Consider the following 72,089-nt stretch of genomic DNA (forward strand, 5'->3'; position numbering starts at 1 on the left):
TTTGACCCTCTGATTACTTATAAAAGCCCTCTTCCCTGTGGACTATGACCAGCAATTAGGAGCTCTGCATGGAGGATCCTCCTTGCTGGTGCATACTTAGCTCTTGTTTTCCAATGCTAGCAGAGCAAAACGATATATCTTTATACAATAGGCAACCACTTAAGGATCAATTTTGTGATGTTTTATTCCTTTTATACTACTTTCAAAGAATGCAATTAGCTTTAAAGAAAAAAAAATCTAATTCTGATTAAGTTTATACCTAACCAAAATTCTTTAAAACAAGATGAAATTTCTGTATTATTACTGTTAACACCTTAAAAATAATATTTGATCCCCCAAACAAAAGCATTGCTTCTCTGTCCAATTTGATGTCTTTTTCATGCTGCCTCAGTGATGGCCAAATAATTGGTTGTTCACTTGTGTCCTTGTCTCCCCCGACAGTTCCACAGATGCCCTGAACAATGCTCCAAAGACTGCTTTCAGAAGGGGCAAATCCTCATTAATCATTCCTGGCTGACAGCACAAGGGGACACCTGCATCTGGTGCAGGAGCCCAGCCATGTCTTACGAAAGTGTGGGTAAAAACCAATCCATGCAAGGTGTAGGAGGTTACTTTTAAAAGAATGTGAAAAACAACAACAACAATAACACACACACACACACACACACACACACACACAGATTCCAGACAACAAAAGCAAATTCTCCTTTGACACTTCCATTTATTTAATATTTCAAACTGAAGCTGTAGTTCATGTTGCCACTAAAACATTGTTCTGCTCTAAGCAAGTATTTCAGAGTACTAACCACACACAGGGTTATGATAAATAGCTGCTAAATTCTTCATGCTAATATCAACCAATGTTAGCATTAAGTACTGATGAACTGTCACATAATTTTCATTTAGAAATGATTGTAGTTTCAGTTTCCGATCTTATCGTGCTCATACTCCTCCTATATTATATAAAATATACAAATTTTTTGAGCAGGACCTCTTGGCCCTATGTGATCACTTTGTCTTATTGGAATAATAAATATGACTTTTTGAAGAAAGGGTTAAGAAGAATGCTGGAAATACATCCAGGAAATTATGTACATCATTATGTACCACTAAAGTTATTTCAACTTTCTTTCTCGACAAAAAGAACTGCTATTTAATTTTACAGAATACAAGAGTTTTCTTTTACTTGTCACTATTTTCCTAACTGTATCAACCAGAAAAAAAGACCAGAAATTATAAATTCTAATTTATATCTTGTAGTTTTTGTGTTAATCAAAAATGAATATGTTTGTAAAGAGTCAAAAACATAAAATTCTAGTAGTTAAATTAGCTAGGGTATTTGGGGATACATTGACGAACTAATTACCAAAAACAAACAAAACAAATGGAAGTGATAAGCAAACTAGAAACCCTATAAAGAAAACTGACAAAAGACTCAATGATTAATAAAGTTAATATTTATGATTCTCACTTTATAAAAACAAACAACAAACTATGTGTCAATTACAGATTAATTATAACAATCATAAATATAAAATTTAAACATTAAATATCAATGCATGTAATAAAATGTATAATTTCCTAATAAAATCTGACTTGGAAATTATAAGCAGGTTTTTAAGTTCTAGTTTTTAAAAACTATACATATATGCAAAATGCATGCTACATAGAAGCTAAAGATTTCTGAAGTTAAAATTTAATCTGGATTTACTTTATATATTCAGAATGATTGATATATGAATCATTAGAAATTTTTCACAGACAAATTATGATGGTAAAACTAATTTTCAATTTATATAATATCCCTTAAACCTCATTATTTACTCAAGTGTTTACTTTGAAAAATGAATATGAAGCTAAATATGGAAGAACAGATTAGATATTGGGAAACATCAGCCTAATAATCAGCAGAGCATACAATTGCAGTAAATACTATTGACTACTATCAAAATAAGACTTGAAATACTTCCAATGTTTCCCAGAGGAGCCAAAAAAGGCCAATCTCTTCAACTTTTTTAGACTGTCCCATGGCAGGGACATAGCTACCAGGTAGTGGAGCTCTTAGTCCAAGTATACTTCTGCACTTTGTGAATGCTGTCAGAAGCACTCCCACAACCCAAAGCTCCACACCTTGAAGCTTGTGCTTGGTAACTGAGTTTAGCAATCCCATATCTTGGTTAGAGACCGTCTTATGTTTTGTTGTTGTTGTTTCTTTAAAATCAGAACCAAGAATTATGGAATGCACACTTTTCGTTAGGAACTGTGAAAATAGACTGAAAGTGCCCTCCAGTGATTGGGAAGAAGTTACTGCTTCTCATACAGAAAATTTAACTGCAAGGAGAAAAAAGGTAACACAAGGGAGGAAGAAAGTAGTCAGGGCGGAAAGGATAGGCAGGATACTTAAAAATTCTTTGCATAACCTATCTCTGGGCACTCATTGCAATCCAGAACACTTTATTTTTCACACATCTTTTAATTTTCTCATCTACCAGGAAACAAAGAATAAGTAACTAATTTTTATTGTGTATAAATTCCATGGCAGACATTTTCATGTGAATATCTCACTTAATTCTTATAACCTTCCTTTAAAGTGTATATTATGAACTCCATTGTGTAAATGAGGAAATTGAGAATCAAGAAGGTTCCATTGCCCAAGTTACAAACATAAACTAAAACCAGCTTTCAAATATTTAACACTAGTTAAATGAACTACCTTCCTCCAAACACATATTCTTTCCACTAAATCACATTGGGTTGACAATATATTTCCTAAATTTCTCGGAGGAGTTCAATTCATCCATGAGTCCACCCAGGCAAATTTGTGACATATTATCTCACTTTCTTTGGCTTTCATGTGCCCATCATGCCATTCTTCTAGTACTCAAACACAAGAGGGTCTCTAACCAAGATATGGGATTACTAAACTCCATTACCAAGTATATCATGCTTCCCATTCATATTTTGTATCTCAGTTTATTGTCACCTCACCAAGAATATTTTTCTTTTCACAATTGAATCTTAAAAGTATCCTTAACCAACTTGTGTATCATAACATTCTTCATTCTTTAGAATGTATTACAATTGCTTCTTTATCTTAATCTTCTTTGGCCTCCAAGAGACTCAGAACAAAATCCTAATAGTCATCTATTCAACGTTATTAAAAAACATTTCTAAAAGGAAGGAAGGAAGGAGTAAAAGAAGGAAAAGGGGAGGGATGTAGGGAGGGAAGGAAAGGAGTAGAATACACAAATGACTTTTATAAAAAGATTATTACAAATTTAAGTAAGCATGTTAAAAAGACAGAAGAAAAATAATTGCACTACTTCAAGAAAAGATCAAAATTTAACTTCAAATTTCAATTTGAATTTGAGATGTTTAGTTTCTTTTATTCTAAGATGCATGAGAAAAAATAATACGCACCTATATTTTCTTTGATTATAGATTGAAAAAGAAATGCTATTAACTTAGATTTAAATATTTTAAAAATATTACAATCATAAACCATATAGACATTTTTAATTACTATTGTAACTAATATGTTGCTTCCTTTGAAATTTATATATATTTTTAAATTTAGTGATAAATATTTTGCAGTCTCCACTAGCATCTCGCTTTAAATTTTACTTTAGATAATTAAAGAAAGCTGAAACAGTGTGTTCCTAATTTATTTTTCAGACACAATAGAACACCCATTAAAACATGTTTCATTATTTACTGCATAATTTCATATGTATCAGTAGCTATTATTTCTGAATCAACAACAGGAATGTATTGAAAAGTTTAACTACATAAGTTGAAACCAAACATTAGACCTAGCACTTTTTCTCAAAATAACATCAACTGTAGTGCATGATATATCATCATTATATACTGAGCATTAAGATTTTTACACTCCTACTAATTTACAGAATAATAACTTTAGAACTATAATAAGTTTAAATGATAATTTATTCTATTCCCTTTTAGTCTATGTATTGGGAAAAATTAAACCTAGAAAGATTATATGACTTAATCCAGGTCTCATAAGTAAGTAGTATTAAAATCAACTCCGGGTCCAGTTCTAATTCCAGATAGCATGTGTTTACATGATTTATTTTTGCAGTATGTAGATCATGGTCTGCAAACCAAATTCATCCTTTTGACCACTCTTGAATTATTGAAGGAGAGCCATACGCTTATGGTTATGCATTGTTTGTGGCTGTTTATCTGCTATAACAGCAGAGATGAACAGTTACTTCAGAGTTCAAATGACCCACAAAGCCAAAAATATTTACTTTCTTCATTTACAGAAATATATGTTGAATATTCAATAGGAATATGATGCATAAAAGGTCCATCAAGTTCACAGTGGAGTTATACCAGCCCCATTGATACATTATAACTTGGAAAATAAGAGTTTATAGCTACACCATTAATGAAATAGAAGGCATTTTAGAAAATTTGAAATGAATTGTGTCCTAATTTTATGCTAAATAATCACAACATCACTTCTGTTAGGCTTTTTTTTTTAATAAAGTAATTGCAATTTAGAGTGGTTATGTAACTTGTCTTCAATTACTCATGCAGTCAATAGCAAAAATAAAATCTGACCTGGAATCTGATTTCAGAAGAACTCTAATAACATGAAAGTGAGTAATCAAGATAAACATGCAGTATAATTCACCTTGAAAATAATAATTCAAGAAATAGAAGAAATTTATATCATGTATATATAATTCACATTATTAAACTGAATTAAGGGGAAATATACATTAAAAGAAAACAGACTGTCAAGACAAAAATATAAAAGCAGAAAGAGTTTCAAAATTTTAAATGTAGCAATTATCAAAGACAATATTCAATGGATGAAAGGAATAAAATAATTAACTATACCAGGAAACAAATAAGTAGTATAAAAAAATGAAAAAAATAAAAGGGGGGAAAAAGGAGGAGAAATCTCTGAGCAGAATTAAAACAATGGGAGGAAAGAAAAAAATCAAAAGAATCAAAAATAAAGTTCATTAAGAAAGAAACAAGTATTCATAATTACCCCCACAAGTGTCAAGTTGAGTAAGGGAATAAAGTACATAGCAAAGTAGACACTAGTTAAATTTCAGTACCTGAAGTTAAATAAAAAATACCTAAAATCTTTCACAGAGGATAGAGAAGAGTTACTTAATAAGGAATGAGATTCAAAATATAAAAATTTTTCAATTCAAAATTTACATTAAAATACAATAGATCAATGCCTTCAAAACACTGAGGAAAAATTATTTTGATTCTATATTTTATGTCCAAGTTAATATATCAATCAACTGTCAGGACATAAAAGATATTTTGGACTATCAAAACAGGAAAATATATAATATGCAATTTCTAATGAAACATTAATAAATAGTGTTCTTCAGCAAAAGAAAAAAAAGGTACACAATCAGGTGACCACGTATATGAGAAAGTTTCTGTTAATTATAACCAAGAAGTAGTGAAGAAAATTTAAAGTAACTTAAAAATGTAATAACTTTGACACTTTTCAGGCCATTTATTTCTTCTCTGTGGGCCTAGACTCAAATTTAAATTTAACATTGAATAGTAAATATATAACTAAATGTCATTTACATTCTTCATAATTTAGAGACAACCTACAAAGTTTAAATATTAATTAAACGTATACATCAAATTTTGTCAGTGAGAGAATGATAACTATAAGAATTTAGTTATTAAAAGCAAGAAGAGAGGAGGGAATAAATATGCTAAATTCTTGGAATTCCTAGTATTCGTTTTCAAGAAATACTAACTAAATAACAAATCAAGAAATTAGTTAATAATATTTTAAAAATATAATGGCAATCATTACATATAAATTAAAAATGGAAACTAAGAATGATTACCTTTGAAAGTGAGATCAAACACCTCAGAAATGTGTCTTTTATTTTATTAGAATCTTCTGAACCATCTGAATTATTTTCACCATGTGCAAACACTAATTTAAAAGTTAATTATATTGTGGAAATACAAAGGAAGAAATTGAGAAAGTAGAAAGTAATATTTCATGTATACTTGAACAATAGTAATATCAGGTTACTATGCTTACTTTGCCCCTAATCTTTTACTAGAACTAGTTAGAGTGGCGGCAGTGAGTTCAAGACTTTGGAAAAAGGGTGCCACTATTAGAACTAAGCCCAGAATTGTATTTGAACTAATACAGAGATGGCTAAAATATAAAAGTGAATGCAATAGTAAACATATCAACTTCACCAGATGCATGAGAATTGAATTGGAATAGGCATGACACTTAAAAATGAAAAAGATGTCTAAAACATGGAACCCATTTTTGTTGAGCAAAAGGATAAATTTATAATTAATATCTACATTTATTCAACAAATTATTTAACCACTTAGCATGTTCTATGAGCATAATTACAGTTACTTCACTTAACCAGTGAACTCTCTACTTTCGAGAGTAAAGTTAATGGATGATTATTTACCATGAAGCCATAGTTCTAGTTTTATTTTACAAATAAAAAACAAGAAATAATATACATAGAAGATGTATTCATTCTCCTTCTACTAATATCTACGGTATCAACTATCTACTTAGAGATAAACCTGGTATCCTCATTCTAGTCATCCATTGCTGACTTCCTTCAATGTGTTTCATTCACTCATTCATTGTTTAAGAAAGTATTTATTGCATCATAATATGCAAGAGATATGGTTTTCTGTTTTTAAAGAGGACCATTAACCAACAACAGCTACAAAATGCAAGCCTTTACAGAGTTTTACATTTTGAACTCATATCTTTCACAAACTTCTCATTTCTTTCCTACCTTTGTTACTCAATCCACACTTTTGAGCAATGCTAATGGATACAGTAACATAAAAATCACTCTTCCATTTACAAAAAGGGAAGTGAGATTAAAGGAGAACCAATAATTTATCTAAAACCAAATAGCTGCAGAATTTTTTACCCAAAGCTTAAGAGAGAATTACTTTGGTTTTCCTGAGGTTAGTGAGAAATCCACTCATTAAATTCTACAAAATATTTTCTATAAAATGGCAATGGGAAATTAAAAATACATATAGATGAAAACTTGGATTATGCCATAACACTCTGAAATTTGTGGTATATGAAAAAATCTATAATTTGTATCTTAAAATCTAGAAATGAAAAACATAATTAAAAGACTTCAATTATATTAAAGGGTTTTTTCCCCCTTCTTTCTTTTTTTTTGGAGGGGGTGGGGAACCTAGGTAAAATAATATTAGAGCAATTAGCATGTCAGTGAAGTTTTTCAGGTACTTTCTTTTTTATATTCCTTACTTATATTCCCTAAAGTAAAAGGAATAATTAACTGAAATCCAATTAGTGTAGACTTAGAACACCTGTTTCTGAAATCCTTTGAATAACTTCATCATCATATTATTTTTTTTCTTGGTCTTTGTTTTAAGATGAAACACATATCCCCATGCAGTTGCTCTTAGGAGCAGAGAGATTTGCATATCACATAGAAGAAAAGTACCTGTTTGTAAAAGAAACATGAAGATTAAAAAGACCAAAAGAGTCATGGATATATTACAGCAGCTACTATTTCTTAACCCTCTTTTGACCAAACAAATTTTAAAAACTAACTCAGAGGTAGAAAAAAGCATTTAGCAGAGGGTGATATACACTTTTTAAATATCTATAATAAAATCATTGTTTAAAATGTACAGCAAAGAATAAAATGGTGAATTTTTTGTTTTAATTAGTTACACATGACAGTACAATGTAAAATGGTGAATTTGATGGGGAAAATATTTCATGTACTATTTTTAAAAAGAGGTACAGAGAAATAAGAGTCTTATTGTAATAACAGTGGTGAAAAAGTGTTAGTTCATATGAATCAACCTGAAATTATAGTAGAATAAAAAACTGAAAAAGGCATTGAAATAGGAAAAAGTATAAGGAAAAGACTCAAAATGAGAAAGTTTAAAGTATATCAATAATTTCACCAAAATGCTGTGTTAAATTTTCTTATTATACAACAAAAGTATCTGATCGGGTTTAAAAGTAAAATTCATTTATATGCTGGAGCAAGAAAATTCTTGCAAACATGAAAATTAAAGGCCCATTCCTCACTAACCCTTGGATTGAAATGGAAATGAAAGAGGTAGTATAAATTATCTAGAAAGCAATCAAAGTAATACAATTCATAACAAAAATATAGATGCTTAAAGTATCTTTTCAATAAGGAAAGTGAGTGAACAAATAAGGACAGTGAGAAGAGCAATAATAGACATTCAATTCCAAATGGCTATTCTAAGAAATTTCCTAGCATTACCCATATTCCCTGGTCTCATGATAAACATATGCAAATTCAGTTCAGGACCCTCTGGATGATCTCCTCTGGATTCTTGTCTAAGCAAATCTTTTTAAGCTTTGAGTTTGTGATTCTCCCTCAAAAGGTGAGAAAAAGAAAAAGTGAACTAGAAGAAAGTTAATATCACCAAGTTTATGAACTTCTAGTTCACTCCAGGAAGAATTGTGTTGGAACACTTTAAAAGGAAAGATAAAAGTGTGTTTTGGAATACTAATATTTTGATACCAATAATACTAACTAGCTTTCATTTAGAGTTCTTTCTTTATTTGTTCATTAGATTTGGTTTGGTTTTCATTACTGAAGATTGACACAGGGCCTCACACATGCTAGATAATCAGACCTTTTAATTTTTTTTTTCCTTTTTTGAAACAGGGTCTTGCTAAGTAACTCAAGCTGGTCTTCAATTTCAGATCCTCTTACCTCAGTTCCCACGTAGCTGGGATAAAGGTGTTCACCACTATGCAGGCCTTGTGGTTTGGTTTTGTTTGAAATCTATGGAATATTTCTTAGAAAGGAGATTCATAGACATATAATTCAGAGTACGTACCAAAATATAATTGAAAAATGATACAAAAAGCTTAAACTAATGTTTAACCTAAGTGAAATAACCAGAGAATATTAAATTTAAATTCTTTTTTTAAAAAATTCGGCATCCTTTGGAAATTGCAGTTTTCAATATGTATGTAATGTGGGCCATATAAGTAATTAAATTCTCCAGTAGCCACATGCAAACAAATAAAAAAGAAAAAAATAATTTTAATTATATGTTACTTAAAACACATCTCAAATATTATTTCAAAGAAATAATCAATATAAAATGTGATTCAAGAGATACTTTTTATTTTTTATGTACCACACTTAAAAGTCCAGTGTATATTCTGATTTATAGCACATCTGACTTTAAAGAAATAATGTCAAGTGTTCAGTAGCCGCATGTGGTTAGTGTCTACTATATTGAACAGAACAGATTTAGAATATTCAGAAATCCAGAAACCAAGCAACAATTTTCACACCCACTCCTCTTAACTTGTTGATACACACACACACACACACACACACACACACATATATATATATATATATAATATTTATTTTTTATTTATTTTATTTATATTTATTTACTTATTTTCACTATAATGATATTTACATATATATATGTGTGATTTTTTAAGTTGTAGATTAATACCTTTATTTTATTTATTTATTTTTATGTGGTGCTTAGGTTCGAACCCAGTGCCTTACACATGCTATACAAAAGCTCTACCATTGAGCCACAACCCCAGCCCTTGATATGATATTTAAATTATATTTCTACATACAATAAGCCTTCATTCAGAGAGCACAGACTGCTAATCACTTAATTAGATCCTTTTTAGGCCAAAGATCTTCCTGTTCATGGAGAGTTTCTAGTCAAAATGTATAGATAAAACAGGGGAGAGATGCGCATAATAGATAGGTAGAAATCAATATATTTGAAGATACATTTGAAGAACACATTCACATGGTAATGTTTAGAGGCTAGCTAATAAATATTACTTTGAAGAATTTTTATTTGTGAAACTATACAAAAACTACATGTCATTTTTTTATGTTACTGATATATAGTTTTTAGTCAGACTTGAACTTCTAAATATTCATGGAAAAGCACTATTTCTAACCCTGACATTCTGCCGAGTCTGATCTATTTCCATGTATTTATTTTTCCTTAAGTCTACTGATAAATTATATTTTCAGTTTGCTAATTGTAATGTAAGACTTTGGGTCTTACAAAAATTCTTTTTTTTTTTGCTTCTTTCTGGAAACTAGTGCTAATTTGACTTCTCCAGGTCTGCTGGAAATAGTCATCCTAAATACCCAGTTCACCAAACAGAAACAATTAAATGCATTTGCTGAAGTCCCATTTTACCTTCATATTTGTTGATTCATCCACTGACTCCTTCACTTGTTGTATGCTAATTACCCTTCATCCTGACACTTTCTCTTTCACATCAGATCATATGCTGCATTCTTTTATTCCCCTTGACCAACAACTTACCATTATGCAGACAAATTCAAAATTTCTGGAAATTCTTACTGGTCTTGAATCCCTACCATGTTTCTTCCTGATGAACTACATGGTAACATGTTCCCACCAAGTCAGATACTTCAAAAAATTACCTTCACTGAATTAAATCAGCATGTCCAAATTGCAAGTTTATAATGGAAACCAGAATTATTTCAGTCTGTGCATATGAAAAAAAACATTACAGTGAAAATAAATAAAATATACCTTTAACAGATCTGTAGAAAATAATGCAGATTTCAAAATTTTTGATCATTTGAGACATTTCAGCTGTGGTTGAATTATATTGCTGGTATGTAAACTAACACCCTCCCATATAATTTGTGCTATATTCATAGCTATAGTCCTATTACACAGAATATATTAAGAGGATATTGCAAATAGTACAAACTGACAAATTAAGCACTCATTATATTTATGTAAAATTTATAAAGAATATCGTGCCTTGGTTCATTTTCATACATTTTATTTTGCCACATGTTCAAACTCACTAAAAGGTAACTATAAATTTTATTTCTCCATAACAATATTTTGACTACATGAATACTAAGCATATACTGTTTTCTTACCAAAGGGAAAACATAAATGAAAATGAACAGGATGAAATAATTGTTTGTTAATTATATATATATATATATATATATATATATATATATTCCCAGATGTTGAAACCAATACATGTACTTAACCAGAAGATACTGACGTCACAAAATAAATATCCTTTTCAAAAAACTTATTAGAAGATGGGGAAATGTGCCATTTATTCTAGAAAACTATTATAATGGATGTCATATTCACAGAAACTTTTGGGACAGTGGAGGGAAAAATAATAAAGTCCTTTGGGTGAAGAAAGAGGGCACAGGGTAAAAAGATCTTGGCAAGACCTCCAGCCTGGTGGGCAGGCTGTGCAACAGAAAGAAGGGTCAGATGTACAAAGAGGAGACCCGAAGAGATGGGGTAAAAAGCCAATTAGTGGATTAAAGGGTAAGAATCTGAGTTCTGAAACACAGGGGTGATAATATAGGCAGCTTGGGAGTGGATTAAAATAAAGAAGTGATAACAGTATTCAGTTGAGAGAGAAGGGCTGTCAAAAATGTAAATAGGAACAAAAAGTAAAACAATGAAAACAAAAACCTGACATTTAATCAAGGGTTATTGTAGCACAAATTCAAAGGCAGGAAATGTGATGGTTTTAGTTGAAATCATTAACAGAAGACCAAGGCAGATGGAAAATTTGGTACCAATTACAGGAAACCAAATGACTGCAATGGAGTATAGGAAAATAACCCATTTCATTTCCCAATTGCTTTTCTTGAATAGATCATATTAGGTAATCAAATCCTGACATCCACAATTAGATCTTTACTAGAGAAGGCACTATGTTATTTAAAGCAACACATTAAAGATAAACCTGATATTTGACAACTCTAAGAACACGACAGTTCAGAGAACTACAATTAAACTAGATACTGCTAGTTTTTAGCTGCTAATTTCTACTCAAATATTTATAAAGTCAACCTTATATTTGTATTGCTTTATTCATTGAAATATTTTGTTAGTAATTTTTGAAATTAATACTTATAATATAAGGAATAAATTTGGTCTTTGATCCATTTCTTGATATAAAATTAAAGCTATGCTTTATTATCTGCTTATGAAGAAATGACATTTTAAAAAAGTCTTTCCTAGTTAGCACTTTAAATTTCACTGTATGACACTGTTCAATTATATTTAGTCAGAAATATTTCTCAACCAATGATTCTATCAAATATGAGAACATAAGATAAAAAGTCAAAAGTTGTAATTATAACTGTATTCCTTATTCTGACTACATATCGAGATATATTTTTATTCAACTAGGATTCTGATTATTAATGGAATCAACTAAAGTGATAAAACAAACAATTTAAGTAAGGTCAGTGACCAAGATAGCAGTGGCAGATTGTGATAAGGACATATGACTTAAAAATATTTAAAGCTATTATGCAACATATATGTATAAAGCAGTCTTAAGTGAAAATTTAAACATCATCTAAATAACAAATTGCATGTGATTAAAATTTAAACAGAACATGATTTAAATGCTTACTTTTCAAAAGTCCCTAAGAAACCTCTCACAAAGTAGGATTAAAACACAAATGTGAATGTAGAAAATCTAAAATCTAAAATCAGTTTAGATGGAAATTAAGACCACAGGAAGAAATGCCAAAGGTTCTCAGCATGAACTAAAACTAGCTGGAGGAAAAATGTGAAATAATTTATTTTTTCTAGCACCTCCTCTGACTCAGTTGCACAGGAATTATACAACTAGAAAAAAAAGGAATTTTTTTGTTTTCCTTTTGGCAGTACTGGTGATTGAGGCCAGGGACACTCCAAAATGAGCAACATCCCAACTCTTTTTTTTTATTTGTTTATTTATTTTATTTATTTATTTTTTTTATTTTGAGGCAGGGTCTCACTTAGTTGCTCTGACTGGAAATCCTCCTGCCTCAGCTTCCCAAGTTGCTGGGATTATAGACCTGTGCCACCATCCCCAGGAAAACAGGGAAATTTCTCGTTCTATTCCCAAAGTATGTACCTTTTGAGTTAGAAGAAATATTTCACAATGGTATACTTAGGGTCAATCCCCTGGCCCCTACCACACACACACAAAAAAACTTCAGACTGAACTAGTAAATATTGAGAACAGATCTGCTACCAGGTCTGTCAGAAGAGTTACTCTTTGAGAGTCAAGAGGAAAGGACTTAAAAATAAATAATTATAGAGATGATAGCCAAGTGGAATGACATTGTTACTTAATGGCTTTGTGTTAACAGTAAAGAGAGAAATAAGTGGGAGAACTTAAGAGCCCATAGGTGAGAAAACAAAAATCCCAAAATCAAAGACAGGTAATTCCCCTTCTCAGAAATATAATCTCTTAAATAAATGATACTTCATAATATTAACTGAAGACAGCACACATGAGCTACCCATTTTCCCTATCATGTCTAAATACATGTTATCACTTACAAAGTGAAGTATGAAATTAAAAAGTCAAGAGGAAATGTTATCAGTAGTAATCAAGGTTACTATAAGAATGAAATAGAAAGTTAAAATAAAATTATTCTAATTGATTAAATTTCTTTCCCATGTAGACTTGGAGCATAAAAAACCTGTAATCTAATATTTTAGTCAGAAACAAATAGCCATAAGAGCATTTTCTGATATTGATAAATAACTTTATAATTTTAAGAAACAGAAAGGTAAAAAAATTAAGATGGAAAAGAAAAAAATAAGATTAAAAAAAACAGAAGAAAAGGACAAAGTTATCTTAGACTAATTTACAACGGGACTAAGGTAAAAACGTATTTAACTAAAAGTGTAATAAGAAGCACTAAGGAGATGAGTAAAAACGATCAAAAGAATGACAATGAAATCAAGAGTAAAAAGGCCTAGAAAGTGAGAGACACAAGATTGAACAAGAATGTCCTATACACATACAATTGGAGCCAATAAGGAAACAAAGAAGAATAAGACAAATATTTAAAACTATAATCCAAGAAAATTTTCCAGATATGAAAGAAGATATGCCTTGTACTTTGAAAAGGTTCAAGTTGTGATCAGAAAAGTTGATACAGAATGGTCAACATAGACATGCGGTAACAAAGTTATTACATTTTAAAAGTAAAATGCAGTTCTTAAGATTTCTGGACAAAATGATCAAGGAATTTATAACAGAAAGAAAGGTATTTTAGAAAAAGAGTTCTTTAAACAAAACATACAGAAATATACAGAGAATTTTCAAAAAATTCAGGGAATTAAGTAAGTGGTCCATCAAACAAAGTCTAGTGAGAATTTTAAATGTATATGATCTTATGTCTAGGAACCTCATTCAACATGGAGATGTCTGCAAAATATCACAGACTGACAATAAGCATTCAATATTTTTAATTACAGATCTAAGGTAGAAAACAAAATACAGCAAGACCTGTAGACAAATCTATAAGAATGTAAATATTATGTGTACTGACAAAAATAAAAAATCAAACTGAATAATTGAAAGCAAGAGAGACATAAAAGGAAATCAAATAAGCATATTAATCATTAAATTTAAAAACAAGATTAATTAAAAGAATGTGTCATTTAATGTTAAAAATCCAATACAAAATATACAGCAAGTGAGACAAAAACATAAGTCATATCAGTAAGTGTGAGTGACTTAAGCATATTTATTAATAGAAAAAGATTTCCAGGTTGGCTTACAAAATAAAATTAAATGCTACACTGTATGCAATAGAAAAACCTAAAACAAATTGATTCAGAAATGTTAAAAGTAAATAGTATACCAGCAAATTGTGAAATTAGAAAGCAATGGTTGAAATACTAACAACAGAAAAAAACACAATCCAGTCCAGAATGCACTAAATTAGATTTTGTGAATGACAATTTTATAATATTAAGATCAAAATTCACAATGATATATGAGATATAAATTTCTATTCACCAAATAAATATTAACCTGTTACAGAAAACAGAACAACCAATGATGCTAGTAGAAATGGACAGAAATGCATTATTGAAAGGAGATTGCAACCCTCACCTTCTACAGAGAAGTGGAGAAAAAAATAAGGATATAAAATAATATAAAATAATATAAAAGATGATAGATAATATGTAGCTGACTGCTAGGTGATAGATAGCTAGAGAAAATTCAACTTCATATATGGAAAACTAAATGTTTGAATTACTCTAAAGACACCTGGAACATTTTTCAAATACTGAACATATATTTGATCATTATGAAAATCCCAATAAGTTCAATGAGAAGGAAATAATACAATCAGAATTACAATGATATGAAATATAAAAAATATAACAATATTTTTAGGGTTATTCTAACTTCAATTTTAAAGCCCTTCAGTAATTACTTCTTGAACAAAAGGGAAGAGACCAAAATAAAATCACAGGTATTTTAAAAAGCAACTTTAATTAAAACATTGCACATCAGAATTTCTTAGATTAAATTAATTCACTCATCAGAGAAAAAACATGAGTTAAATTCCTAATTTATACAATTAGGAAAAACAAAAATAAACCAAAGAAAAAAGCCAATATTGTAAAGTTTGAAAACAGAAAATCGTATAAATGCTAGCATTTGTAATAAAAATTAACTAAATAAGAAATCATTGGCAAATCTAATCACCAAATGGAATGATGCCCAAGTACACAAAACAATAAATTGTGAGAAAGACAGTCACCATTAAAAAAGGGTAAATTAAAAAAATCCTTTCACTACTATGTACAACTTAATGAATTAAACTTGAAAGGCTAAACAAAATCGAACATTCCCTAGGAAACATATACTGAAATTATGAACAAAAGAATTTCTACAGAAATATACAGGAATTATGCCACATACGCATTATTGAGTCCAGATAATTTCATAAGGAAATTGCAACAAACTTCTAAGGATAAAAATAACTCCAATGCTATAAAATAATTCCAGAAATAGGGAAAGGAAAGAAATTTCTCAATTCTTTTTATTTTGGTAGGTGGGGAGGTGGATGGGAGATAGGTATACAAAACCTTGATATCTAAACCTAGAAATACAAACTCAAAATGAAAAGAAATAACATCTATGAATATCTCTTCAAAATTATAAATAAATAGGCAAACAGAATCCAAAAGTACATATGAAAAAAAATTCATCAAAGCCAAGTGGCATTTATGCCAAGAATGCAAGTAAATCTATTAGTATATTTCATAGTGTTAATAAATGGTTTCATAGTGTTAATAAATGTTACCATTAAAAAATCACGATTTTGTTTATAGGTGTTGAAATAAGGAAAGGAGATTGAACAAATTTTAATGCCCATTCTCAATAAAATAAAAATGTGTGTGTATGTGTGTGTGTGTGTGTGTGTGTATTCCAAAGTTAATAAACAACTTAATTCACCCACAAAATACTATAGACAATTATTATTTTCACTCCTCTAAGAATAGACTCTCTTTTGAGATATTAATCAGTGAAATAAAAGGAAACAGAGGCATAATGATATAAAGAAGAATTAAAACATCCTAGTTCAATATTACATGATAGATTACAGTATACATGTAAAATTCAAATTTTTTTCAATGAGTAAACTGAGACCAAAGATAAAATTTAGAATGGTAAAAAGAGAGATAGAATGAATATACACAAATTGATATACTACATGCATTCAAATTTTCAGTTAGTTTTTCTGTTACTAAGTACAATAAAAAAGAAACACTATTTATGATGGTTACCAAAAACAGAATTAAGTGCTTAAAGTTAACAAGTAATATGAAAAATATATCTAAAGAAAACTTTAAAATATTTTCAGACAGAAAAGTAGACTTGAATAAATCGAAAAATATCTTTGTTCTTGTATAGTTTGAGTTAACATTATATGGAGATCAATTATCACTATGCTAATATAAAAACAGGCTCTGTAAATATACTATGAATAATGTGTTTTCAAATCAGATAAATTTATTCAATAATTTTTTAAAAAAATAATTTCGCTAAAAAGGCAGGAGAAAGCCATCAAAAGGACCAATAAAGATTCCCTAGCTCAAACATATGTTAAAACATAACTAAGACTGGGCGTTATAGAAGTATGAATGGCACCAAAGAGAATGTCCAAGGATAGACTTAAGAACATATATAAATTTTGTATATAAGAAGTTGGCATTTCCAGTCATCACTGAGAAAAAAATAGGTACTTTTAAATAAAAGGTATTGCCAGGCACGGTGGTGCACGCCTATAATCCCAGTGGTCCTGGAGACTGAGGCAAGAGGATTGCTAGTTCAAAGCCAGCCTCAGCAAAAGCGAGGCATTAAGCAACTCAGTAAGACCCTGTCACTAAATAAAATACAAAATAGGACTAGAGATGTGGCTCAGTGGTCAAGTGCCCCTGAGTTCAATCCCTGGTACAGAAAAAAAAAAGTATTAATATACTGGATATCCTTTTGGAAAAATGTAGTATGAGATCAATAACTCAAATTTATCAGAATAAACTAAAATGGAAAATATATCTAAATATAAAAAAGGACATCATACACATACTAGAACAGAATATAGATTAATTCCTTTATAACCTCACTATGAAGAAAGACTTTCTTTTAGAAATAGTTCAGATACATTAAGGATAAATTAAACTATATGAGATGTTTCAAAAGAAACATTTTTTAGGGAAAACACTATAAGTAAACAGGAAAGAATCATTAAAAGTGAGAAAATATATGCAACATATATATTATAGATAAAATGTTCATATTCCAAAAACATAAAAATCTCTGAAAAATGAGCAAAATACATGAACATAAACACATACAAATATCTCTAAAATACTGGTGAGATGCTCAAAGTCACTTAGTTTGTAAAACTGTGCAGAAAAAATGGCTGATTAACCATTTCTCACTTATCAAGATCCACACAAATTCATAGCTTGACAATACACCCTGCTGCCAAAGTTGTGAAGAAACCCATTCTCATACAATATCTGTGAGAACATTACTTTATACCACCCTGATGGAAGGGAATCTGGTGATATTTAGCAAAACCAAATATATTCTTCAGATTCAGCAATTCTACTCTTAGTCATTTATTCTAAGGATAAATCTCCAGAACTACAAAAAAACACGTGTATAAATATATTCATTGGAATATTAAATATAATTGCAAAATATGGAAAACACTTAAATTCCCACAGTTAGTAGGCAGTATAATTTTATAAACTACTATATATCCAAACAATGGAGTATTTTGTATCTATATAAAAAGACTAATGTTGTCAGTAAACTTACAAGGATCGATTAACAATGTATACTGTTAAATTTAAAAAACTATCAATAATCATGTAAGAATGAAGAGAATAAATAAGAAATACATTAAGGGGGTTTGTCTGTATTCATATTGCTTATTTTTGCAAAATAGACAAAGGGAAAATATAATAGAAACTAATGAAAATGGTTAACTAAAGATGACATGTAGGAACAAGAGAAAGAGAAAAAAAATCAAACTTTTATGACCAGTCCTCAATATGTATAGCATTTGATATATGAGCACATAAACTCTCTCCACAAATAAAAAATTTAATTTAAAAACACCAACACTGAATACATACAAACTAATTTAGCTATATAGAGAATTTATAACATGAGTCCATACATGCATATACACAAATTAGCTAATTTTTTAACACAGTATTATAACTATGAACCCTAGTAGGATATATTTTAAAGACAAAAATATTTAAGTTTGCTTATTAGCAAGTTTGCTGTTGGTAGGAATGCCAGTGTAGTGATTCTGAAAATATTTTGTAATTACTGTAGGATACACTAAATGAGTAAATATATTGATTATTGATGTTGTTAAAAGTCAGGATTCTCACTGTGGAAAAGAAAAATTCAAACCAAACATTGGAGAAATATGTGGAAGAACCCTGCAATATAGCTTTTAATATAGAATATATATATATATATATATATATATATATATATATATATATATATATATTTTCTTGGTATGTACACACATATGTATATGATATGTATATGATTATATTCATATGCATATGTATGTTCAGTATAGGAAATATATGTGAACACACACATATACACACAGGCATATGTGTGTGTGTGTATTTTTTTCTAGTTCTATCCCATAAAGGTGCATAGAAATAATAATCACAGCATGAACCCAAATCTTTGTTTCTAAATACAGTTGCCCACTGTAAAAAACAGGGATTCCTTGGGGCAATAATTGACTTCAGGTCATGGGTAGGAAAAGCTTAAGGTAAACTGGGAATATCTGCTAAAAAGGAAGAGCTCAAAGATTGCTAAGTTGAACATGAGGGATTTCTACTACACATATTAAGGATAATTTGAGCATCCAAAAAACAGTAGTAACAGATGATAATATATTAAATATAAAAGTAAATTCTTAAAAAGATAATGGTATTTTAAAAAATTAAAGACAGAAAAGGAGAGGGTTTTTTTCTTAAAGAAGGTCATTTGTAATATAAAATGATATAAATAGAAATCACCATTTTGCAAACATTAATGTAATAACTGATTCATGAAAAGACCATCATGAACTAAAAATACTGAATACAATGTTGTTGAGAATACGATATTCATAAAATCTTAAAGCTTCACCCAGTTATCTATTAATTGAAAGAGAAAATGTTACTTTTACAATGAAAGAATCTCAAAGACACCATTTTAATTCATCTTAATCATATAATTAAATAAACCACCTTAATTAATTAATAAAGCATTACCAATAATGGAACAAATGAATATTACATACTTCTTAACATGATACACTGAGGATCCATTTGGTATTAATGACAAAAAAAGTTAAATCTGATTACAAAAATGTAGAAATAATCAATGGACATAATAGAGAACAATTGGCCTGAACTTTCCAAAAGTCTCAAGTCAGGAGGCCCAGTCTCTAAATAAAATATAAATATGGATGGGGATGTGGCTCAGTGTGCCCCTGAGTTCAATCCCTGATTCCAAAAAAAAAAACAGAAGTCTCAAGTCATAAAAGACAAAAAGAAGGAGTATTTTAGATTAAAAGAGATTAGGACAACTAAGAGTATTGAATGATCCTTGCTTGAATCATGAGTTGAAAAACAAACTCTAGTCACAAAAATGCAAATCAAAAATACAATGAGATATCATCTCACTCCAATAAGAATGGCTTCTAATAAAAAGACAAAACATAACAAATGCTGGCAATAATATAGAGAAAAAGGTAACACTTGCACACCATTGGTGAGAATGCAAATTAGTACAGCCTTTAGGGAAAATGATAGGCGGTTCCTCCAAAAAATTAAAAATAGAACTACCATATGATCCAGCAGTACCAATACTGGCTATATATCCAAAGGAAATAAAAATCACTGTGTCAAAGAGACATCTATATTCCCATATTTATTGCAGCAATGTTCACATTATCCAAGAAATGGAAACAATTTAAGTTTCTATGAATTGATGGATGGATAAAGAAAAAGATGTGGTACATACACACAATGGAATACCATTCAGCCATAAAATTTTTTTAAAAAAAATTCTGTCATTTACCACAACATGGATTGAATAAGAGATAACTATGTTAAGTGAAAAAGCCAAGCAAACAAAGAACCACAGCATGATCTCACTCATATGTAGAATCTAAAACTGTTAATCTCACAGAAACTGAAAGTAGAATGGTGCTTACCAGAGGTGGGGGAGAGTAGAGAAGAATGGGGGATGGGGATAGATTAATCAATGGCTAAGCACAACACGTCTCAAGTGCTATTGCTTAATAGGGTAACCATAGATAATGATAATACAGTGAATCTTCAAAAGCTAAAAGAAAGAAATTTTGAAATTTCTCACCAGAAAGAAATGATGTTAGAGGAGATACATATGTTAAATCTGATTTAAACATTACATGGTATACATTACTATGCATACTTTTCATGTTTTTATGTATCAGATTAAAATTTTAAAATTTGGAAATGTTAAATACGAAAGAAAAAGGAAGGAAGGAAACAAGGAAGGGAAGGAAAGAGGCGAAGTAGAAAAGAAAATGAAACAACCATAAGGAATGTTAATTGGATAATTGGTAAATTTTAAAAATGATTGATAGGTAATATTCTTCATTAGTGTTTTATACTTGGAATTTCACAACAGCATTAAGGTTATGGAGAAAAATATCGTTGTCTTTAGAAAATAGACACTGAAGTACTTACAAGGGAATTATAGTATTTGCAACAGATTTTCAAATCCTTCAGCAAAAATCTTCTGTACATGTGGCATACAGAGACAGAGTGAGACTGCAATTGTGGTAAATTGGTACAAAATGAGTTTAGATAAAAGACATATGTGTCCATTATATTCTTTTTTTTAAAGTTCATTTATAGGTAGGAAGATTTTTAGTAAAAACCTGAGAAAAAGAAACATAATTTAGTATTAATTAAAAAAAGTATTCATGTGGAAAAGTTTAGAAAATTTAAGATGCACAAAACTAAAAGTATCTAAGGCATCATAATAAAATTATAGTTGTTAATAATCTCTTATCACCTAAAAATAATAATGAAAAAGGAAATATGCTTATTTATCACATTGTTGTTTGAGTATTTAAGGGATCTTAAGTAAGAACACACATTTTTCATATATTGTCTTCATCCATCAAATATATGTAGAAACTAATAAGAATGTTGATTTTGATAGTTTTGAAATAATAGTAGACCTCCAGGGATAGAGAATTTAATGATAGCAAAATCATTAGTTAACTTCCACCCTGGCATCAGGGAACCCTGGCTTCAAGCCTCACCTTATTTCTCACTAGATTGGAGTCACCAACTAACTTACGCAGATATCATTTTTCTTATCCTTAAAATGTGAATATGAGTACTCATTCTCAGTCTGACAAAAGGTAGGTTAAAAAATAAACATGAAATAAAACCACAGTATCTTGTCAAATTCAGAGCTCCATAAATGTTTCTTAAATCTGAATATAGTATTGTCTCATAAAATAAATGATGTAGCTTGTTTTTGACACTTGAACTCCCTTATTTCTATATTAATGTAGCTATCAGTATTGCCTGTAAAAAAAAAAAAGGTTGGATTTCATCAGTATGTTCTTCCCAGCAGATATATCTTCACTTAAAATATATACAAAAACTTTACAAAGCCATATGTAAACTAACAAAAAATTCTCATGCATAATTGATACCCAAATAAGTTTTTAATTAATGAATTTTCTATAAGAGGTGTTCAGCTGTGACATTGGTACTACTGAAACAAAAACACTATAAAATATTATCATTGCAAATAAATACATGCACCTATAATAATTTGACTTGTTATTTACAAAGCAATATATTCAGTTGAATTACATTTCAATTTGGTAATTATTAGGTCCCATTGAAGAAACTCTAAATGAGTAGTTTTGCTTTTTACCAAAATATGCCCAGATTATCCGAACAAAGCCTTTTATACATGAGCAAAGAAAAGTAATAATCTATTGGCATATTTTCAGAAATGACATTGCAGAAGAACCCACAGTCCCCTTTTATAAATCGAACTAAAATTTGCTAACAAGTCACTTATCATACAAAGAGGACCAACAATTGAAAAGTCTTCCCCATTTTCAAAGTTATTTTAACGTTTAAATATGGTGTTAAAAAGGAAATACTGTGAATGAGATAAGAGAAAAATCTCCTAATTTGCTATTTTTACAAAGGACCATGTAAATAACAATCTATTGAATCAGAGTCAACCAGAGCATTTGAGGTGACTGAGCTAAAGAGAAGACCCACTTACTCATTAAACACATACCAGTCATTTCTAAGCATGGATTTATGTGAATGTTTTGTTTTATAATTGAGAAAGAAGATAAATTTTTATTGGGGACCAGAAGTCACCAATTTTGTGTAGAAAAAAATGATGAAAGAAATGGCTTCATTCTGTGCTTGACCCATTTGGGTTCCAGAGGTAAAAGTGAGCAGATGACAGAACTGTCCTTTGAGAGATTTACTGATTTTTAGAAGGTCTAAGAGACAGAAGCTATTGGAATGTTTTCAGGGAAGTCTTCTGGTAACTCAGTCAGACATAAGTACACCTTTGGGTTAGGGAATAAGCCTTTTCCCCTACTGTTTCCCCCATTCTGTTCTTCTGTGATATTCAGGACTGGCAGCTGTGTGGAGAGGAGGGTCACTGTCAGTAGAGACAGATGAATCTTTGTGAAGCAGCTTTATGAAGATTCTATCAGTGGAGTGTTAACACAGGAGAAAAGGAATATCTGGTCACGTGGGGAAAAAAGAGAATCATGAATAAATGTGAGGTCCTCAGATTTACACCACATGCTGCCTCTAAATCAGTCTTCCTAAAAGTATACTATTATCTTTTTTAAAATTGTAATCAAAATCTTTATATATTTCTGTATTATAAATACACATTCTGTTACAAACTTCCAAAATGTTATCTCGAATAATCTCCATTAATTCTCTATAAGAATCTCTGATAGATTCTTATAGAGAATTAATTAATTCCTTAATTATGTTTGCAACTGCCTCTCTCCTCCCAGTTGCATATCTTGATTAATGTATATCATATTCTGAACTTGGTGTAGTCACCTTCATCCTCTGCTGCCCTTCTAAAAACAAGGCAGGTCAAGTGCATTAGTTCCATAAACACCTCTCAGACTTCAACAAAGAAATCTGGATCTACTAACTCCTCCCCAAATCTGAAATAGGTTGTTCATATTCAGGTATTCAGATATTAACACTACAACATTTTAAAAGTATGGTTTGAAACTTCATGATATATACATACTGTTTGGAAACATCCGCCTTCTGTCATCTAATTTTGTTCGTCCTTTGTAATTTTGTCTGGCTTTCTCATTTAGTAAGTTGCTTCCTGACAGGTTCTGTGTTGCTTCCATCTTTACATGTCCCACAGACTTAGTACAGAAAAGTCCTCTATAAATATTTTTGTTGGGTCAATTTGTTCATTTATCCAACATGTATTAAGAAAAAGATATGGAATATTTTGGGTGTTGACTCCAGCACATTTTGAGATGTTACCCATTTTCCTCTGTTCAGTCTCTTTCTTTTTTCTTTTTTTTTCAGTTCTAATTATAAATTTCTAGTAATGATATAAAATAAAAGAAGCAAGCCATAGTTTTTTAACAGCAAAATATTTCCCAACTCACAAGCAAAATTATCAGAGATAAACTGTTCACATTCAAATCCTCTTTCAGGTAATATCAACAATAAATATATTACTAACCAGACTGAAAACGGATTCTACTATCTCAACGAGGCACCATAGTCTTTTATTTTTTTTTCCATTCTCCATAATGCAATATCTTAAAGAAATTTAATAAAACAAAATAAAATTTAACAAAACAAAACAAAATTTCAAGGAAATCTGAAATCTCAATAAGCCATTTATATTTATTTTTAAAATGTAATTTCACATACTAGAATAAAGATTCTACTCTCCCAAGATCTTCTTCGATTAGTCAACTGCAATGGAAGAAAGACTAAAATGTTTTGCTTGGATTTTTGCCTTCTTAATCATTAAGGATCAAAATTAAAGTTATTACATTAAAACCATCAGCTGCTCAAAACCCCTATTTCTACAACACAGTGAAATATTATTTGGAGTTTTTTAGAACTGATGATTAATCAATATGTAATTACAAGATTTTTACTTTAATATTTTCAAATATGCATCAGAAAACAGTTTTCTCTTCTTATACAAAATATTGCCTTTCTTTTTAAGTTTTTAATTAATGAATTTTCTATAAGTATAGATTTATGAAGATTCATAGATTTATGAAGCCTCATGTCACAAAAAAATACAATAGGAAGGAATTTCTTTTATATCATTAGCATCAGATATCAGTCCAATGTTAGATTCAACACACTTCAAAACAAAACAAAAATACTACGGACTCCCAACCTCTAGGGCAAGAAAAATTAAGTACAAAGGGTCACCTCTGTTGATTTTTTTAAAAACAATATATAAAACTGCACGGATACAGCAGGAAAGAAAAGACTTGATTCGCATGACCAGGGTGAAAAGAAAAACAAACATTACAGTTGCAAAAACATATATTCCATAACAAGTTCTTAAGACTCCCAGGTGCAACATCAGCAGCGCTCCAGTCTCGATTTTTATTGTAATCTTGTGGCTTTTTATTTGTAACTTATATGAAAAGAATCATATTGATTGGGGCAGATTTAACTCAGTAAAACCTATTCTACTGAGATTGTCTGTGCTAGGTGATTTTATCAAGTTCTCTTTTGGTTTCATTTTCTTCCTCATCCCCATTCCCAGGGGAGGCTGCAGCCCAGCTTGCAGAGCAAATTGCCCTAAATTGAGTTCTTTCTCTGGCATAGACAGGGCTGCCTTTGGCTCCTCGGCTTGAAAACTTTATGCATTCTTTTTTCCTTCTTCCTTAACAATCCCCTTCCCTTTTTCCAATTAAAATGGAGAAGTTTGCACCGGTACCTGCTCCCAATTAAATGAATGCTGCATTACCAGCCGCACTCCCGGATCTTCTTTACCCTCCCTTCATTAGCCTTATTCCTCTGAGGCTGCCTGGCTGTCTGCCAGGGACTTATGGCAAGAATTCAAAATCTTGCACACTTTATCCCCTCCAAATCATTCTTGAATATAAGCAGTCTGCTCCTTAGGCCCAGCATGAGAAATCCAAGAACGTGTTCAAAATGGATAGGGGGCTGGGAGGGAGAAAAGAGAAAAATGATTTATTTAAAAGGCTAAAAGCCTATGCAAAAAGAGACAAGCTAAGAGAGGTTAAGCTTCCCAGTTAATTGACCTTAGTTTCTTTTTTAAAAGCCTGAGTAGGAAGAACAACAAATGACAGTTCAGTGGCCTTCCTTTATTTCTGAGTTTCTTCATGCCTACAGGAAGTACATCATCATCTTCACACCTCAGGCATGCCAACACCCCAACTCTCAAAATTATGCACCATGACCGAAAAAGCCAACCTCGGAAGCTTAAGCGAGTGTATTTTTTTTTTTTTAAGATCAACATGGAATTTTCCAACAAATGTGAATGCTATGGGGCCATTGCATCAGCTATTCTCAACTGACACTTGGAATCAGTAAGTATGCATCAAGCTGTCATGAATGATGACCCAAGTGTCAGGACACAGAATAAAATGGCCATTCTGTGTGCCTCCACTACTCTCTGAAACTGCAAATTCCATTTACAGAGCCTCTGAACACACTTGAGCAAAACATATGATCAAATCTCTGTTCTGGCACATACTATATGACCCTAAGCAAGTTATTTAGCTTCTCTGAGGATTATGCTCCTCATTTGTAAAATGGGAATAATAACTGAACCTAACACAAGATGCTGTTTTGTGGATTAAGTAGAACATGTACATCATTTAACACAATTTCTGGCACATGGTACATAGTTAGCCACAGTAAACGCCTATTATTATTGTTACTAGTATTAACACTAAGCAAAAATGTACCATATGATCTGACAGAACTTTTGGACCCTTTCCCAGAATATGGCAAGGGCTAAGGACAACTTGCAGATGATTTTTAATTTACAAAATTAAAAATATGAAATTGGATTTTCAGAAGCTGACCCTTGTGTGGCACAAACCCCAACATAACTATGACATCCAGTAAGGTCAATATTAGAAAACCTATTATTTAATGGTAATTATAAGTCATCATATTCTTCTAGTACCCTAGGAAATACATCACAATTACTAACTTTATAACAATACTTAATATTTAACAATACTTAATATAACACTTTAAAACAATCTTCACTGAACTCAATTTGTTTGCTGAGTTAACATAGAATGTGGTATATTTCCTAGAGAAAAACTTCCAAGGCATGCTGTAAGCCACAACTTACCACTTATTAAAAAAAAAAAGTGAAAATATACAAAAAGCTACAATTATCAAATCTTTTTTAAATGATTATATTGATTAAAAGACTGGACAAAAAAGAATCTTTCCAAAAGGGGATGGATATTGTAAATTAATTTTTGCTGTTTTTATCTTCTACATCAGGCACAACTCCTACTGTGCATGAGCTACACAATCATTGTCTGACTCACAAGATATACACTGTATTGTCTGGGAAATTCAAGGCAGAAAACATACTATCAATATAGAAAGCTATTTTGTAAATAGCTATTTTTTATTGATCAAATCCAGATCAAATTTCTCACAAAATTTTCCACAATTGGGCTGGGGATGTGGCTCAAGCAGTAACGTGCTCGCCTGGCATGTGTGGGGCTCACGGTTCAATCCTCAGCACCACATAAAAATAAAATAAAGATGCTGTGTCCACCTAAAACTAAAAAATAAATATTAAAAAATTCTCTCTCTCTCTCTCTCTCTCTCTCTCTCTCTCTCTAAAAAATTTTTTAAAAATTTGCACAATTAATAGAAATGCAAACATTGGAATCCCTAAGTAAAAGATGGGCCTGGAATATAAGTCTCAGAATTATATTCCAGGCCCATCTTTTACTTATTATATGACCTCTAAAAAGCTATTTATCATACCCCAATTTCTTCAATATAGATGCAATATGATATTCTTGTAAGGATTACATTTTAAATGGCTAACGTGAGGCATAAGAATTTCTCAACTTTTATCATTATGATCTTCATTATCATCATCATTCATCATTATTGCTTTGAAATAATTTTTGTTAATTTGATTATTGTCAATTTTTTAAAGGTTAATTATGAAAAGAGGAAAAGAATCTGAAATATTAAATGAGATTTTTGACATGTATCAAATATTAGCGGAATGGCATTGAACCAGTAGAGGTAACACAAACATACTGATCTAGATCATACATATTAGAGACCAACTAAATGGGGATGGTTTTTCAAAGAAGGTTCTTTAAAGACTGAATTAAGAAATTTACTATACCCAGGAAATTATTTAAATTATTATTTAACCAAAAGACAACATCATATATACTAGTACATAAGGACACACAGCAATAGAATGATACAAGATGTAAACTCAGACTTGTCAATTCCAATTGAAGGTCTCTTTTGCAGGTGATCTCTATATACATAAATAAGAAATACCATGTTACCTGAGGGGAGAAACGACTAAAATAAAAAGGTATGCATTTTAAAAATATACTAACAAATACATTTTTAAATTAGAATAGTAATTTTTAAGAAAAATATTATTCTAAACCTAAGTGTAACATGTTATCTGCTTGAAGGTACCTTCCAGCTATAGATCCTGTCTTGGTTAATAGCAACACCCTATCAGAGAAACCAGAGAGCCATCCTGATATTTTTTCCACTCAGCGAGTCACCCTATATTAACAATTTCATTGTCTATATCATTGACCAAAACCAAATAATACTCTCAATGTTTGCTGAGTCTGTCAGGTCCCCATTATCTCATATTTCAACTACTGATAAACTGATCTTTGTCTCAACCCTATCTTTATCTCCAGATTCTCATCAAAAGGATCTTTCTAACACAGTCTAAATGTGTTACTTCTGCATTTCAAACCTTAGAACATAAGTCAAACACTTTTCAACTTGGGCCCTAGATGCTTCACCCTCTCCGTTCTTCTCCCCAATGCCCACTTTCATATCCAATTCCCTCTGTACATCAGCCATATAATTTTCCACTTTTTGTTGTTATTTAGCTTATGTTATTACGTTACAGACTCTAGTCTGTAATGTGCTCATTTTTCCCATTTAGCCTAACTACTTATCATATGAATGTTTGAAAAGAAATGTCTACATAAATTCTATATAGACACATAAGATGAAGTTTCTGTCAATTACTGAAAAAAAAAAGTGTGTTAAAAATCCTTGTGGGCTGTGCATTTGTCAGTCTTTTATGTACTTCTGTCTATCCATTATCTTTATATGGTTTAAATAATATTATTAGGTATTTTCAACTTTTTCATCTACATATATATTTTATTATGGTTTGGATATAACGTGTCTCCTAGCAGTTCATGTGTGAGACAATACAGAAACTCTCAAAGGTGAACTGATTAAAGTAGGACAGCTGTAACCAAATCAATAGATTAATCCATTAGAAGAATTAATAATTAAAAAGGAGTACTGTACTGGGTGACAACTGAAGGCAGGTAGGGTGTGACTTAAGGAAGCAGGCCACTGTAGTAGTATGTTCTATATCAATCGGGGATTATATATCTTCTCTCTCTCTCTCTCTCTCTCTCTCTCTCTCTCTCTCTCTCTCTCTCTCCCTCCCTCCCTCCCTCCCTTCCTCCCTCTCTCTCTTTGCTTCCTGGCTGCCATGAGTTGCTTCCCACCTTTCTGCCATGATTTTTCTGCCTCAACTCAGGCCCAGAGCAATGAAGCTGACCAACCATGGACTGAACCTCTGAAAACTTGAGCCCAAAATAAACTTTTCCTCCTCTATGGTTATCTCTTTCAGTGATTGTGATGAAAAGTTGACTAATACATATGTACATTTGTATGTTCCATTTAATTTCATATTGGATAAAGATCTATTCCACATGAAATTAATATTGTGATAGTACCTATCTTTTGATTATTATTTATCTACCATACTTTTCGTGTCCTTCTACTTTCATCATTGCTATGTCTGTTGTTTATTTTGGTTTTTGCATTGCAGAGTAATATTAAAACCAAGGCTTTGTGCATGCAAGGCAAATGCTCTACCACTGAGCTATATCCTCAGCCCTTTGCTATATTTATATTTTCAGAATGAATCTTCCAATAGCATATAACTGAAATTTTAAAATCCATTTTGACCATTTTTGTCTTTAAAGTTCACTCCATTTATACTAATTGAGATTATTGTCTCTTTTAATTTATTTCATTTAACTTGTTTACAGACTATTTGACTTTACTTCTGTATCGACTTTTACTCCTCTAGGTCTTTAAGTCCTTCAAAAACATTTCCTGAGTAACTGCAGTATTGCAAGCAGTATTCTAGATATTCAGGTTAGGTGTGAAAGAGATAGATGACACTTTTATTATCAGGAAAATGGTATTCCACTGGGAAGGGAGAGACAGTGAATAAGTAAGCAAGTGAATAATAATGTAGATAGTAATGAACAGATGTATATGTAAAAGTTGTTTTCAATTATTGTCTTTACTTTTCTCAGAAATTCATTTATTTGTCCCCATGTTTTAAAAGTTGCTTTATAAAGGGTATTTCCTTCTGTGTCCCCTCTTCTGATCCATCTGCCTCACTAATATTCTCCTATAGTGATTCAAATATTACTATCTTCTGACTTAAAACCTTCAACATCTCCCTCATGGCTTTTAAGCCAAAAAGTCTTAGCCTCACATTCATTATCCTCTCCAAAATGTATTTGGCCTACTTTTTTTAATATTTATTTTTTAGTTGTAGTTGGACACATTACCTTTATTTACTTATTTTTATGTGGTGCTGAGGATTGAACCTAGGGCCTCACACGTGCTTGGCAAGCACTCCACCGCTGAGCCACAACCGCAGCCCTTGGCCTACTTTTTTTTGAGCACTTTCTTCCACTTATCCTTATATATCCTCTACTCTCTGACCAAATAAAATAGTTACTTATAATTACCAAACACACTTGTTCTTTCTTTCTGTTTATTATTCCACTTATTTATGCTTTCACATTGGATTCTTTCTTCTTTTCATCATTCTTCAAAGCACATATAAAATGTTACTTCCCTGCAAAATGCCCTTTCTTGATTCCCCTTATTTGTGAGGGGCCCTCTTTTCGATTATCATAGAACTATTTTTTTTTTTTACCCTTCTAACAGGCACCATTATACTTTCTCACTTATAATGTGAATTCATTAATACCAGTATATTTTCCTTACTCATTTTTATTTCCAAACAATGTCAATGTCCTGCACATAACACATTAGTATTAATTAATTCTTCAATTAAATTAAAATTGTGTCTAAGCCTGACCACTACTTTATATCATCCATCTTAACAGTAACAGGCAAAATTGCAAGTAAATGGAAAACATGAAAAATGATGTTGCTTCACTCTTGAGAAAATTATTTTGACAAGTAAATCCACCTCAAATGATTAAACATACTTAGTTAAATTCTAAATAAGGTGAGCAATAAAAATATGTTGAAATATAATCAGTACCTGTAGTTCAAGTGAAGACTAAGAGTATATCTTGCTTGTTGGGAATGGGAGTGATAAAAAAGAGGGATAATGGAGTGAAGGACAAAAGGAAAAGACTGGAAAGTTATTACTTTAGGTATAGAATGTTAATAGTTCCTTGAAAAATTAGGCAAATCATTAACACCTTCATTGAATATTTTTCAGAAAACTTGCATGGATAACCCATGCTATATGACAAGCACCATGCTAAGCCAGAAAGTACTAAGATGAATAATATTTAATATTTGCCACAACGTGTTGGGACCTAGTGGGAAAAAAGATAAATAAAGAGCTAGAGGAAAATATAGTAAATGTAGGGATAGAAGGATATGTGAAGTACAACTGAAGAATTCAGGCAGGAAGTTCTGTAAAGATTTCAGGTGAATTAGCTCTAGGAGTGAGAAAACAGTATGAGAGCTGGAAAAAGCAGACTTTCATACTTTCAGAGCAGTTAAGCCCTCTTTCACTTGCAAATATTGTAGTAGTATATTGATAATATTAAAAATGGTTTTAGTGTCACACTATGGAAGTATCGCTATTTTTTCCATATATGGCTTTCAAATATTTTATGAACTTCTGATTAATCATAAGACAGTGGATGACTCTATTTATTTGTTCCTCATCCTTTAAAACCACAATCAACTAACATCCTTTAAACTATAATAAACTAACAGTGAAGTAATTGTATTTAATTATATTTGAGACAGAGTCTCACTATGTTGCCCAAGATGGACTTGCAGGCTTCCTGCCTCAGCATTATCAAGAACCATGGATTAAAGGAACCTGCCACCACCCCCTACTTAAGAACTTTAAAATTTGTAAACCCAGAGGATAAAGATAATAGGAGTGGAGAAGATACTAGATAACACACCACATATTCCTGAATATCAGAATGTAGGTAGATGAATAATAACCTGTCCAGTGAGCCAGATAAAACTGAAACCTCAACTTGAATTAAAAGAGGCCAACAGGAAGATGGAAGTTTTACTTCAAAAATCTGAAATGTCTCAGGATATGAAAATACCAGGTATCTCTGAATGTGAAATGTTAAAAATGGGGGTGGAAAAAGGTATGTATAAATCAAGATTAGTTGAATTTTTTTCTGGAAAAACATTTAAATGCTATATTATTTCCTTGACTCCAATAAAAGTTCAGAGGTTTACTTTCTGTGTAAGTTTATACAGCAGAAGGCAGTTTATTGAGTAACATGATATGAGAGAATAAAAGGCAAATAATCCCTATACTGAATAGTGAGACCTACATCAATCACTATGCTTTTACTCTCCAAGTAGAATGGAGAAGGCCTTTAAAGAAACTGAAAGACCCAGGGAATACATATGTATACCTGAGGTTTATGCTCTCAATTAAAAGGCCACATTACCACTTCCTCGAATTATAATAAACCTGACCTGTTAATCCACCTCATTATGAAGACTTTCCAACCAATTATTAAGGCCTTACTCTTAAATGTAAAGAAATAACTAAGAGTAACTCAACAGGTACAGAAATATTTTAACATGAAAGGGAGAATCCAAAATTTAGAAATAGGAATATGAATAAGGTCAGGTTTCTGAATAAAACACTAAAACCATGATACAATGAAAAGAAATCTTCAATTTTTTTTTAGGGAAATTGTTTTCAATCTAATATTCAGTAGCTAGCTAGACTATAAATCAAGTATAATTCTAGAATAAAGATATTCTGGTATATTCAAGATAACAAAAAAAATTTACCTCCTATTTATTCTTCTCAGGAATCTTTTATATAATGAACTTCACTGAAAAACAGTAAAAGAAGATGAGAAATCAGGAAAAAAAAAAGGAGTCAGCCCAGGGAAAAAGAACAAGACAACATTTCGGGATGATGATGAGGCTTTTGTGTCAACCCACTTTGCACTAAATGAAAGTGGAGAAGGGATGGGTAGAGCACTGACCTAGCATGCATGGGGCCCTAAGTTCAACTCTAGCACCAAACACACACACACACACACACACACACACACACACACACACACACACACACAAATAAATGTATAAGCAGAGAAATTTATATTATAGACCAGGAATGCCTAATATGCTCAGTGAAATAGATATGTTTAGTTAAAAGAAGAAAAAAAAGAAAAGAAGCAATTTTTCATTTTCAAACAAAATCTAACCACACGGAATTAGTAAAATTTACACTTTTATCCAAACTTAGCTAATTTGTCTTTTGGACTTTTTCTAGTTTTCAATCAAATAAACACTGACCAAAGAGCAATGGAATCTCAATAACTTATTCAAAATTTACCAACATACCTATGATATCACTGTCAGAATCCCTAGAGATGTGGACACATGTGCATGTGCGCGCACACACAAACACACACACACATACACATATACACATAAATATTAAATCTTTTTCTTTACTGAGAGTAATCATTTTTTCTCCCCAAATTAATGCATTCCATAAATTGAGAAATAATCATCTTAACAATGCTTACATAGTACAGATCTCACCTTATATTCAACAATTCCAAAATTAATTTCCTGAGGCCATTAAGAGGTCTAAGTTATGGATGTAACTACTAGCTTAACTAGTAATTTTTCCAAAGGTCCAATCTCCTTTTGATATAATAGTAACCCAGAAACAGAGGGGAGACCTGACTTAATATGTTTTTAAAAATAGATAAAATGAATGCTAGTCTGCAATGAAAACTTTTCACATGTGAATAAAGGTATGTCTGTAATCTGATAATAGTTAAGCTACTTTATAACTACAGTGGAAAAGAATTGTTTTTTTCTTCAATGTATTAAATTTTTTATATTCAACTAAAAGTCATTTTTATCAAAACCTTTTCTGGGCAAATTATGAGCCTGCACACATTAAACAATATCAAGAAAGATATTTTCTAATCTTAATCAAACTTTATCCTTCTGTCCTCAATATGGAAACAGTGAGTTCATTCCATTAAGTAACTATATTCTGAAATAGTTAAATCTAGCATTTAAAATCACTTTTGAAAACAACAGGAAAATTGTCCTCATTATTTCACTGTACTCACATTTTTTGCACAGGCCCAGGACATAAGGAGTCAAAACCATCTTTGATGCCTTCTGACAGATTGGAGATGAACTGGATTCCATAGGGGAGCATTTGCCAAGGACATCTAGAAGCCAAATGACAAAAATTTAACATCTCTAGATTCTGTTTGTGCAGACAAGGAACAACACTGAGTATTATAAACTCTGAGTATATCATCAAGAGAATCAGGTCCATTAAATACAGCTTTACTTTGTTTCAGGATTTCATCAAAAAGCACCCTATCCTGAGTTAGGTTTTCTATATAAAAAAACTAACTCCTTTATGTTTGTGTTGGCCTCAGTTTCCATTTAAAAAGGGACAAATCTGAGGATATGTAGACTTCTTAGGGAGCTTATATTCAAATAATTAATTAGTTTTAGAGCTAGAACTTTAGCTCAATGACAAAAAGAATACTTTAAGGTCATCGAACACAAGGCTTGGGGCCAGTATTACTAACTTGTAGTCAAATATCTTAAAGACAAAATGGAATCTTCATATAAAATAATGAACCTGAGCCCCTACTTCACAGCATATAGGAAAACTACATCAAAATTAACTAAATATCTAATGGTAATAGGTAAAATTCTAAAACTGTTAGAAGAAAAATAAAGGTAAACATTTATGAACATGGATTTTGTAATGGATTGTAAGATATAACTTTTGAAAAAATCTAACAAAAGAAAAAATAAATAAATTTGACTTCCTCAAAATTAAAGGCTTTCTTGAATAAAGGAATACCATCATAAAACTAAATTGAGGGCTGGGAATGTGGCTCAGGGGTAGAGCATTTACTTCCCTGGCATGTACGAGGTCCTGGGTTCAATCCCCAGTACTACAAAAAAAAAAAAAAAAAAAAGAAAAGAAAGAAAAAGAAAGAAAGAAAGAAAGAAAAGGAAGAAAGAAGAAAAAAGACTCATCAGCTGAATAGAAAACTTACAGAATAGGACAAATAAATTGTAAATCATGCAAACAAACATAACACAATTGCATGAATACTCATAGAGGCCCCATTCACAACAGCCAAAAGGTGGAAACCTCAACACCCATCAACTGAACAGGTAAACACATGTGGTGTATCCATACACTGGAAAATTATTCTTCCACACAAACAATGAAGTACTAATACGTATACAGTATGGATGAACCTTGGAAATATTATGCTAAGTGAAAAACAGACACAAAGTTTACAAAATGAATTAATCACATTTATAGAAAACATCCAGAATATATAAATCACAGACAGAAAGCAGATTTGTGGTTGTCAAAATCTAGGAAAAGTGAGAGTGGGTAGCAATTGCTCAATAAATATGGTATTCTCTTCTGAGAAGATGAAAATACATTGGAGCAAGATAGAGGTGAATGGTAGTACAACACTGTGACTGTACTAAATGCCACTGAGTTGTCTATTTTAAAATGGTTATTTTTATATTAGATGAATTTTAGCTCAGTTTAAAAATAATCATACACAAATGTGTCCTTGACAGTCATCTCAGATGGCTGTAAGTCCACACAAATGAAATTAAGTCAGAGTGAAAGAAAATATTTAGTTTTTTTGGATATAAGAGAGATCATTTGAGGGTGATAGAGAGGTATATATATTGGAAGGTCAAATATGTAGCTGCCTCTGTGCGTGGGGTGTGCATATAATTTTTAAGAATATGAGCATACATACTATCCCATTTTTTGTCTCTCTATACTAACATGTCCCATTTATACTCAATTTAATTTATTCTCTTTCAGAGCCATTATTGACTCCTGCTGAGATTTAAAACAGTAGTTTTTAACATTTCTAGCTACATATTCATGTGGACTAAAAGTACCATAACCCTAAGACAAATAAGTCAATATTCTTGCCAAATTTGCTTAAAATTATAATAACGAAAACATACAAACATATACACATACACACTTATACACAGAGGAACACATCAGTGTTTGCTTAGTGCAAATGGGGAAAATATTCTTTCTTTCTCCTCCCTGTTTTCCTTAAACTTATGACTTGATAATAAAATTCCTCATAAGATTCAAAGACAAGGGAAACTATGGGTAACATTGTCAGGTATTTCTAAAAAGAACAAATAAAAAATAAGATCAACTTCTAAAGAGATTTTCTAGGAGACCCTTTATCTTTAAGAGTTTGAATATTCTCTTAGATTACCTTCTATTAATGACTGTCTTTTCCAATCTCTGGGGAGAAAAACAAGATATAAAATTGTGACTATTATTTACTGTACTTAAAAGGCATATTAAAAATGGTTTGTCTTCTGGCAAAATAAATATAACATTAAAAGTAGAAGACACACAATGTTTGCAAAAATCCTAGAGAAGTTGCTATCCACAAATAAGAGCTAAAACAAGCTGTTTATTATTTGTTTAGAAAATAGAGGGACTGTGATAGGTTGAATAGTGGGCCCACAGAGAGTTATGTCTGTATCCAAATTTTAGAGCTTGGGAGTGTTGTCTTATTAGGAAGAAGGATCTTTGCAGATGTAATTGAATTAAGAATCTTGAAAGACAACAAAACAAAACTATGGGATACAAAGTTTTAATAAGAGGGCAATTTATAATGATTAATACCTACATTCAAAAAGAAAAGATCTTGCCAGGCCAGGTGCAGTGGCACATTCCTGTAATCCCAGTGACTCATGAGGATAAGGAAGGAAGATCACTGGTTCAAAGACATCTTCAGCAAAAATGAAGCATTGAGCAACTCAGTAAGACCCTGTCTCTAAATAAAATATAAAATACAGCTAGGGATGTGGCTCAGTGACTGAGTTCCCCTGAGTTCAATCTTGATACCAAAAAGAAAAGAAAGATCTCAAAGAATAATCTCATGTTACTCCTCAAAGAATTAGAAAAAGTATAACAAACTAAGCCCAGTTTTAGCAGAAAGATTGCAATTATGAAGATTAGGGAAGAAATAATTCAGAGCACTAATATATGCACAAACCAACACTGATGGTTTTTTAAAGATGAAAATGTCTACAAATCTTTGCCTGGATTAAGAAATTAAAAGAAGCTCAAATAAAGAAAATCATAACTGAAATGTGAGAACTTACAACAGGTTCTTCAAGAATAAAAAGTATCATAAGGCACTATTTTGAATAAGTATGCTATGACAAACTAAATAATCTAATAAAATGGGATAAGTTCTGAGAACTGAGTCAGGAAGAAATAGAAGACCTATCAAATAACAAACAAGGAAATTGAGTTTTCAAAATACTTACAGGAAAGAGAAACTAAGAACCAGATGATTTTTACAGGTTAATTCTATTAAACAGTCAAAGATGTATTAATATCAATCCTCCTTCAGCTCTTCCAGACAAGTGAACACTTCTTAACTCTTTCTAGGAGATCAGAATCACCCTGATACCAAAAACCAAAGCCATTAAAAGAAATAAGAAAAAAATCTACAAGTGAATATTCCTAGTAAAGATAGATACAAACTGCTCAATAAAATATTAGCAAATAGAATATAATGACACATTAAAAGACACTATGACCAAGTGAGATTTATCCCTGGGATGCAAGGATGGTTTGACATGCATAGATTAATCAATGCAATAAAATATATTAACAAAATGAAAGGAAAAATATTAATCTCTCAATCAATACAGAAAAAGATCAATATTTATTTATGATAAAAACTCTCAACAAAATAGATACAAAAGGAATTTAGCTCAATAAAATCCTTATATGAACTTCCACAGCTAACATCATAATCAGTGGGAAGATACAGCTTTTTCTCTAAGATCTTGTCCAAGGAAAAGATGCCCACTCACACCTCTTCTATTCAACCTAGCACTGGAAGTCCTCATCATACTAATCAGGCAAGAAAAAGAAATAGAAGTCAACCAAATTACAAAGAAGTGAAATTATCTCTTTTTGTAGATGTCACTATCATGTATGTAGAAAACCCAAAGGACTCCACAAAACAAGTTAGAACTAATAAATAAAATCAGTGAATTTGCAGGACAAAAAAACAAATGAAGATATAAAAATCAATTAAATTTCAACAAACAACAAATATCTGAAAAGAAAATGAAGGAAATATTCCCATTCACTATAACAAGAAAAAATAAATAAATAAAATATGTAGGAATAAAGTTAGTTAAAAGGGTGAAAAACTTATATATGGAAAATTACAATGCATTGATGCAGGAAATTAAAGACAGATAAATGGAAAGATATTTATTCTTGTGGATTGGAGATGTGGATATTGTTAAAATGTCCACACTATCCAAAGTGATCTATCTATAGATTCAATATGATATCTGTCATAATGCCAGTGGAATTCTTTACAGAAAATAAAACAAACTAATCCTAAAATCCATACACAATCACAAAAGACGCTGAATAGTCAAAGCTGTTTTTAGTAAGAAGAAAGCTGGAGACATTACATTCTCTGAATTCACAATGCATTGCATAATGCATGCTGTGATAATAAAAACAATATGATTCTGGCATAACATATAGACAGACAAATGAAACAGAATAAAAAGTCCAGAAATAAATCCATAAATCTATAGTAGACAGATCTTCAATAAGGGTTCTAGGAACAAAGAATGGTGAAAGATAGTATGTTCAACAAATGGTATGGGAAAACTAGATAATTCACATGGAGAAGAATGAAATTGTATCCTTATCTCATATGATATATGAACATCAATTCAAAATGGAGTAAAAACTTAATAAAACCAGAAACTGTAAAACTATTAAAGAAAACAGAGAGAAAAAGCTTTTTGACATTGGTTCAGGCATTTTTAAAATAGAATACCAAAGCATAGAAAACAAAAACAATAATTGCCAAGGGAAATTACATCACACTAAAAAGAAGAAATATTTGCAAACTGTATTTCATAAGGCATTAATATCCAAACTAAATAAGGAATCTATACAACCTAATAGCAAGCAGGAAGATGAGGAGGAAGAGGTGGAGGACTCAGTTTAAAAGTTGACAAAGGGCTTGAAAAGACATTTCTCAAATAAAGACATACAAATGATCAAACAGTATATAAAATGATGCTCAATTTCATTAATCATCTGAGAAATGCAAATCAAGACACAATAACTTCACACATGCTAGAATGGTTATTACCAGAAAAATTAAGATAATAAGTGTTGACAAGGATATGTAGGAAAGGAAACTCTTGCGCATTTTCAATGGGAATGTAAGTTGGTACAGTTATTATAGCAAACAGTATGGAAGTTCCTCAGAAAACTAAAAAAATACCTTATGATCTAGCTATCATGCTTTTGGGCACATACCAAAGACACAATGAAATTAGTATCTCAAAGAGATCTCCTATGCACTCCCATGTTCATTGAATTCATAATAGCCAAGATAAAGAAACAATATAAATGCCTATCAAAGGATTAATGAATAAAGAAAATTGGTACATGGAACATTATTTGGCCTTTTTTGTTGTTGTTCTTTTTAGATATACATGACAGTAGAATCTATTTTGGCATATTATACATACATGGAGTATATATTATTCTAATTAGGATTCTATTCTTGTTGTTTTACATGATGCAGAATTACTCTGGTTGTTTATTTAAATACAAGGATAGGAAAGTTATGTCTGATTAATTCTACTGTCTGTTATGTTTCCCTCCTCCTCCCTTCCCTTCATTCCCCTTTGTCTAATCCAGTGGACTTCTATTCTTTCTTAGAAGAATATGTGGCTTAGCATTTCCATATCAGAGAGAACATTTGGCCTTTGGGGGTTTTTTTGTTGTTGTTGTTGTTACTGGATTATTTCACTTAGCATGATAATCTTCAGTTCCATTCATTTTCCAGCAAATGCCATAATTTCATTCTTCCTTATGGCTGAGTAGCATTCTATTGTTTATATGTACCATATTTTTTATACATTCAGCTGATACCTAGGTTGGTTCCATAGCTTGACTACTGTGTTATTCTCTCTTAAATGGAAGAAAATCCCAACATGTGCCACAAAATGAATGAATCTAGAAGATTTTATGCTATTTGAAATAAGTCAGATGCGTAAGACAAAATCTCATGCATAATCTCATTTATATGTGGAATCAAAAAATGTAAAACCTACAGAAACAAACGGTAGAACTGATATTTACCAAAGACTGGGGCTACAATGATATTTATTATGATCAAGGGATACAAAGTTCCAGTTGTGGAAAAAATCATTCTGGAGACCTAATGTATAACAGTACGATACAGTTAACTATATGCTATACACTTGAAATTCACTAGGAGAGATACTTCAGTGTTCTCCTCACAGACACACACACACACACACAAACACACACACACACACATACATATATATATATATATATATATGTATTACATACATATACAGGCACAAATATATATATTATATATATATATATTACATATATATATATATAATATATATATAAAACAAAATTAAATAAATAAATGTGTATGTGTGTCTGTGTCTCTCTCTGTGTGTAGATAGATAGATAATTATCAAATATCAGGTGTACTTCAATAAAGTTGGAGAAAGTTTAAAATTTAGAATGAATTCATTTTGGTTCACCCTGGTTTGCCCTAAATTAAATGGCATAATGGCCTTACAAAGCAAAGAATAGAAGACACACAGTAAAAAAAAAAAAAAAAAAAAAAAAAAAAAAAAAAAAAAAAAAGCTGTGTGAGACTGAGGCAAAGATTGGAGTGCTGTGGGTAAATTCCGACTTGTTTAAACCACTAAGTTTCTAGAAGTTCATTAGGGAAAACTTGGAAATTATTAAAGGAACCATACTTGCTCCTTGAATGAATTGAGAAAGCTGTGACTTGTGTGGCTTACTGTTAACTTGTGACCCTTATTTCTTTCTTAAAGGAATATAGTCTTCCTTTAAAGATGTTTAGTGACTACAGAATTTGATCAGGTTAATCTCTTCTGTGCTCACGACAGCAACTAACCTTCAACAGAGACTAAATGTGAAGCAGTTCACATTTGAAATCTGAGTAGAATTGTCTTGTATGAGAAAGAAAGTATAATGAAAATATATCTGGTCTCTGGCCTCTATATCTATAATGCTGATCCTTTCAAACTTCTCTCACTGTACATTTAATGGACAGATAGATAGATACATAGATAGATACATAGATACATAGATAGATTGAGCTAAGAGTAAAATGAGAACTAACTCCCCAGCATATAGAATCCATAATTCTACTGACACCACCAGCTGAACTTTAGCAATCTTCCCATAAAACATCCAGCTCTATTCTACTAGAATTCCTTCTACAGAAATTTCAAGTGGTTTCTTAAAAGAAAGAAATTCATTCATGCCCCTCCTTTTAATTGTGGCAGGGAGAGAAGACCCTACCACAGGTGTGTGTTTGTGTGTATATGTGTGTGTCATATAATAACTTACCTAGAGGCTAAGAACCATACATGAAGAAATTACACAGAGAATTTATAATTTCCTCAACAACTTTGTATGAAATATTATTAAATTTACTTTATGAAACAAATCAGACTTGAAAATAATATCAAATGTCACAAAGTACACAGGGAATGAGATTCATTTTGAACCCATGATGCACAAACACAAGTCTTGTATTCTTTCCATTCTATCACACTCCACTGATATGAACATTGTTTAAAAAACTAAAAAACATAAACATAAAATACACAAAAAGAAAACAGGTATATTCTGTTTAAACTAAAAATTGTTGTCTGTGAAATAAATACATTATTTGTAATTTGTGTGTGTGTAAGTGTGTGTGTGTGTGTGCATGTGGTACTGGGGATTGAACCCAGGACTTTGTGCATGTGAGGCAAGTGCTCCATCAACTGAGGTATAACCTCAGCCCATCATTTGTAATTTCTTAATGAACCCCCTTAATTTGTCCATCATGGAATATGTACTATGAATGCATTTTCCAAAAGTATACCACTTTGCTTCCACTCTTTGCTTCCACTATGTTTTAGCACAATTTATTTATGTTAAAAGGGAAAGCATGTTTTGTTCCCTGTTATTAGAGAGGATCATACACATACACACACACACACACACAAACACACACACACACACACACACACGTATAGATAGGTACTCTTCTCATTGCAGCTACAAAAGGCAATTAAACTGTGCCCAATAATTTTACAGTTCTGTCTGAAGCCTCAAAAGGAACAAGGCTATATATGTAACCTATTATTGTGGGATATTACTGAGATCAGAAAGGAATAATTATTCATTGATTAAGGAACACTCAATCTCCTACACACTAAGGGTAATTTATTGAGCTATAAAACCACAGTAATCACATTTCTGCTATCGTTCATTCACGCACAAAAGATAATTATAGGTACTACTTAGAAAAAAAGACTTGATATCAAAGAATATTTTGTGTTTATTTTAGATTAATAACTGCTGAAAACCTACCCTCACAATACTCTTAGTAAACAGAGACATACATATACACACACAAAAAAAATGGACACAAACACAACCCCCTTTACTTATAGGTAATATCTTCATTTCACTCAATGATTTTGTGAAGGAAAACTAATAACAATCTGAAAACAGTGAATCAGACATTCAGAACAAATCTATGCTTTGCACTTGAAGTCAACTATAAAAGAAACACATTGTACCTTTGACTTTGCAGAAAGTGAGTAAAATGAGAAAAAAAATTATCCTCTTTTAATAGACCTTTGAGTTTAAATGGAAAATAACACACAAAATTGAAATAGAAGAATGTAATTACATATATAAATATATTTGAAAACTTCCATAAACATAAGTTTTTTCTTTAGACTTTATCACATAATAACTGAACCCAAGGGTTGGTATGAGGAAAATAAAAGCAGATGAAAAAAATAAGAAGCCTGTCTTCATGGCTTATGAAACATATATGTATTGTATGTATGTGTGTGTGTGTGTGTATATATATATATATTATATCTCCTTAGGCTTATTAATTACTTCTGACTTCCCTGATAACATTCTTGGGCATACAGATTCTTGCCTCATATACTTCAAAATATATATCATAATACATACTACTGTCATGTATATCTAAAAAGAACAAATATAAATAAATAAATAGATTCAGGTTATTCTTATTGTTCAAAAGCCCTATGAGTAATAAAATGTAAGTTTATATTTTCCACCCCTCTTGAAATTAGAGGTCACGTGATTATTTATGACTAGTAGAATGTAGATGGAAGTGATATATGCCCTAAAATGTGCTGTGCAAGATACACCCTCTCTTTTACTATCCATTGCCTGTAGAACAGCAGGGTGAGCTTGTATCTACACATCAAAGATGATAAAGAACATTACAGCAGGGGAAACTCCTGAATGGCAGTGTACAATTTTCTGAACTCTTTTCATCATGTAATAATCAAAGAGTATCCTCTAGTCTTTGGTAACTTTGGATTAAATAGAAATAAATTCCTAAAAGATTAATAACAAATATTATGATATGTTTGTCTGTAGGGAACTAAGATAAGGAAAAATTGAGAGTAGAAAGGAGATACAACCAAATTTTTCAAAAATAAAACAAAACAAAAAAGAAACTTGAAGCCTGCCACTTTCCTTGAGCCAAATTGTTCTTTTGTAACACATATTGTTGTTATTCTATACTACCTCACCACCATTATTCCCCTATCAACTCTTTCCTAATTCCTGCCACAGGTAGTGGAGTGCCTAACACTATTTTTCTCAATTTTAGAGCAAACTCTGAAATCATCTTCCTAGGAAATCTCAAAGACACCTCCCTATTTCTTGTTCTTTTCTTCCCTTTACATCCATATGCATCCCCTGGTATCTATACATATCAATTCAAGTGAAACAACCATTTGCTATGTGGCTCTTCCTATGAATGCCACAAAGGCAAGATCTCCAATGGTGGCATCTCAAACACCCAGCTTACACTGTGCCCAGTTACAACTGTTTGTTGAATCCATTTTTTTTTATTTTTATGTAGATGACTGCTTAATAATTTTTTAATTTGTTTTAACCAGTTATATACTATGATATAATGCATGTATACACTTTGATATAGCATACATAAATGGGATATACTTTCTCATTTTTTCTACACATTGTAGAATCACATTGGCCATGCAGTCATATATGTACATAAGGTAATGATGTCTGTTTCATTCTACTGTCCTTTCTATCCCCATATCCCATCCCCTCCCTTCACTTCCCTCTACCTAATCTAAAATACCTCTATTCATCCCTTGTGCCCCCCCACCTCCTTATTGTGAATTAGCATCCACATATCAGAGAAAACATTTGGCCTTTGATTTTTTTAGGATTGGCTTATTTTGCTTAGCATGATATTCTCCAACTCCATCCATTTACCAGCAAATGCCATAATGTTGAATCCATTCTTAGTAACTGACATCTTTATTCGATAAAGTTTTTTCAAGGTTTTATTTTTGTATTTCCAACAAGATTTCAAGCTGCTTAAAGGAAGAGCTATATTATCTTCTTTGCCCCATAAGCTACTTCTGTCTCCCATATTTTGTAGATAACCAAATAAGAATATTAAGAAACCATGTGGAATTCACTGTTTATATTTTTCTAAGTACTCAAAGATAATTTAGAAAACTAACATATATTTAAAGAAAAGGGAAAAATATAAACATTCTGCAGTTATTTATTTATGCCTTTCCTTCTAATTTTGAGACTTCTCCCTGAGCCATGGGTAGAAAGACAATATAAGAAAGTCCTCAAAAATTAGGTATTAAAGGAATATTCCCTCAAGTACTCTATTATTTCATAAAGAAAACTAAAAGAAACAACATGTACTTTTTTTCATTTTTAACTGGTAAATAATTATTCTACTACCAGAAAGGTATTATATTATAAATACAATTGATTTCCCATTACTTGTAACTTTAGTCATTTTTCCTTATTACTCTATACATTGCTTACCACTTATGCATTATCATCTATTGACAAAGTTGTCCCTTTTGTGAGAAAAAGAGATTTCAAACTACCATAGAAACAAGATACTCATAAATGTGTATTTCAGAAGACATGACATGACATAATTAGGATCAATATATCATTACTGTAATAAACTGGCATTCTAGGAAATTCATCAATAATTTTAAGAAATTTGTTTATCATGTGCTTTTTTACAGACACTGAGACACTGGCTGTACCCTAAAAATGCAGGTCATGGTCAACTGAAAATGTAATAAAGTGGGGAGCCTCGGTTAACCATCCAAGTTTACTCTTAGGAAACAATCATACAATTGTGCATTTTGGATCTCTTAAGGACCTGATAAGCAACTGTTGTGTTTCACTGCTTAATTATTTCACGTACAATGTGCTGAAGACCTAGTTGCACTACATAGCTTTTAAGATTCTGCCTGATCCTGAGAATTCATGACTCTAGGCTATAGACGCCCTCAACAGAGACTGAATTTTACTCCTGATTCCATCCCCTGTCTATCCAACACAGTTCTAGATAGAGCAGGTGATCAATATAAACTAGTTGAATTGTTTATTGATGTAGCTTATGCTCTGAAAGTTATCATTTCCCCTTTATTTCATTAGCTATGAGGTGGACATGGAGACTAAACGTGATGTGAAGGGAAACTGCTCAAGAGGAAAAAGTATGTGTGAAGTACTGAGGTATATATCTGGCCCTAACAATCTAGAAGTTGGGTATTATTTTATTTACTTCCATTATACAGATGAAGAGTTTGTAGCTCAGAACAATTATCTGCTCAGAATCACAATGGCAGTAATCTGAATTTCACTGTTGAATTTGCATTCAATATTGCCTACATAGAGAACTTCCAACCCTCTCCTCTGCTCCTCTCTCCACAGTTTAACACAAGCAACTTGCAAAATTCCAAAACAGAAAGCAATACTCAATATGGATCAAAGTTTGCTCAGTGAGCTAACAAGAACACTAACAAGCCGGTGATCACATAATACTTTACTGCTCCTTTAACTTCACTTTCCACATTTCCCCTTTAACCATGAGATTTTTTTTTCTTTTAGGAAAACAACCATAAAACTTTTTATTTTAAAACTGCATCTATCTCTTCTACATACAGGGTCAATTTGCATCAGTTTGCTTAGGATTACTAAGAAGAAATTGGAAAGAATAAAAGACTTTCAGAAATAATTAAAAAAAAAAATCTCATGATATACAGGTCAAGAAAACACCAGGGAGAAAGGATACTAATGGCTGTTATGGTTTGGATGTGAGGTGTCCCCTAAAAGTTCATGTGTGAGAAAATGCAAGAAGGTTTAGAGGGCTGGGGTTGTGCTCAGTGGTAGAGCACTTACCTAGCATGGGTTTGATTCTCAGCACTGTGTATAAATAAATGAATAAAATAAAGGTCCATTGACAACCAGAAATTAAAAAAAAAAATATTAAAAAAGAAGGGTTAGAGTCTTAACCCAATCCTCACAGTTGATTAACTGAGTGGTAACTGAAGGCAGGTAGGGTATGGCTGGAAAAGGTAGGCATTGGGAGTGTGCCTTTGAGGTATATATTTTGTATCTAGTGAGTGGAGTCTCTCTCTCCTTCCTAATCATTATGTGCATTGCTTCCCTCTTCCACAGTCTTCTGCCATGATGTTTTACCTCACCTTGAGACCTGACGAATCAAACCAGCCATCTAAGTACTGAGACCTTTGAAACCTTGAACCCCAAATGAACTTTTCCTCCTCTACAATTGCTCTGGCCTGGCCTTTTAATTATACCAGTTAAAAGGCTGACTAAAACAATAACTAAAAGGCTAAGAGGAGAGAATTAGAACTTCTGAGGGATTTAGCTTTTGAGTTAGAAAATATACAGTATGTAATTTATGCCCTCTCTTTTGATTTTCCTAAACTCTATTTTATTCATTAAATTCTTGTGTGAATAGAATTTTATCTTAAGGGAACTCAAGAATATGAGAAAAAACATGCATAAAAATATTAAATGAAAGAGTATTCAAATTTTACTCATGAAATTAAGTCCCTGCCCACACATACTATATAGGAGTAAACCAAAAATCATACTGGGTTTAAAATTGTTGGCCTGTCTGAGACATTAACATGACTCAGTTAGACCCTGACCAAAATTTTCTGAACTGAGAAAAATTGCCAAAAGAATGTAGCATATAGTTTCATCAATACACTTAACTGAATCTAGAATGTTGGCACTAATTGTAATTTAAAGAACAAAGTATCAGAAAAGACTAGATAGGTGAGCTTCATTTTGTATACAACTACTGAATACAAACCAACAAATAAAAAATGGTATCAACAACATAATAATGCTATTTAATGTTGTTTTACTGCTATTATATTGGGACAGAACACTTTTCATATATATATTTGTTTTAAGAATTATAGCTTTTATTCTTTTGCTAAGGCATCTTTATCTTCTTCAGTAAAGAAGATCTTTTATTTGTTCTAAAAAAAGGAAGTCTTTATATGAAAAATTAAGATAATTTGGAACACAAGAATGTTGTATCAGAATAAATATTAGAATTCAAGATCTGAATGACAGTCATTCTGTCATTGCCTATCTTTAGTATGCAACTAAGTAAATGAGCCGCTGAAATACACTAAAAACAACTTGATTTTCTGTGGATTTTTAATATATCAAAGGTATTACATGTATTTAATCATTAGAATAGATAGTAGGGTATACTAAATTCAGTAATCTAGCATCCCTGGGAAAGACAATTCAAAAATATAGTTTTACGGTAATATGCTTTATCATAGTAATCACTTAGCAAGAAAGTTGAAAATTCTTATTTTACTCCATTATCAGATAGAAATTTTCTCAAATTTCAATCTGTCTATATAGTACATATTCTTCTATATTTAAATCTATATTATACACACATATGTATACATATATGCATACACATATATAGTATAGATATACATATATAGTATAGATATACACATATATGTTATTGGGATCACTGCCATGTAGCCATTTTCATTACAACATTATATCACTATATTACCTACAATACATATTTTTGTTCATTCTAGGGTAATTGGACATTTGGATCCTTTCCATTTATTGACTATTACAGACAATGTACCCTGGGAGCACATGTGCATATATTTCCACGGTATGTATCTTGGAATGGAATTACTAGGTCAAATGGTTTGCATATCTCCAACTTTGGTAGATGATCCAAGTTTTCTAAATTGCTTATTTCAATTAACATTGCCACTAGGTGTGTAGGAGAAATTGCGTTGCTAATATTTAGTGTTATCATTACTCTGAATTGAAACCATTCCAATGGGTATGTAGTGACATTTTATGGTATTTTAACTCAAATTAGTAATTGAGTACCTTTTACTTATGTATACTGGCCATTTCTATAATTTCAGTGACATCAGTGTTCAAAGTACAAATCCATTTTGTGAAGTATTATCTTTCCATTTACATATAGAGGTTCTCTTTTGTACATTTTCAGCATACTTGCTTTTCTTCCAGTACAATTTTGGAAATATCTGTTCTCACTAGGTGGGCAAATTTGTCACTTTTTAATAATGCCATTAGTAAACAGAAACTCTTGGGATGGGGATATCACTCAGTGGTACCGTGCTTGCCTAGCATGCAAGAGGTCCTGAGTTCAAGCCCCAGTACCCCCTCAAAAAAGAAACTTTTAACTTTATGTTGTTTGAGTTCATCCAAAAATATATTTGTTTGTAGCCAGCACTTGTGTATAGGTAGTTTGAGAAATGATCCTAGGTACACACAGGTTTGCAAATAGGGAGAGTTAGAATAAAAAGAAAAACCAATATAAAAATTGTTGTTGACATCATCACTGTAGCAAGCAAGCCATAATACCACCAGAACCTTCTAAGAATTGAACAGACTGCCTTGGAGAACAAGAAACCAAAGCATTTATCTCAGCTCCTCTTCTGCTATTTGAGGATTGTGCTGAGGGATACTACACTCCCAAACTCTGTTTGCACAATAGTCAGGAGATTTCCTAGAAGTACTAAAGGCCATGGAGCCGAAACTATATGCACAATGAGCATGAGGAAAGATGTAGTCCCAGAGGTGTCTGAGCCAGAATGGCACTATCTATCCAATTGGTACAACTGAAATTAGAGATGAGTCAAGGGAACACGACATGGTAATGACTAGTGGCAATGACTAAAATGTTGTCCAATTTATTAATATTTCCTTTATGATTAATGGATTTCTAACTCACAGTCATGAATACATTCTTCAATATTATTGTGTAAGCATTATTTTTTTCTTGGCATTTGAGTGTACAAGTCTCTAGGAATTAGTTTTAATTAAGATATGAATTAGGGACAGGTTTTATTTTTATTTCCCTTATTACTGTTCAATTCTCTTAGTATTATTTATTTGAAAAGACAACATCTGTATAAGTACCACCTTTCCATTTGTCAAGAAGCCACATATATATTAACTTTGTGTGGTGGACTAATGATAAAGATGACAGTAGTTTTTTTTTAATGATATCTCTCCATATTGCCATCTTTCCCTGTTTCCCTATTCTACCTCCATGCCAAATATACATATTAATCCTTAATATACTTTTATAGATTTTTATTTGATATGTTCCAAGCATATTCACTGAGATTTCTATTTAATCTTTTAAAACATGATTTGCTTTATTTTTCTTTCCTTATTGCAAGTACAGCATTACAACAGTATATAAATATGATAGCACTATTATGATATCATTCTTAACCCCACAAAAAGATTTTAATATTTTGCCATTAGGCATGATTTTCCTGTGGAGATTTTTAACTCTATGTCAAATTTTAAAAGTTCTCTTCCCCAAGTTTGTTAAAAGTTTTTAATTGATGATGAATTAATCTCGTGATTTTGCTAACTTTACAGAGATGGTCATATGGCATTTCTATTTTCTAATGTGGTGGATTATATTAATTTGTTTTCAAATGTAAAATCAACATTTCAATTCTGGAATAAATGCTATATTTTTTTTCAATATATAATTTTTAATATATTTCTGGGGTAAACATTAATATTTTAGGATGAATTAATTAGACTATAATTATATAATATTACATATGTATATGTGTGTGTATGTATGTGTGTGTATATATATATATATTCTACATATTATATGTAAGATTTGTTATCAAAGTTGAAGATGCAGCATGTGTTTCCAGTTTCTATTATTTTTCTTGAGAAACTATATGAAAGTCTAATTAATGCTTCTTTAGGATTTTTTTGTTTTTTGTGTTGTTTGTTGGTTTGTTTTAGGAAAAGTTTTAAAGACATTTAAAAAGCAATCCCAGCAATTTTGAGTTGAGGGCATTTGGGAGAGCCAAGACATTCTCCACTCATTTCACCTTAGTCTATTTACAAATTCACAGCATAAGCCACAGAGACAAAGAAGAAGGTTATATAATGATGCCTCGGAGCCTTCTTTAGTCTAAGAAATCTAGAGAAATAAATAAAAGAGCATGAGACAACCATAGCAGTCAGGACTTAATGGGCTAAGATTCTGGAGAAAGGGGAAATGCAAATAAATGGGCTAAATAGCTGTGATTTAGCCCATAATGTCACCCAAAAGTTCTTGTGTTAGGCAATGCAGCAAAGTCTAGAGGTGAGGCTTCTAGGAAATGATTGAATCATAAGGTTTCTAACTCCATCAATGGACTAATAATGTAAATAAACTACTGTGTACCAACTTAGGTAGGATGTGGCTAGAGGAAGTAGGCCTTGGGGATTCTATATGTCCCAAGTCCCTTTCTCTTTCTCTGCTTCCTTAATGTCATGAGCTGAGCAGACTCCTTCACCACACTGCTACTGTCCTCTACTTTGCCTTAGGCCCTAAGCAATAGACCGAAACCTCTGCAAATGTGGACCAAAATAAATCTTTCCCCCTTTAAGTTGTTTGTGTCAGGTATTTTGGTTCCACAGAAACTGGTGTTAACACAGAAATTGGTACCTAGAAGTGTGGTTCTTACTGTGCTATACCTGATCATGTGGTTCAGAAGCCTTTGGAACTGGTTTGTGGGAGAAGTTTGAAAAATTTGAAGATGGAGGCTAGAGAAGTCTAAGAATGATATAAGCAAAACTTAATGGGTGATACTGCTGTACAAAAAGACAGAATGTTGATAGGAATGCAGACAATAGAGACTATGCTCATGAGGTTGCAGATGGGAACAAGGACTCTACTGGGAATTGGTTAGCCATTCATGTTATATTTTGGCAATTAACTTGTCTACATTTTTTCTGTGCCCTATGACTTTCTGTGAGGTTGAACTTAAAGGTGATGGACTAATTAATTTGGCAAAGGAAATTTCAAGGTATTACAGAATTTAGACAGTAGTAGGAGTATTGTAGGTGGCTTTTAGGTTCAGTGTGATAATCATGACCTAAAAGTAGAGCAGAAATATTTGAAATATTTGCAGTTTGGAGGGAGAAACAGTTATAAAAGAAGCCAAGGAAGGTGTGTTTGCTGAAGCACCACTAAAGAAAAACCAAGTACTCTGCAAGGAGACAACAGGGAAATGCTTTAAGGGTATTTGGGGAGTTAGCAAAATCATACCTATTGAAGGTTTAAAGGTATAAAAGTGAAAGTGCTTTTGAAGACTGCTTTGGGAAGAGAGTACCTGCACACTCCACTCTCACAGAGCTGAATAGCAAGCTGTTTCCCCAAAATTCATTTCGCCATGCTCAGTTTTCCAGGCACTAAGAGGTCACTACAGTTACTCCAGCCAGCAGCTGACCTTGACATTGTCCATGTGATGCTGGTTTTGCAGAAAAGCAAAATTCTGGAGTTAGGAGGTCATGGATATTTCCACAGAGATTTCAAAGAAAGGCCTAGGAGGTCAGGCAGAGTGCAGCAGGGCTAAAATCCCTGCAGGCATCACCTGAGAGGGTAATGTGTGAAATTGTGAGAGTGAAGTTAAAGCTGCAACAGAGACCCCAAGAAATTAAAGATGCCAAGAACTTGGAGGAAAGCTGCTAAGAAAAACTGTAAGCATTGAGCAGAACCAGCCTAAAAGACAGGTCTTGTGGGTTGCAACTGGCAAGGGAACAGGAGTGGGGCTTCCCAAGTCTTTTGGAGTTCACATTTTTCCACATGGGCCCCCAGATTCTGGACATGGATATACAGGTCACAATGTGTTTGTCCTACTAGTTTTCCATCTTGCTTTGGTCCTATCTTTATTTTATGCTCCTTTTCCTAACTTTTGGAATAGGAATGATTATTCTGTACCATTATATGTTGAGTGTATATAATTTGCTTTTGATTTCTATAGGTGTTCACAGCTAAGAGTTTCCCTTAAGTCTCAGAGAAGAGTTTAGACTTGGACTTTTGAACAATATGAAAACTATTAAGACTATGAGTGCTTTGGGAAAGAGACTGAATTTTGTAGAGTGAGCTCTAGAGGGCCAGGGGCAGAATGTAATCATTTGGATCCGAAGTGTCCCCCCAAAGTTCATGTGTTAGGCAATGCAGCAATCTCCAGAAAAGGGATTTTTAGAAAAGATTGGATTAAAAGGGCTCTAATCTCATCAACTTATTAATCCACTTGGTAAATTCATATTTTGAATGGACTACTGTGTAGTAACTTTAGGCAGGTGGGACATGGCTATAAAAGGTTATTGGGACATGACTGTGGGACCTATATCTATCATTGGCCCTTTCCTCGCTCTTTCTCTGCTTCTTAGCTGAAATGAGCTGAGAAGCATCCTTTACCACGGGCTCCTCCTGCCATGATGTTCTGCCTCACCATGGTCCCATAGCAATGGAGCCACCCAATCATAGAATGAAACATACATAAGCATAAGCCAAAATAAATCTGCCTTCTTTATATATTTTGTGTCAGGTATGTCAGTCACAGCAATCAAAAGCATACTAATGAACATACAAATTTTCTTCACTTCTTTTTCATTTGAAGCACTTGTTAAATCTCGAGTTCAAATAATTGTCTACCCTTTACTTTTTAAATAAATCACTTTTCCAGTTCTCCAGTCATGCTAGTCATCCCTTTCAGCCCTCTTGGATTCTTTGGTACACTGTTTTTCCCCCAACACACACACACACACACACACACACACACACACACTACAGATAGATTTTGTGTGTATATGTGTTCCAGTTACATGGAATTGTTTTTTTCCTTTCTCTCATAAAGCCATCTCCAAAGCCATACAGGAATTACAGGACAGATTTAGGTCCCTAGCAAGAGGGCAAAAGGGTAGAAGACTTCCAAGGACACCTTGAGGGAAATAAGACATAAGGGAGAAATAAAGGATCCTTTACATGCCAATTGTAGGAGGCATGAGTGTAGAATGATAGGTTTGAATGATCAGTCATATAACTAATACTGTACCATAGCCACATTCTTTCCCAGATAGAGACATAAGTTACAGCTAAAAATCTTTCAAGGGTGGAACAAGATGGCAGCTGATTCTCTAGCCATTGTCTACTCATAATTATACCAGTTTGAACAGCTATTTAGGCACCAAATCCAAGAAGTAAGAAAGCCAAGTGAGAGACCATGGTTTCTAGCTTTGGTATAATAATAATAATGACTCATTACAGAAGGTAGGAACAGAAGTGTTATCCATAAAATCCTTCCTCCAAATCTAAGCGTGAAATTCTTCCCACCTGGGGAAGAGAGAGGGAATTAATACCAGACCTTAGACTTGAAATCCAGTACCAGGTTTGCTATGGTGAAACCCAGTGCCAGGCAAAGCCCACAACCCCAGACCCCAGGTAAGGATCCATAGACTGAACTGTGTGGCCCAGGAAGCTATGGATTTCCTCTCCCATACTTCCTCAACTCAGGCAACAGAGGGAGAATTATGATTTCACCCACTGGGGAGCAGGACATGAAAGTGAGAATAGGACTTTGCCTTGGAGCTCAGCACCAAGCATAATACAGTGAGATCTAGTGCCAGGAAAAAAATAAAAATTCCTATACCAGGCCAGAGCTAGAGCTTATATACCTGCCTTAACATCAAGAGAGACCTGTGCCTTTAAGGGGACAGACTTGCTTTTCAGCCAGCATCACTGCCAGCTATAACATGGGATTGGGTGTATGCTTGAGACTGTACAGGTTCTTTTGGCTGTGAGCCTCATGTAGGACCCATCTTACTGACAGTTTTGGTGACAATAAAACTACCTCCATCAACACTATTCATCCTCTGGCAGTATAGCATAAAGCAAAACTCCATTCTCTGGATATAGAAAAGGGTTTGCCCTGGAATCTAACAGGCAGATAATAACTCCCCCCATCCCTGGACCAGTGCCAGCAGACATAGCCTCTAGAAAAGCCCTGGTGTAATACAGAGACATCATCTGTAGTGTATTGAACTTGTATTCTGTTCAGCATCATTCTAGCTGGTTGCAGCAGTGTTGTGCCACAGAGGTCCACCTCAGCAGTAGACAGCCCATAGAAGTGTGTATTTGGTCCGACCCTAGTGCTATGCTGGTCTTGGTGGGCTATGGGATACAAGTATGTCACAGCTTAGTGGTGTTGGTGGCTATAAGGGTAGCTCAGAAGTGTGAGGCTGGCCACTCCATGGCGATTCTGACCAGAGCAAGACAGAATCCTGCAGAATACCTGACCTCAAGGGACAGTGTAGAAAAGTGTAACCAACATAGGGCATCTGGCCCCAAGTAGAGGCTTGCAGGGATGTGAACTATCCTTTTGAGGTACTCCCCCAGTTATATTGAACAACATATCAACTGTGGATCAGGACAAACTTGGACTTGGATCACCCTTTAGTGCTGAAATAGAGAAAATACACCAACAGCATATTCACAGCTAACCTGGATTTAGGACACCACCTACTGCTGAAAATAGAAGTGGCCACACACTCAGAGGAAATAAACGTTTGCTTAGATTTTGTGGAAAAAAAGGCACACACGTACACACGTGCGTGCCCCCCCCCCACACACACAAGCCAGATTATAAGGACTGAAATAAATAGCTAAACTTTCAATGCCCTGATGACTTTACAAGAAGAACTTTCAGGAAACCATGACCTCATTTAATGGTCAAAAAAAAAAGAGCTAAAAACTAAATAGATAATAACCAGTATGGGCAAACATTCAGAGGTAGAGTTTCAAACACCTATTTTAAAGAAACTCAACAAACTTCAACAAGACACATAGAAATAATTCAATACTCTAATGGAGAAACATAACAGAGATGGAAGCAACTTAAAAATTCAAAGAGAAATTCCTGAGTTGAAAAAGATAATAAACAATATTAAAAACATACAGAAGGCATCAATAGCAGAATAGCTCAAACAGAAGAAATAGTTAGCTCGAAAACAGTCCATTTGAAAAAATAGAGAAAGAAGAAAATGAAGAAGGCTGAAGAAAGCTTACAGGAAATTTGGGACAGCATTGAAAGAGCAAATACTCAGGTTAATGAGGTTCAAGAGGAACTTTAGAATGCCTAAGGGGTAGAAAGCTTATTCAAATGGATAACTGCAGAAAACTTCCTAAGCCCAGAGAAGGCTACAAATATCCAGATACAGGAAGGTCAAAGAACACTAGTCCAATTTAACTCAACCAAGTCTCTCCACAGAAGTCTCAAAGGGAAAAGATAAAGAGAAGATTCTCAAGGCAGTAAAAGAAACAAATAACACATAAAAATGTGCAAATTTACCAGTCAACAGATGTTCTCAGCAGAAAACTTAGAGGCCAGCAGAAAGTGGCATGAGATTTTCAAGGTACAGATGGGGGGGAAAAAAAAGAAAAAACTTCCAACCAAGAATACCATACACAAAAAAGGTATGCTTTAGAAATGAAGGAGAGATAAGAACATTTCCAAATAAAAACTGAGAGAATGTATCTCCACCAGACTTGTCCTACAAAGAAAAAAAAAACACTAAAGGGAGTCTTCAAGCTGAAAAAAAAGAAAAAAAAAGCTGCTAATGAGTAAGAAGAAAATGGTGAAATGGTGGATGGTATAAGACTCTCTAGTAAGAGTAACGTCATAAAAAATCAGAATGCTCTAATATTGTAAACATAGTTCATAAACCATGCATACCTTTAGTTTGAAGAATAAAAATCCAAATAACTAAGGAGAAGAATAATTAAATTAATATGTTAATATATAGGCAGTATAGAAATATGAAAAATGGAACACTAAAATTCAAAAAGGAGGAATAGATTGAAAATGGAGAGTTTTTGTTCTTTTCTTTTTTTTTTCTTTCCTGTCTTTACAACCATGGTATGTTGCTAATATTTCAAAATAGCTTGTTACAAGTTAGAAAAGTGTAACCAACAGAAGAAGCTATATTTAATCCATAAGCAATTCACAATAAATAAATGTAAGAATTTTAAAAGATGCTTTGAAAGTTAAGGGCAAAAACATGTGGGATATAGAAATTGCAAAGCTGAATTCACTCACATTCCATTTTTACCTGAACCCCAAAAGCTACTGAACATGATTTCAAAAGAATAAGACTCTTTCATAATTTTATTTCTATAGTTGAGAAAACTGAGGCTCAGTACATAAGAGTCTTGCCCAATCATATATGGTTAAAAGTAAAGTAGCCAGCTTTCAGTTTATTGAGAACCAAAGTCATCTTTTTATTGAACTATAAAGCATCTCTTCATATTAATTTCTTTTGTCTTTCAAATCATAATCAACATTCCTAAGTAGAACTCTTGTTAGTTTCATTTTTTTTTTCTTACTCATTTGGTCAAAACATTTTGGCTTGAATTTTTACAACCGTATTTTATTTATATTGCCTAGCACATATTTCTGGCAAAGTTGTCATATCTTGTTATTTTTTCATTAAATACAAACATATGTGTCGTTCATATATTATTAAGCATATACAGAAAATTTTATAATATGATTAGACTTAAGTACTTAAGCAAATTTTCACACTGCTCTAAATATCCACTATTTTTATGGAAAATTTATTTAAGTAAGATGATTAAATAAGTACTATACATACCACTTGATATTACAGATACAATATTAGTGGATAGGAAATGCAAAAGAAGGGGAAAAAAATCATTAAAGAGACTAAAAGGTAAAACAGTATGTGTAGCTCTTCCCAATAAATTCAAATGTCTGTACACTGATATATTACATTTAATAGTATTAATAGATTTACCAAATAAGATTATTGGCCATAGTTAGAAATATCTTTCAGAAAGATCAAATGTTGGAGAGTATTTTTGGTAGTTGTAAAGAAAATAGTAGACCAAGTACCAAGACAATGTTCAAGTTTCTGCAACTCAAACTGAGCAAGGTAGATTATCAGGGAATGTAGTGAACTGGGAGCACTGGCTCTGTCTAGAGCAAGTAATACTACTCCATTTCAGTCAACTGCTTACATAGGGAGCTTTAGTCACCAAATCTTTAAAAGTTTTAAGAGCAGTCAAGAATGCATATATTTAATGAAAACATTGTCATCACCCTCTAAAAAGTACTTACAAGCCAAACACAAAAGTAAAATATGTCAGATAACAAAATTCTGCCTATGCCTACAGCCCCCAAGCTGTAGAGGTCTTCTGTTTCTTCCAGGTTGTACAAAGAAAAGTGTTTTCCTCCATAATTGAAAGTCTGACATGCAACGGAATTAGTCTGAGATCTACAAAGTCATCTTAAAGAGAAGAAAGTCTCCCAGACAACAGCAAGACTTGATTGAATGAATTAACATAGCAAGAAAGACTTGTCAATCTGAGTGAGATCGTTATGTCTAAACTGGAAACCAGAGTCAGGGGTTAAAACATAAGAAAAGAGGCATTTTGCCTTATACACTTGGACAATTCATTCCTAAAGTAAGGTGGCCAGCGTGAGGATATTGCTGCTGCTGCCTTCTACCTACCTAGTTACCCTTATGAGTAAAATGTAATGTTATAGAAATCCATACAAGATATGACGATCCTTGTTGTCTGTCTTATTACAAATTAGTAAAATGACAAATTGGTTTATATACCTGTCTCCAGTGAGACTAGTTAATGGAAACGAAGCCCTGAGAAACAAATCCAGTTATAAGGTGCTAAAAGCTGAACATAATTTAGATTTTGGCAATTTCATTAAGGCAAATTCTACTTTCCAAATTGTTTCTGTTAATGCTAGTAAGCATTTACCCAGAACTAAAAAAATTAAGTCCCCCATTTTTTTTTAATTTCAGAAATTCCAGAAACCTAAAATTGTTGTGTTAATATTTCAACCACATAAAAAATGTCAAGAAAAGATAGTGTATAAGTATGTTAGAGAAATAACAATGTGGATTCAGTAAGTGCAGTTGTAACAATAATAGCAAACGAAACTGAAAAATTCTAGTAATGTGGTAGTTCTAATGTACCTAAACAAGAGAAATATTTATAACCAAAGGGTTTTCAGTAGTGATTTGAACAATTTCCCTTCATTTTTTACCTGAACAAAAACTTATCACATTTTCATATCACAAAGCTACATAAAGAAATATATAATGGATGATAGAAGAAGAAATAGAAATGATGGGCTAAAATGGGAGAAGTCTAAATTTATGCATATTAGATTTCAATTCACCTTTGCAGTTTATAAAAGCAAAGTCTGAAATAGTTGGACTTGCCAAAATATACATGTATTTGGAAGAAAAACTGCATTTTTATGAAAATAACTCAAAGTGATAAATTCAAGTGCAGAAAATAGCATAATTAATGGAATATTAGTTCAAAGAAATTTAGAAGTTTTTTTTCATCTATAGGAGAAAAGTGAAACTTAGTCATTTATTTTCTATGAAGTCAAACCATATCCAGGTCTGCATTTAGGCCCAAGTACAACACAAGGGGTTATAGAAGCTTAGGGAACTCTGGAAAGAAACAGAATAACAGAACCAAAATAAATGGAAAATAATTGAAGGAACTGAGGATATCTAGCCTTCAATGGAGTAAATTAAATATGAGAATGACCAAGTATCTGAAATTACCATAAAGATAAAATTCAGATTTGTTCAGAATTAATCTAAGGACTAGAACTTGGAATGTGGTACAAGTTTCTATAAAACATATTTCAACTCACTTTAAGGAAGGATTTCCCAAAGATTGGCAAAGGACATAATGGACTGCCCCAGGCTGCAAGGGGCTCCTTATGCTTAAAGATTTATGTAGGTAGATACTGAATAACTACTTAGTGAAACCTGAACAGACAGGTTTCAAATACTGAATGACTCATTAGATTTGGCCAACAGTTTTAAAATCTTTTCTAAAGAACTTGGTATTTTAGGGACTTTCTCACAAATATGATTCTAACTTAATTTCAAAAATATTTATTCCTCTATTTTTATAACTTTGATTTTGAAAACATAACTTAAATGTGGCAAATATAAATATTATACCACATATGTCATTTTTCCTGTTCCTCAAGTCATGTTATTTGGGTGCCATTCTGGCAGGTGTTTTGCCCCAGCACATGGATGCCATGTAGTTAACTAATTGCAGGACACATGCTCTCTGACAGTCAGTGAGTTGTACATCAAGTGTACAAATAATAATGGGTGTTGTGAAAATATGAGACTAAAAATCATTTTAGTACACATTTTTTGTTTTTGGCACTCTGGTTGAGTAAATAATGTGATCTGCTTATTGTCACAGTTACTAATGCAACCTTTAGACCAAAATTCCCTCCCTTTCCTTTTTCAGATAACTTCTGTTATCTGTTCTTTAAAGAGAATAAAATTGTGACACACTCTTTTAAAGGAAAGTTATCTGTGTGACTCAGGAAATTCTTGCTATTACACAACCAGTTCATAATACAGAACTAAATTATCCATTGAGGCAGACAGAGGAGAATAACCAACACACATATTCTTCACTTCCAAATATGTGACAATCAGATCATATTGAACTCATTGACCAATTTGATAACAGGAAAACACTGTAATATATATATAATATATATATGATATTTTAAGCTACTGAAATGTCATTTTTATTTGTTTAAATGTTGTATGAAGTTTACTAAAATTTATCCAGTCCATTATTGTTAAAATTTACCCTGTCCATTATATAAAGTATAAATTAGGTATAATTTACAATTGGATTATTTTTTCTAATCAATTATAGTACGTCATTTTGCTTAGTATAATGGATACACTATAAAATCAAGATTATAACTATAACTACTTAATTTGAGTAAAACAAAATTGTCTAAACTTTCCATTAAAAATTAGTATGCAGTATTTTTACATATATATATGTATATATACATATATACATATATATATATATATATATAGTGTGTGTGTGTGTGTGTGTGTGTGTGTGTGTGTGTGTTTTAAACATACTTGAGAGTGAAAAAAGCAAAGAAGGAAATGTCTCTCGACCGTGTGGAAACTGACATAAAATCAGCTTATTTGACCAAGTAGACTTTGTCTATCAAGCAATTTCCTGTCCTAAGCAGCAATCTGGCCCAGGCTTCAGAGTCATCAGAATAAAATATAAGAACCATTTTATAGGAGAATCAAGTAAGATTTGGAATAAAAATTTCATTGCAAAGCAAGGAAAATTTGGAATGATTTTCTATAATATAAGAAGATTTTTTAGCACTTTCATTGCTGAAGCAATTCTAAATAACAGAGCTTTTCCTATAATAGCATTTTTATAATGATGATGTTTTATAACAGACGTGCTATTATTACAGAAATGGCATTATAATAGTCACATTATTGTTGTTGAACCTCTCCTATAACAGAAGTGCTAAATAAGCCTATCTATATTTTTTAAATTTCAAATTACTTCCTTCTCAAATAAAAGTGCTTTGGCCAGTCACTTTAATATGATCACATTACAAGTAATTTTACATGTTAACCCAACATTGAAAGATATGTCCAGTCCACCCAAAGGCTCTTGGGAAATCTGACATTGAACTATAGTCAAAAGATTCAAGTTATATTTTCTACTCTAGCATTAACTATTGAGTAATAGTAAGTATATTGACCTTCCTGTGAGACTATTTTTTTTCCAACCAAAAAAAGAAAAAAAAAAGGAGGCAGGCAAATTCTTTTTAAATATCAGTGAAGGGCTAGGGTTGTAGCTCAGTGGAAAAGTGCTTGCCTAACATGTGTGAGGCACTGGGTTCAACTCTCAGCATCACATACAAATAAATAAAAAAATAAATGTCTGTCAAAAACTAAAAAATACTTTTTAAAAAATTAGTGAAAATTTCTTACCTTTACTAAAATGTTCATTTGGCCCCAAATCCTAATACAGTCAGTTATTCTTTTTTTTTTTTTACTTTTTGTTTTAAAGTCATTGATATGTTTCTGTTTTGTAATTGTTGCATTTATTTTACTGAAGTAAATTTATATTCTCATATTAAGAACTGAATAAAGGTAAATAGCTTTTTCAAAAAGCATTTCCCTTAAATGGTCAGCATAGTTCCCTGAATATAATAGGTTACTTAGAATTTTTAATTAAAATGCATCTGATAACAAAGTTTTAACAAATCCCAAGAGAATAATGAAAATGTTTCATTCAGAAGCTAGTAAAAGACTATTCAGGGAACTGAAACATTTTCATGTTGAAGTAATAAAATATTGGAATAAGGTTGGAACTAATAAAAAGATATAATGTTCAATAATAGTTAAAGTTCAAAAAAAATTGCCTCAGAAAAAAATCTTATATTCATATCAAGTATATTACTATAAATTTCACTTCTCATTCAATAAAGTATATATTGCTTTGCCATATATTTAGGGAATACTCATCAAAAGAACCTAGCTGTATATGGAAGACGAATAAGTGAGTTTAACTTTATAAAATTCCACTTTTTATTAAAGATATCTTGTAATCCTTTGACAGTGAGCCTCCAGCAAAGAAAAGAAGACAGGAAAGATTTTGAGTTCCAAAGATACTGACCTTTTTAACATTAAAATAAAATCCTATATATTTCTAGGTTGTTACAATTAGATTATACTAGTTGCTTAGACTATAGTTTGAGAAACAGTAAAGTTAAGAAATTCAATATACTCATATCCTCTGCAGGCATTTTTATACTTTTAAATTGTCTTGAGTGCTTTCAGTGTATATACTGTTAAACTGAACTTACTTTATCATTGATTGCAAGCAGAAGAAAGTTTTGTTACAATTTATATATATATATATATATATATATATATATATATATATAGTCAGCATAGTTCACTGAATATAATAGTAACATATAATTGGGTGCATTTATATATATATATTTTATGTGTCTATATAAATATCACATACATGTGCACACACATACACACAATGCATTGTCACCAATGAAAATGAGTTGTCTTTGAGGCATGATTATCCATCATAATAAATACAATTCAAGGGTTATAATTTTTTAAATATTTATGGCATGCAAAAAATAATACCACTTTAACCCAAAAAGAGCACAAAAAAGAACAAAATCAGTGCAGGAGACAAAAAGACAAGGATAAGGTAATGATTTTTATTTATTTGTTTATTTGATGCTAGAATCGGAACCCAGAGACTCTTACATGATACTCTGCCATTAACCCAAGTCATTGATTATTTTTAATAAATTACTAAGAGACAGACTCCAGGCAGGGACTCACTGGGTCCCACTATCACTATACTAATGCAAGCACACTCACACATCTGCGCTTATTAGGGGCTGGTGAGCCCAGTTTCAAAGAGGATTGTGATGACAATTCAAAGTTGTAAGGTACAGTCTTCTATGAGATATTTAGTTTTCTACATTCTGAGAGGCATCAAGGTGTAAGATTGATTAAAGATGTATTTGTGTGTCTGATTCCATTCAACAGTGTGTCATATGCTATTTTGTTTTGTTTTATTCAATCTTCACTGATCTCAGTAATTATTATAATTATCCAATAGAAAAATAATGGTCAGAGAAAGCCACCAATTGATAGACACCTGTAAACTAGACTCTAGCTTCCTAATCCTAACCAACCAATCTATAAGGTGTATAGATCAAGGATTAAGAGGGAATAAGAAAGAATGAAAGAATTGGGTTGAATCCATCCTAACTGTGGAAAAGTGCCTCTAAATGCTCAGTGGCACTAACAAAAGCAACATGCATAGGAAAACTCACATAATAGCATAAAGTAATAAATAAATACATAAGTAACACCAAATACAATTCTTTTGTTTTGCAGATGACAGTACTAAATACAACAAAGAGAATCTACATGAAGTATGAAGTCAGACTTGAACCTCGGGTTCCTGCCCCCACTTTGGATCTGTCCTCTATGTTAGAGTATTTCTCCACTTTGAGTTAGTTCTAAGCACTTGTAATCCTTTGAGTTAGTTCCTCATGTTAATTACATCACAGTAGACAGAAAACTTGTCTTTCAGTCTTCTACCAATATATAATATTGAATGGAGAAAACTATTTTGCATGAGGTACTCAAAGGAGTCAACTTGGAACACTGAGAAAATCATTTGCCCACTATAACTTTCAGGCAAAGTACCTTAGACAAACCAATATAAGCCTTCCTTCACAATCATTTTGCACTATTATCTAGTATAGAAGTTCTTAACTGTCTTATGCCATGATCTTCTTAGGTAACATTTTTAAATACATGAAAGGATATATATAAGATTATATATGAAAAACCAAATATATTAAAATGTCAACTAGCATGAAAATAAATTTTGATTCTTTATTGCTTCATTTAATAACAATATGTAACAGCAATTCTAATAATACTAACTTTGAAATAGTGATAGGATAAAGAATTTTCAGTGATATATAATAATTGTTAATACAACATGAAAATATCAACTTTTTGTATTAATACCAAAGTAACAAGTACTGCTAATACCACTGTAGTTTTTGCCTACCTTCTTAACTGAAGGAATGATTAAATTTCATTACAAGTTAGTAAAACTGAAAATGTGACTTTTGCTCTCATCCTGAGTTCATTGTGAAGCCCAAATTTAAAAATCCTGATTCTAGGAAAATCAGTGTGATAAGGTAATTGAATAAAAAGAAGTTCTGGAAGTTTTGTTTTAGTTACTAGAAAATTGGCTCATAAAAGAATAGAATTCCTATATCCCATAAAATTTCACAGGCTCATGTTACAAAGTCCTTGTTTCAAAGTTACTTTTATACTCGATATTTAATAAGAAGTCTCATGAGGCCAATGGCTGAAAGAACTAAAATTTCTCTTAGAGGTGGACTCTTTGTGTGCTACAGCTTTAAATATCCAGAAGAACTGAGGAAAATGGGGAAGGAGGAGTGAAAAATACTGGAAATGAGTTGATTTTTCTTTTAATCATCAAGCAACACACAGAGAAGGCAAAGAGGGTTCTAGGGTAATAAAGCCAATTAGTGGATCAAAGAATAAGGAGCCACCTTTTGAAATAAAAGCGTGATAATTTTAAGCAGCAAGAGAGACATTAGAATAAAGATGTGATAATGCTATGCAATTTAGATAGGAGATGTTAGAAAACTAAATGGCAATGGAAAAAATTCTATTAAAAGGACTTCCTAAATTAATCAACCCTTTATTTTTTGGATCCTTGTTTATTCTAAGGATTTTGATTCATAGTTTATTTTTGTATACTGTTTTCTCTTTGTTTGTTTATCTTGTACTGGGGATTAAACCCAGAGGCACTTAACCACTGAGCCACATTCCTAGTCTCTTTTTATATTTTATTTAGAGACAGGGTCTTGCTAAGTTATTTAGGGTCTCGATAAGTTGCTGAAGCTGATTTTGAACTTGTGATCCTCTTACCTCAGCTTCTCAAACTGCTGGGATTTCAGGAATGCCCCACTGCGCCTAGCTATATTTTTTTAATATTTATTTTTTAGTTGTAGTTGGACACAATATCTTTATTTATTTATTTTTATGTGTTGCTGAGGATTGAACCCAGGGCCTTGTGCCTGCTAGGCGAGCGCTCAACCCCAGCCTCCCCCAGATATTCTTGTATACTGTTATCTTTTGCTCTTGTGTTTTTCAATCTTCCCAATTGATTCACTCTGTCATTTTTCTTCAATTGTTCTTTCTTATCTTCCATAATAAACAAGAACCCAAATTTTTATTTTCACCCACTAATTTCATCATTGTTTGCACAGGTTAATCTAGACTCTAAAGTCAAATATTGCTTGAAAATAATACCTTCCATTTCCCAAATCCTAGTTGTTCATTAGCATTCACCATCTTGGATGCACAATATGAGTTCACTGTGTAAGACACCATAATACATATGTAATTTACCTACACTATGTAGACTTAACATTCCTGAACTCTGGTTTAAATGTATGCTGGAAGAGAGATGTAAATTACCAGCTAGCACCTCAAAGCCACATATAGCTAAAGCCAGTAATGAAAGGCAAGCTCTCTAACTGCCAGGACATGACTAAGAAACTCAAGATCATGAGCAAATCAACACTTTGGACTTTAGGCCCTCACCAGCAGCAAAGGATTAAAATCTAAATAATTTTTCAGAACAAAGATACTAAAATTTATTACCATGACTACTTATGTGTATTAGACATTTCTTTGGGCTTTATTGACCACTATTTTTTTTTTAAATTTGACCACTACTTCCTCAAAAATGTTGAGCCCCTTAATTCATATCCTTTTGGTACTCCAATTAAATGTATATTAGACTACATGGTGTTATCCCACATATCACTAACACTACACTTTTTTTAATCCAGTCATCTTTCTCTATGTTTCACACTGGATAGTTTCTACTGCTATTATTTTAATTCAAGTTAACTGTTTTTCTATAGTGTCTAATTTGCAATTAATTTCAGTTAATTATAAATTTCAGTTGCATTTTTTCATCTAACAGTTTAGGTCTTTATTATATCATCTTTTTATTTACTTGTCATGTTCATATCAGCTCCCCCTTTCTGGAACATACAGATTTTATCATAATGTTTTCACTTCCTTGTTTGATAATTCTACAATATCTACCATTTCTGAGTCTGTTTCTGTTTATTAATTTACTCCTAGTTATGGACATGCTTTCCTGTATATTTTATAAATAATAATTTTTCATTGAAGGTGAGATACTTTATTATATTTCTGGGTGGAAGATTTTGTTGTATTACTTTCAATAAGGCTGACCATTGCTTCAGTACGTAATTAAATTAATTAGAATCAATTAATTTGAGGCTTGCTTTCCAAGTTTGTTAGCACAAGTTCTGGAAAGTCTTTAGTGTAGGGTCAAACTAAACCTACTCTTAAGTAATACCATGCTAAGGACTCTACTCAAAGAATTTATAGTGAGTTTTTTCCATTCTGGCTAGAAAGAACATAAGCTAGTTGTTATCCATTATGTGAAATCCTTAGTATTGTTCTGCTTCCTTTTTCCTAGAGGTTCTGTCTGTGGCTGCAGGTAATGCCCTCCCCAATATGCACAGTCTGTTAAAAACTCAATGGGGAACCCTTGATATATCTCCAGATCTCCCTCTATATGGATCCCTCCTATCATATTTTGCCCCAAATTTTCTGTTTTGAGTACTCTAAACTCATAATTCTAGATCCTCAACTCATCAAAACAAGTAGGTTCTATTTGGATTGTCCTTCCCTGGAGGAAGGTCACCAGGGACATGGGTTTGTGGTTTATATTTTGTCCCTGGTGAGTGGACCTGTCTCTGCTTCCTAGTTGTCATGCCCTGAGCTGATTTCTTCCACCACATCCTGTGGCCATGATATTCTACCTCAACTGGAGCAAAGAGGTATGCAGTTGGCCAACCATGGGTTAAACTTCTGAAACTGTGACCCAAAATGAACTTTTCCTCCTCTACATTGTTCTTGTCAGGTCTTTCGGTTGCAGTGACCAAAAAAAAAAAGGTTTCATTTCCTTGGGATCATTGTCATGTATAGTCTGTTGTTCAAAATCTGAAAAACACTGTTTAATTATTCTGTTCAATTTCTAAGTTATGATGAAAGGCTAAGTTTGGTCCCTACATCACATTCTAGGAAACTGAAATCTTGACTTCCATGTACATTTCAAAATGCTAGATAAAATAACTTTTCTCTGAATTTCTACTGAAAAAACAAACAATAAAAAACAATGTATATCCCAAACACCAAAAATATTTTAAAATAAAATAGCAGCAACAAGAATGCAATGAAATGAAACAATTACATTTTATTTAAATGGAATAAAATGGTTATTTTATTATTTAATAGGTCAGATGCACTATTTTTAGGCTTTTATTAAAAGACAGTGTTTTAGCTGGGTATAATGGTACATATCCATAATCCCAGTAACTCTAGAGGTTGAGGCAAGAGGACTGCAATTTCAAGGCCAGCCTCAACAATTTAGCCAGGAGGTAGGCAACTTAATGAAATCCTGTCTCAAAATCCAAAAATAAGAAGTAGTGGGGATGTAACTCAGTAGTAAACCACCCCTGGGTTCAATCCCCAGTATCAAAAGGGGGGGTGCTATTTCACTATTTCAGGTGGTTTACATCTATATTTGATAAATTTTAAAATGATATTTTGCTCTATGATTAAACATATCAGTTAAAAGGCAACTTTTTAAGATGTTGACTTTTTTTACAAGGATTAAAATGTGGTATCCAGAGACAAAACTACTAAATTTTGTTTTGTTTTATTTTATTTTTTGTTTTTAGCTGTTTTGCTTATAAGAGCTGATGAAGAGTATTGATTCATTCCCCCTGTATAAGTCTGACAAATATCAAGCAAAAACAAACACTTAATTTTGTATGTTGGTTGACCCTGTACTACAGAACAAAATGGAGTTTTGAGAGTAGACTTTGTATCATATGTTATAAGCACATCTCAATATTTATAAACACACACCAACCTTTAACATAGAGGTTAGCATTCTGGAGCAGAATTAATGGGTTTATGGCCCACTGTTATCTCATACAACTTTGTAATCTTGGGCACAATTTACTTCTCTGAGCCTCAGTCTCACTATAAGTAAAATGGAGACAATAACATTATTTTAGGGAGGATTAAACAAGGTATGTGGAGTTTGAACTGTATGAATTATTAGACATATATTTTTGTCAGCATTCACTCCTTTTCTCTTCCATCCTGATTTTATGAGGTAAAGTCAGAAATTGAAATGATGGCAACAGACAACATGAACTTTTTACATAAAAATAAATATTATTTTTAAAAATTAATGTTTTGAATAGAAAACATATCTCATAAACAATCTGCAATGTTCAAAGTATACTTACTTTTTACTATACTATAAGAAACCATAACAAAATAGATTCTCATTAAGAATATTTCTCAATTTCTAAAACAATTATCTAATATGTAAATTCTATAAAGAAATAATATGTTAAAGGAGGCTTTTCTACAGTTTTTGTCACTATAGTTATGTCTTCTGTCATGATACTGGCCTACAAAATTATCTTATTATTTTACCATAAAATGTTTGTCATCTTCTGCCTGCATAAATTGTCTATACAATCTTCCAATCTATCATAATTTTAAAAACCAGTTCTCTTGCCATGGAAACAAATATCAAAATGTGGTCTGTAAACACTAAAGAAATGATTTTAAAAATCAGGAAAAATGAGATTTTTATTTAAACTTTTAAAATTTGATCCATATGTAGATTATATAGTTATATAGATATTTTAGTATTTTTAAGAATAATTATTAAATGGGATAAAATAAATAGTTTTATTCCTACCTTAGAATATCATTTATTTCTAAATTTTAATTCTTAATTCATAATCAGCCCACCAGGTTAATAGTTAACAGAAGCACATGTTGTATATATTTACAGCTATAGCTTGCATTACAAGAGAATTAAAAAGAAATGACGCTGTAAATGAAAAGCTTTTATGGATGGATCTCTTCTAAGTGATATATGTGATACAAATGATTAGCATTAACTGATCTTCTTGAAGAATGTACTGGTATAATTCATTATAATAGCTTCGAAGTGCAATTAGTGAACTATAGTGTAAATGACACTGCTGTTCATAGACCTACCCATAAGAGTAATTATATTTTGAAAACTACTTAGTGAAAAATTGATTGAATGAGTCCTATGGGCATAGATAATTGAGATAAAAATATGTAAACAAAATGCCTATTAATATGCTTTCTGGCACATTTATATATTTATGGGGGTTTGCTGATACATGATTTGATAAAAGAAATATTTTTTAAAGTTTCTCTTATTTTTAAGCAAATATGCCTAACTTAAAAAAAGGTAAAGGTGTATATTCCATTCATTAAAGCTAAAGTATTTCTCCAAATACAGTATAATGACATTTTTAATTGAATAAACATTATGAATAATTAATTTTTATAGCAATGTTAACAAGAAATTAAAGACTAAATTTCAAGTCATCTTAGGAAATAAATTATCCTGTTTTTGTTTTTATATATCAAAGAAAAGGAAAACAATTATAAATAACACTATATAACATTCAAGAATCTACAACATATAACCCTAATTGACTCTTTAATATGCAAAAACTCAAAATGTTTTCATTTCTTTTCTAAGTAATAGGATAGCATATTTGTAAAAATAGATGTTACAATAAATAAATTCTTTTAAAAATACCTTTATTTTATTTGCTTATTTATAGGTGTTGCTGAGGATTGAAACCAGGGCCTCACATGTGGGAGGCAAGTGCTTTACTACTGAGCCACATCCCCAGTCCCACAATAATTAATTCTTAATCATAGGTTTATTGTTCTAATCTCAAAAAGATATATAAATATGATATATCCAATCTATATAGTCCACATATAAAAAAGAATCATTTTCCAGACATGTATATAGATAGAGCCATATACACATGAGTACTAGACCATGAATATAGATTATAAGTTTGAGTTCTAGCTCACAGAGATTAATGGCTTAAGTTTCAGCTTTTATCTAGCTAGTGGAACTACATATATGTCAGGCAATTGAAAACCTGAGTTACTCTTTTGTAAAATGAACACATTGTGCTATATGATATCTAATTCTAAAGCCCATGAGGCAGTACTTTGTGGGTGAGACTTAAAAATTAGGTAGACTTATGTTTCTGCTCATATTTCATATATCTTATCAGCTAGATAATCCTGGGCAAACTTAATAAGCTGCATTTTTCTCAGTTATGAAATGGAGATATGATCACTTATAACCCATAAAATGATTGTAAAGATCATGTAAGACAGGGGTTAAATAAAGAAATTTCATTCTTTTCCTATAGAAACTATTCATTAATTATTATACTTGTCAGTAACCTATAGCATACAATAAATTGTTTTGAAGTAACAAACCCTGCCAAATACCAATGACTTAAAAACAATGTTTCTTTCTTGCTCATGTTTTCTATCATTTTGGGTTTGCAGTCCTAATAAAATCCTCTTAACTGAAAAACTAAAGTTGAAGGAGCAACTGCTAACATTCATGTCTTCTTATGATAGAGGGTTAAGAATGATTTGGAACAACATGGTGGCTTATAATACTTCAATTGGGAAGTAGTGTACATCGTTTTCAACATATTGAAGTGACCCAAGTAAGTTTCATGCCAAGTCTAACATCAGTGGGGTGGAAAGTATAATTCCGTAACAGGGAGGAGCCAATAGGAAAAGGCAACATAAAGCTCATAGAATAATTATCTGTCTTCCTCAACTTGTACTATCCCTATGGCCATCAGCTCGGTAAAACTATATGTGATGCATCTATGTTTCTGCTCATACATATACACCAATAGCAATGGATAATTGTACATTTGTGGATACTGAATTATATGTTTCTTATATATCCTTAACCATGAAAAATTAAGTAAGTTTATATGTCTAAAGGCCAAACATAAGAAAAAAACTTAAATTATTAGACACTCATCAATATGTATATATCTGAAATTTGTTGTGCAACATTTTGTTGATGGGGAAGAACCAAGATACATTGAAACATTGAATAACAAAATATAGTTTTTATCTTCAATTTAATATTTATGTATATATTCACTTGTATTCCTTGCTACTCTTGTTTCACTATACTTCCCTGTACAGCTTTGAATTTCAGGAAATGAGATTAACAATCAAAGGTATTTCTTGCATTGTAATACTGAATATCATTCCTCAGTTCTCTCTGTAAGCCAGTTAAAGACCCTACATTTAATAAAATTCTGGCAAACTACTGTTGAACTACAGTTGAAAGAAAGGGACTTAAATCCTGGGACAGTGGAAAAAGTTGTTGTATAGGGCATTTTACAGTTGACGCCATATTCCTACTACCCATTACAGTGTGTGACATGGAATATTATTATGGTTTTGATATGAATTATCCCCTAAAAACTCACATATGAAGCCTTGGTCCCCGGTGCCCCAATGTTCAGAGGTGAGGCTTTGGGGTAGTGATTATATCATGAGGGCTTTGACCTCACTTGTGGATTAAACCACCAATAACTGGATGGACTCGTTTTCTGTGAGGTGGTGGAAACTGTAGGCAGTGGGGCCTAGTTGATGTAAGTAGGGGGTACCTCTGGGTGTACATTCTGAAAGGGTCTTTTTTTTTCTAGTCCCTACTCCCTTCTTCTCTCTCTTTCTCTTTTTCCTTCCCAACTGTCATGAGCCCAGCAGCTTTCTTCTGTCACTCCATTCCACTATGGTGTTCTGTCTTAACCTCAGGTCCAAGGCAATGGAGCCAGCCAGCATGGACTGAAACCTCTGAAACCATGAGCCGAATGTATATTTTTCTCCTTTGAGCTGGTTATTTTGGATATTTGGACACAGAAGAGAATTAAAAGCTTACCAACACTGCTATTATTTAAAAAAGCTTATTAACACTTATAAGTAAATGAATAGATGAATGGATAAAGAGAAAGATTGGGGATGCTGTAGGTTATTTATTTATTTATTTTTGGCAAATCTTATTTCCCAAATGAAAGGAACTTCAGTTAGTTGTATTGAAATACAAAGAAATAATTTATGAAATAGAAGAATCCATCAGAAACCTACCAACCAAGAAAAATCCCAGGACCAGATGGATACACAGCCAAGTTCTACAGGATCTTTAAAGAAGAACTAATACCACCAATACTCTTCAATTTACTTCAGGAAATAGAAAAAGAGAGAGCACTTCCAAACTCAT

This window comes from Urocitellus parryii, chromosome 8 (assembly GCF_045843805.1).
Source record: "Urocitellus parryii isolate mUroPar1 chromosome 8, mUroPar1.hap1, whole genome shotgun sequence".
NCBI classification, from domain to species: Eukaryota; Metazoa; Chordata; class Mammalia; order Rodentia; family Sciuridae; genus Urocitellus; species Urocitellus parryii.